This window comes from Anopheles nili, chromosome 3 (genome assembly GCF_943737925.1).
Source record: "Anopheles nili chromosome 3, idAnoNiliSN_F5_01, whole genome shotgun sequence".
NCBI lineage: Eukaryota > Metazoa > Arthropoda > Insecta > Diptera > Culicidae > Anopheles > Anopheles nili.
This window is the reverse complement of record NC_071292.1, coordinates 34,181,978-34,240,353: the sequence shown is the minus strand read 5'-3', so window position 1 is coordinate 34,240,353 and position 58,376 is coordinate 34,181,978. Positions and strand designations below refer to the sequence as shown.

The following is a 58,376-nucleotide window of genomic DNA, read 5'->3' as shown; positions in this document are numbered from 1 at the left end:
AATTGTGTACAGTAAGGGAACCGACCGGAACCGTCGGGAAGGGGTCACATTCGAGGAATCATTAGCAGAGTTTGTTTTGAGTTGTTTTCTTGGGCGTCTTTGCGTTTGTAAATAAAAACAAGTTTCGAAGCCCGTCGGACCGGTTAGCGCGTTGCCGGCGTTTTAGTTCCGGTGTATTGGTACCGGCGCGCTGCGATCGTACGAAAGCTTGCATTGGATGCCGGGTTTGGATGCGGAAAGGATATTCAACGTGTGCAATGAGACACCTGCGTGGGAAAAGCTTTGATCAATGCCTACAGTAATGAGCAAAATAACACGTTCAAACGTTTTGTGATCGCATGCACCGGTGCATTCGGATCGATGATCAAGTGCGTCACCATCTCTCTCTATTTCTTTCGCTCTTCCGCATAACACTCCGCACACTTACACAACGAAGCAAGCCCGTGTGTTTACGCATCAGCGATACGCGATGCTGGCGATCGTGTGGTGCGTGTTCGTGCGGTGGAGGTCGCAACCCGCGAGATGGAGCTTTCTATAAAGCCTCGATGCTGAACCGGTTGGCGACTTAATTCGAGTCTCCCTGCCGAACCGATCGTGTCCGGCGTGCGCTACGGCGTGTTTGATTTTTTTTAACGCATTTCAGGTGTGTAACCGTGTGCGTGTGTGAGTGTGTGTGTGTGCTTGAGTGTCCGAGTGATCGCACTTAAACGATCTCTCTCTCTCTGCCCCTCCTCCCCCCGCGTGATCCCTCCCCCAACCACTTAAACCTTCTTTCCTCGTCTTTCATACTTGCTCAATTGAATCAAGCTCACAGCCGTGTACTTCCTATTGTGATGGCCATTACTCGGTTAACTCATTAGCGAGTGCTTTTCCGCGCGATCTCCCACGGGGATTCACCCAGTGCGGCCTGTTATTGTTCCGTTCGTAATAGTTCGTTAATTTTCCACAGTGGCTGGTGTGAGAGTGCACAGAATCGCAGTGAAATCGTCACTTCCGCGGAGCCGCTGCGGTTGATACCATTCGCAGGTGTTACTTCTTTGCGCTTGGATCGCAACCTGCGTCGCGAAACCATGCGATCGAACTCGCCGCCGCAAGGCAAGGGCCCACTGAGTGTCCTGCGCCTGTGGCCATCGTCTTCGCTGCTGCTGCTAGTGTGCCTGGTGCTTGGTGCAGTGTTCGTAACCGGTTCACACGGTGCTGGGTTAGTATGTGCCAACGGACGAAACATGTTTTTGGGCAACAGCGATAGAGGGAGGAAGCATATCGAAAGAAGAAAGAAAAAAGCACTCACAATTTGGAGGATGCAAAGAACGCAAAGTGATTAAAAGATCGTTAGCGCGAGAGGCCCCTAGATTTGTCGCGTCGCAAAAAGGCAGCAAATTGTGATCCTGCGCCATCACGACACCGTGTGGGGACCGTGTGGTGACGAAATCGCTGCAGAAAGCGGTCCAACCGCTTTTCAAACACACTCGCACGAGCGTGCGCGCGCGCGTGTACAGCGAGCTTGCGTGAAACCTTCCGTTTTTGGTCAGGAAGCATGAACAACTCGATCTCAGCGCTTCTCGGTGTCGACATTGGACGATGGACATTGCGTCGGTGTACCTTCTCCGGGGGATGGATTCCGTCCTCGGACCATTGTGCCTTGCGTGAAGTGTGTGGAGTAGTTGGACGCGTAGGACACTGGCTCAGCTCAATTTGCGCACCTCCGTTTGGTGACGCATGGAGCTGAGACGCCAACCTACGCTTTCGTACGGGACGACATGAGGTCATTACATATTCCAGTCATCGTTGAAGTGCGCTTGGGACGTTTTCTTTATTCATCATTGAAGCGAACGAGCTCACGAAGCAGATGTTTTGGGATTACACGGGTTGTTATCGGTGCGCGAACAAAACCCCCTTCGAGAAGGGTGATTATTCTGGGAACTCCACCAACGAATGGGAGGGTTCAAACGGAGCTAGATAGCCCCAGGCACTGGAGAGGTCTTGAGCGATGATCCGAAACAAATCGGCAACCTTGGCTGTTGCTCACCGGCGGGCAAAATAATACTCGGAAATACCCTCGCTCGTTTGAAGGTCAATCTTCCCAGTGGCATTGCAGCCGTTGCGCGATTGCATAATTCACTCAGGGGCTTTGCGTACGAGCAGATCCACCGACGAATCAGGCGCACCCTCACAGCCGAGGAACATTAGAGCAGATTGGGCTGCAAACGGCAGATGGGCATAAACACGCTTATAAAACAGGAGAGAAAAAAATAACAACAACGAAATAACAACAAAATATACTGCCTGCGGTGATAATGGAGCCCACCCATGAGGCAACCACCCGGTAACGATCACTGCAGATGCGTTGATGAGCACGGAACACGGAAGAAAAAGATTTGAAACAACATTTTGAGTCGTGATTCGCTGCTTTGAACGTTGAACACAAAACAACCTGAATCATCTGTTCTGATATGCTCTTTTTTTCTCACCAGAGGAGTTCTAAAGCAACAAGCGATATTGGATGTTTGTTATGAAATGGGTGTTTTTATCTTAATATCATTTCAATGCTCGGGCCGATTGTTTCGCGACTAAGCCATTCAAACGCTTGACGGGATGACGTCACTTTTCACCGACAATGATCCGTTTTAATTGTGTGTGCGGGAAAATGATGCATCGTGCAACACGAAACGATCGCTCCCAACCACACCTGGAAATGTACATATTTAGCTAAAGATTTATCGGTCCGGATATTCTCGGATCCTCGAGCGAATGATAACCCGTGGGAAAACGTGACTAACAAGAGAACGAGAATTAGTTCCGTATACTGATGGGGGTGTACGGTGAAATTTACCTTAGCGCTTTAATTTCCATCGATAGGGGAACAATATTCTATCGCGTGGTGAATTTGCGCATTTCACAGTGAACCCCCGGAAATGAGTTTTCATATCCTGCTGTGTAGGCGATGAATGGATTGCATGCGCGACGGTCGTTTCGATCTGCACGCATTGCAGGATGCATTGGGGCGCGATTGTAGGGAGATTAGCCACCGGAATTAATCGGGAAAAAGCAGTGGAAATCTTCGGCGGCGGCCATTGTGTGGTTGATGGTGCATTGTGTTGATAATTTTATTCCGTTCGCTATTTATTAGCCATTATTCGATCGTCGGAGCTAAACTCCTGCGCCCTAACTCGGAATACCACGTGGCGGTGACCAACCAGGATGTGGAAGAACCGATCCAGTTCAGTATCGCCATCATGGATGCCGACAGCGTGGTTGAGAAGCAAGAAATCACGCTCAACGCCGGCGAAACCCGGCTGGTACCGTTTGCGGTAAGTTCAGGGGGTTGTTTGTCGCGTTTTGTTCGAGCTGCGCTTGAGCTGTTTCGTTGCATTTCGTTCGCTTAGATTGGTGATATACCCGAGTCGACGTACAAGCTGGTAGCCGAAGGGTTATCGGGGCTAACCTTCAAGAACGAAACCAATTTAGAGTATCAGCAGAAGAGCTTCTCGGTGTTCGTGCAAACGGACAAATCTATCTACAAGCCGGGTGATACGGTGCGGTTCCGTGTGCTGGTGCTCGATCCCAACACCAAACCGCTGCTGAAGGTGGACAGCATCGCCGTGCACATCAACGACGGCAAGGGCAACCGCATCAAGCAGTGGAAGGATGGGAAGCTGGTCAAGGGTGTGTTCGAGTCGGAGCTAACTTTGTCAACCGCTCCCGTGCTCGGTGAGTGGGTCATCCACGTGGAAGCGTTAGGATCGGTAAGCATATCTTCTTCACACTCGTGGCCACGCGAGTTCATCAGTACGCCAACGATGCTCACCTTTCCCACGATTGTCAATCGAACAGAAACACCGAAAATCGTTCGAAGTGGATGAGTACGTGCTGCCGAAGTTTGAGGTTACGGTCGAATCGCCCGGCATAACGACGTTCAAGGATGGCAAGGTGAAGGCGATCATCCGTTCGAAATACACCTACGGTAAGCCGGTGAAGGGAGAAGCGACCGTGTCGGTGAGCCCGGAGTTCCGGTTCCACTACGTGCAGCCTTTCGCGAAGGATGTGATCACGCGCAAAGTAATCCCGATCGATGGCAAGGGTTCGGTGGAGTTTGACATTCGCGAGGAGTTGCGCCTGGAAGGCGACTACACGCGTAACGTCGTGATCGAGGCGGTCGTTGAGGAGGAACTGACCGGGCGGAAACAAAACTCATCGGCTAAGGTACCCATCTACGATCGGCGCTACAAGATGGAGCTGGTCAAGTCGGATGACAACTTCAAACCGGGTCTACCGTACACGGCTTGGTTGAAGGTGACGTATCAGGATGGTAGTCCGGTGCAGGATCAAAACAACCCTGTCGAAGTGAGACAAACGACCTACGAAAGCCCAGCGTTGACGAAGAACTACACGCTGGACCAGAACGGAATGGCCAAGCTGGTTATCGATACTGAGGTCAACGGTACGTACATCAACGTAAACGCTGTTTATCTCGGTCAGGAATTCTACCTTCAAGGCATCTCGAAGGCCGACTCCGAAGTAGACTCCTACATTCGCGCACGTGTTCTGACGGAAATGTGAGTAAGCGTGTAAGTTCCTCCACCAGAAACGTCTTTTGACGCATGTTTCCGATTGACTCTAGGCCCCAGGTTAACCAGGATGTGGTCGTGGAAGTTGCTGCTACTATTCCGATGAAGCACTTCACCTACCAGCTGCTCGGACGTGGTGATGTGCTGCTCAGTAACACGGTAGCCGTGCCAGAGAGCAAAATCCACACTTTCAAGTTCCTGGCGACATTCGCAATGGTACCACGAGCAAAGCTGGTCGTGTACTACATCGCTGCCAACGGGGATATGGTGAGCGACAGCAAGGAGATAACGTTCGATAGTGAGCTGCAAAATTTCGTAAGTACAAACGCGCCAAGTTCGAGAGCGACGATCGAACTGATCTTCATTCGTCTACCCACCGGTTGCTTCGAACAGATGAAGGTGAGCCTATCGAAGGACCAAACGAAACCCGGCCAGGATGTGGAAATCAGCATCAGCACCAATCCGGACTCGTACGTCGGACTGCTGGGCGTTGATCAGAGCGTTCTCCTGTTAAAGAGCGGCAATGACATCACGAAAGAGCAGGTATTCGGTGAGCTGCAAAAGTACGAAGAACAATCGTTCGGTTTCTATCGCAGGAAAAAACGCTACGCCTGGAGTCCGCACTTGGATCATCAAGATTTTAATGTATGTTTGTTTTTTTTTTCACCCCCCAAAGGTTTCCTCTTTTGGGCGAAACAATTAAATGATCGTCATTTTTTTTTTATCCTTTTCCAGACCGTAGGAGCTTTCTTGTTGTCCAACGCTAACGAACCACCACGTAAGTAACTGAATTTGCTATGAAAATGAGTTGCAATTTTGTTGTAGAGAGTCGTCGAACTATTGGGTATTTTTTTCGCGGCTCTAAATGATTGAACACCATGACGTGTTGATATACCATCAACTTCAACGTCAACGCCAATCGTCTTAAGCTCCGTGGCGTTTGCCGTCTACAGCGTTAATGATTTAGGTGGCACAATTTTCAGCTCAATTGATCGACGCGGAATCGCAAAAAATCTCCTCCTCAAAATAGCATACACCTTACAACGTGCTGATATGCAATGTTTCCCGTAGGATTTAGGCCAGTGCTGCTATACGGGGTTGTAAATCCCGCTTTTGGCATTATTACATCACCAAGACCTTTTTTGGCAACTTCAGAATCAGCAGGAGGTTTCGGAGGAGCCGGTAGTTTTGATGCGACTGTTACTGTTAGAAAAACCTTCCCAGAATCATGGATTTGGGAAACCGTGCAGCAGGACGGGTCAGTACCGACGTTAGCCTTCGTAGTAGCTGTACCCGTGTAGACATTGCAAACGTAACCCACGTCTTTGCTTGGTAGGCAAGCTTTTTTGTGTGGATCATTTGTGCCAGTTCTCGAGTCCTTTCATCTTTGGTGCACTATCTGCTATCACTATTCAGCTCTACAAACATTTAGCAAACGACGAAACGCGTGATAGCTCGGCATGTTATATATATATAACCCCTACACTTTCTCAGTCTAATGTGCTAGACACGAACGCGTGCCCTGTACAGTGTGTCAGATCAACTAATGCGAGGTAGCTTTTGATCGACTATTACCATAGGTTCTGCGGATTTTGATGGTATTGATACTCGCGTGGCTCTCGAGGACAGAGTTGGTATAGCATTGTTGAACGCTCCTAGTACGGCGAGCACCGCTACAAGCGGCGATCCACTCGTGGTTCGGAAAAGCTTTCCTGAATCATGGATATGGCACTCGATCGCAACGATGAGGTTCGTCATGGCAAATATGTGGTTTAGTTTTTACACAAACTAACATACAACCCAAGATCGGTCTTTTAAGTATCGGTATCGCTCTGGAAGGAACATGGTAAATTAGATTTACTTCCCATCTGTTTGTTTGTTGGTCGCAGTATTCATATTTTCGCCGGTACCATCTCCATCACGGATCGTACTCAGTGCCGTCCACACTTGAACACTCATCGTTGGCTGTAGGCCTCTCGGCTAGCAATTGATTTTATTACTATCTCACCTACGTAACCGGTACGTTCATGCGTTTACTCTACATAGTGTTGATTTTCCCAGAAATCGCTTTTCCGGAAGCCGTTGCGTTTGCCTCTCCCGCCCTGGGAGTCAGCTCTGGCTTACCCACGGCTGATGCTCCCACCGTAAGGAAAGATTTCCCGGAATCGTGGATTTGGTATAGCGCGGCCGAGGAAGGGTGCGTACTGTTCAAGCTGGTGGTTTTCTGTAACTTATGCTTTTGTTTTTCTCTATCTCTGGTGGAAGATGTAGTAAACCCTATGCGCTATAGTACATTCCGTGTAATCTGAATCATATGTAAAATACCAGGTCCGGGGGGTTCTCAAGTGCATAGCTTTGTGTTGTGTGATTTATTAGTTTTTTTTGTAGCTAGATTTTCCTATACATGGCAAGTGCGGCAAGCCAACAGTAACTTAGTGCACACAGTGTGTATCTCTATTGGGAAGCAATGCACCATTCGATCGGAATCTTTTTTAGGCGTGTCCTATTCAACATCCAAAATGTACATTATCTGATCTTCACACGGCGTCGCCAGGATGTCCACACTGGACGTTATAGCCACCGAGAGAGCAAATATTATACAATAGCGGAAAAGGCAATCAAGTTTAGTAACTCCCTAGCAGCAGCACGCTCACTTAACGGTCCTTCCATTCGCAGGGAAAGCGATATTTTACAAGCTTCGCCGTAAAGGGCAGGTAGCTCTTGAGGCAGCCATCATCGAACCGGTGCTGGATGATGTCGACTCGGCTATGGCTGGGAATGAGCCAGCGACGAGAAAATCTTTCCCAGAAACCTGGCTCTGGAGCACGTTTCCGGCATTCGGGTTTGTGAAGTTGTATTGTGTTTCTTTGTTTGTTCGTTTATTTTATTTTATTTTTATTTTTGCTGCACTCCGCCCATCGTCGATGCTATGACGTTTGAACTGTAGAAAGTAGCTTTTTTTTACTGCCTTAACGAAATCTCTTCATGGTATGTTAACTAACCACAAAACTGCATCTAGCTGAAGGTAGAAGGTTGACCGAGCGGGCGAATACAATCGTGAATGTGTCTTTTGGAATGCAAAGGACGGATATGCTTGCCCGGATTGCACTAAGCCCTTGGAAATGATGGCGGTTGCGCCAATTAACACGTTCTCTCTTGTTGTCTCCGGCCGCCCGGTCAGAGCGTTTCAGATACTATCACTTCCACAGGGCGGGAATGCCGGGCCCACCGATGATGCCAATGGCCGCTAGTGGAGTCTTTGCAATGCCTGCAATGATGGGATTCGGTGGATCCGCTGCTGGTGGTCCTGCACCGGTAGCGGTGGTCCGTAAAGAATTTCCCGAAACGTGGCTGTGGCAAACAATTGCCCCCCAAAGGTGGGATATGCCGTTACCGTCATAGGAACGATGTCTTGTAGTGTGTTCCTTACATGGTCTAGCAATATCATTGTATGCTACATGGTATCGGCTTAACGCAGGGCAACATTGATTGCTTACACTCGGTTTACTCTACTATCATCACTCTACCAATGCATTCCGATCATTGCACGAACAGAATTTTGCACTCCATTTAATGTGTAGCTTGCGAAAAGCTGGTTTAGCATAATGTTGTCGAAATGTTTCCGTTTTTGAGGGTATGTGGTATATTCCTAGTCGCTGTTGTTTTACCACACGTGTAATCATTTCAGGCATGCTTTATCACGACGAATATATTATCATGTCGGACAGAATATCTGGAGGTATAATGACTGGCGATGCGTTAAGTTTTAGATTGGACCAAGCCAAACCAAAGTCCTCTTCTAGTGCGGTGACCATTAGAAAAGACTTCGTCGAGACATGGCTGTGGTTGTCCAGTGCCAGGTTCGTTGAACGATGTTTATTCCATCGGCGCCATCCAGTTTCCAGATTGGAAATTTTACCCATCCGCGGTTCATGTAGTTCGTTAGGCAGATTGGATTGCATGACGATTAATCAGGTTTGATTTTATCTCATCCGTTGGTGTCACTAAATTAGTGAATGTTTATTGTCTATTCGTTACGTCACCTATATGAGCTCATATTATTTGATTATAGATCGTTTTACCCTTTACTAAAAATCTTAGGTCCCGCTGATTCATCGCTGAAAACTATATCAGCAATGCATTCTGCAAAATTTAGAAGGTTTTCCAAGACATATATGTTCACAGTGTTGATTTTGGTAGAGCGAAGTTCTTCGGCTATACAGTGGGACGTTATAGTCGTGTGTTTTCAATATTCTGATACGCTTGGATTGCTTGGAAAATGATTGACTATGGAAATTCCAAGAGCCATGGCGGTTGAATCATTTAACACGTTCTTTCTTCTTTCTTCTTTCTTCACGTTCCACCGTATTACAACATTAAAGGAGCATGGCCTACGGGTTTTTCTTCATCAAGGACATCGTTATCATCTGGTTCACTCGCTCCTGCCCCTGTTCCGGTTATGGTGTATGTCCGTAAAGAATTTCCTGAAACGTGGCTGTGGCATACAATCGCCTCGCAAAGGTTGGATATGCCGTTGCCTTCGTAGCAACGGAGTCTTATAGTGCGATCCTGACAAGGATTAGCAATATCATTGTACGCCACATTGAAGCGGCTTACGCAAAAGAACATTGATTTTTTACACGCAATTTTCATCACCCTACCAGTGCAGTCGGATCATTGCACGCGCACATTTCTGCACTCTATTAAATGTGTAACTTGCGCAAGTCTGGTTTGGGATACTGTTATCCTGAAAGGTGAGTGGTACATTCCAAGTCACCATTCATTACCACAATGCAATCATTTTAGGTATGTCTTATTAGTTCGATCAGCGTTAATGTTTCGATTGAACCGAAGCAAAACGACGTTACCACATTTAGCACGTTAACCATTAAAAAAGACTTCATCAAGACATGGCTGTGGTTGTCGTGTTCCAGGTTTATTGATCGAGGTTTTTTCCATCGGTGCCATACAGTTTCCAGAACGGATGTTTACTTATTCGCGGTTCATATGGTTCGTGGCGCAGATTGATTGCCGTTATTGTCGCTACATTAGTGAAAGTTTATTATATGTTCGTTACTTCACATACATGAGCTCATGTTATCTAGTTTTATGATCGTTTTGTTGTTCATAATCCTAGGTTCCACTGGTTAGTCCTGGAAATGGAAATAAAAGATTCTGCGAGACACATATTTCCATAGTGCTGGTTTTAGGAGAGTGTAGACTACGACTGTATAGTTAGACATTGTGCCATATGACGAGTTTTTGATATTCGGTTTGAAACGTTTGGGTTAATTGGAAAATTATTTACTATGGATATTCCAAGTGCCATGGCGGCTACACCATTCATCATGTTCTTTCTTCTTGCCTCCAACAACCCGGTTAGGGCATTTCAGATACTTTCAACGGCATTACACCAGGATGAGAACGAGGCCAACGGATTTCAAAGTATTTTTTACACAGGCAGCTTTACCAACTGGTTCAAATCCTGCCCCTGTTCCGGTTACGGTACAGGTCCGTAAAGAATTTCCCGAAACATGGCTGTGGGAAACGATCTCTCCGCAAAGGTGGGATATGCCGTTGTCTTCATAGTAACGGAGTCTTATAGTGCATTCCTGACAAGGATCAGTAATATACGATTACGATTAAACAGATCTGAATTTATTTCTTCCGTTAGTGTCGCTACATTAGTGAATTTTTATTGTCTGTTCGTTACTTCACCTGCATGAGCTCATATTATCTAGTTTTATGATCGTTTTGTTGTTAATAACAAATCCTTGGTTCCAATGGCTAGTCATGGAAATGGAATTAAAAGATTCTGCGAGACACATATTTCCACAGTGCTGGTTTTAGGAGAGCGTAGAATACGACTGTAAAGTGAGATATTGGGCAATATGACGAGTTTTTGATATTCGGTTTGAAACGTTTGGATTGATTTGAAAATGGTTGACTATGAAAATTCTCTGGTCTTATCTGGTGTCGTGACGGTTGCGCCATTTAACACGTTCTCTTTTTTTGCCTTCGGCCGGCCAGTCAGAGCGTTTCAGATACTCTCACTACGACAGGAAAGGTACGGGGATTGTAATTACTACTGGGAGTCTATCATTGAAAAAAGCATTCACAGTTCCTGCGCCGGTAGCGGCGGTTCGTAAAGAATTTCCTGAAACGTGGCTGTGTCAAACGATCGCCCCGTAAAGGTGGGGTTTGCCGTTGCCCTCATAGTAATGCAGTCTTATAGTACATTTTTGACGCTACATTGAAGCGGCTTACGCAAGAGAACATTGATTTTTTTTCACGCAAATATCATCACCCTACCAGTGCAGTCAGATTTTTGCACTCTATTAAAAGTATAGCTTGCGCAAGTCTGGTTTGGAATACCGTTATCAAAATGTACCTGTTCCTGAAAGGAGTGTGGAGGATTCATTACCACAAATTCAGTCATTTCAGGTATGTCTTATTACGGCGATAATGATGGTATCATTGCGTACAGAGTACTAAGCAGTACCGTAACCCGACCAGCGTTAATGTTTCCAAAGAATCGAGTAGAAACAAAGTCCTCTTCTAGTGCGGTGACCATTAGAAAAGACTTCGTCGAGACATGGCTGTGGTTGTCCAGTGCCAGGTTCGTTGAACGATGTTTATTCCATCGGCGCCATCCAGTTTCCAGATTGGAAATTTTACCCATCCGCGGTTCATGTAGTTCGTTAGGCAGATTGGATTGCATGACGATTAATCAGGTTTGATTTTATTTCATCCGTTGGTGTCACTAAATTAGTGAATGTTTATTGTCTATTCGTTACGTCACCTATATGAGCTCATATTATTTGATTATAGATCGTTTTACCCTTTACTAAAAATCTTAGGTCCCGCTGATTCATCGCTGAAAACTATATCAGCAATGCATTCTGCAAAATTTAGAAGGTTTTCCAAGACATATATGTTTACAGTGTTGATTTTGGTAGAGCGAAGTTCTTCGGCTGTATAGTGGAACGTTATAGTCGTGTGTTTTCAATATTCTGATACGCTTGGATTGCTTGGAAAATGATTGACTATGGAAATTCCAAGTGCCATGGCGGTTGCATCATTTAACACGTTCTTTCTTATTGACTCTGGCCGTCCGGTCAGAGCATTCCAGACATCTTCCACCGTATTACAACATGAAAGGAGCATGGCCTACGGGTTTCTTTCCATCAAGGACAACGTTAACATCTTTTTCATTCGCTCCTGCCCCTGTTCCGGTTATGGTGTATGTCCGTAAAGAATTTCCTGAAACGTGGCTGTGGCATACAATCGCCTCACAAAGGTTGGATATGCCGTTGCCTTCGTAGCAACGGAGTCTTATAGTGCGATCCTGACAAGGATTAGCAATATCATTGTACGCTACATTGAAGCGGCTTACGCAAATGAACATTGATTTTTTACACGCAATTATCATCACCCTACCAGTGCAGTCGGATCATTGCACGCGCACATTTCTGCACTCTATTAAATGTGTAACTTGCGCAAGTCTGGTTTGGGATACTGTTATCAAAATGTATATGTTTCTGAAAGGAGTGTGGTACATTCCAAGTCACCATTCATTACCACAATACAATCATTCCAGGATTGTCTTATTATGGCAAAGCTGATTATATCATGGCAGACAGAATAATGAGCGGCTACAAATTTTGAACAGCGTTAATGTTTCGAAAGTATCAAGTCGAAACAAAGTCCTCTTCTAGCACGTTAAGCTTTAGAATAGGCTTCGTCGAGACATGACTGTTTTTCCATGGGCGCCTTACAGTTTCTAGATTGGTTATTTACTCTTGCGCGATTCATATAGTTCGTTCCGCAGATTGGGTAGCATGACGATTGTTCAGGCTTTATTTATTTTATTTTTATTTCTTCCATTAGTATCAGTACATTAGTGGCTGTTCATTATATGTTCGTTACTTCACCTACTTGAGCTTATATAATCTATTTCAATGATCGTTTTATCCTTTAAAAAATGCTTGGTTCCGTTGGTTAGTTTTCGAAATAAAAATACAAGATTTTGCGAGACACATATTTCAACAGTGTTGCTTTCAGGAGAGCGTTGCTCATGGTTGTATAGTGAGACGTTGCGTCATATGACGAGTTTATGGCGTTCTGTTTGAAACGCTTGAATTGATTGGAAAACGATTTAGTATGGGAATTGATCGTAACATGGCGGTTGCTCCATTAAATTTGTTCTTTCTTCTTTCCTTTGGCTGCCCGGTCAGAGCATTTCAGACATTTTCCACCGCATTACAACAGAAAGGTAACAGGCCCAAGTGTCCTTACAAGTACATCAATCTCAAGGGTGGTAATATCCGTTGCTCCTGTACCGGTTACGGTGCATGTCCGTAAAGAATTTCCTGAAACGTGGCTGTGGCATACAATCGCCTCGCAAAGGTTGGATATGCCGTTGCCTTCGTAGCAACGGAGTCTTATAGTGCGATCCTGACAAGGATTAGCAATATCATTGTACGCTACATTGAAGCGGCTTACGCAAATGAACATTGATTTTTTACACGCAATTATCATCACCCTACCAGTGCAGTCGTATCATTGCACGCGCACATTTCTGCACTCTATTAAATGTGTAACTTGCGCAAGTCTGGTTTGGGATAGCGTTATCAAAATGTATATGTTTCTGAAAGGTGTGTGGTACATTCCAAGTCACCATTCATTACCACAAATTCAATAATTTCAGGTATGTCTTATTACGCCGATAATGATGACATCATTGAGTACACAGTACTAAGAAGTACCATAACTCGACCAGCGTTAATGTTTCCAAAGAATCGAGTCGAAACAAAGTCCTCTTCTAGTGCGGTAACCATTAGAAAAGACTTCGTCGAGACATGGCTTTGGTTGTCCAGTGCCAGGTTCGTTGATTGATGGTTTTTTTTCATGGGTGCCATCCAGTTTTCAGATTGGGTTGCATGACGATCGGTCGGGCTTGTTTTTATTTCTTTCGTTGTTTTCGCTACATTAGTGAAAGTTCATTATGTGTTCGTCACTTCACCTCCATGAGCTTATGTTATCTGGTGTAAACGTTACTATACTCCAATCGAATATGATAGAACAGCAACAAATTTGTTTTATTATTTTAGCATAGATAAACGTTTTACTATTTACAAAAATCCTAGATCCCGCTGGTTCATCGCCGATTGTTATATATGCCATGCATACTGAGGAAATTCCTCAGAAAGCAAATATACTATTTCACAAAGCTCCACGTAACCATCAGTTGGAAATAAAAATACAAGATTCTGCGAGACGCATATTTCCACAGTGTTGGTTTTGGGAGAGTGAAATCCATGGGTACGTACAGGTTGTAAAGTGGGACGTTGTGCGGTATGACGTGTTTTTTTGGGGTTCGGTTTGAAATATTTGGGTTGATTGGGATATGGTTGACTACGGGAATGCCTTTTGTCATGATGCACCGATCAGTACAAACAAACAAACAAACAAAGTATTTTTAAGCACATTTTCAAACTTGAATCGAGTTTGGGAATGGATCGTTTCTGGATCATTGCATAGTTTTTACTTAGCAGTAGCAAAACAAATCATTCACGTACATTTGCTTATAATTTCCGTTCGAAGAGTTTATACACCTACTTTTGATGAATGCCTTTGAGACCACACAGCCGGAGCAAATTATTGCCATGGACGTTCCAGAAATGAAGATAAGCCCCTATTCAGCCACATCAACAAGCTTTCCGGCAGCCCTAGTTCGCAAAGAGTTTCCTGAAACGTGGCTATGGCACACGATTGCTCCCATAAGGTCGGACATATTTATTGCTATTGAATTGTGCTGTCTTTTCATTCTGTAAAATGTTCGGGATGCTCGTAATGTTTTGTCTCAATTCTGATTTTAAACTGTATAACGGCGGTATTACAGAAACGGAGGTTCTTTATATTGGCCAGCATCATCGCGTTTAAATTGTTACCGTTTGAAATAATTGAATGTCTGTGACGATTTCTGGGCTCAATGTTAATATTTTACACTCATATTTGGTGAGTTCGACTATTTTGATGTAGAAAATTAAAATGATGCTCTGGGTAACTTGCTGCGAACATAAACATCGGAATGTATAGTGCAATGTAAATCCCTGGTAGGAACAACAAGCTTCAATCCATTTAGAATCGTTCTTTCCCGTGTTTAAGCAGGAAAAAACTGGATGATTTCGTTGAAGTTAATATTTCATTAAAGGACATATGTATTGCTTTGATTGTGTGGATCAAGAAGATGATTCTAGTGAGCTCTCCATACAAGTTGCAGAATCAGCTACTCATAGGGCTCGTAGACCGCCAAAGGCTCGCTCTGGAAAAGTCAGCTTCTGGGCGATTCCAGTGCATACGATTCGTAAAGAGTTTCCCGAAACGTGGCTGTGGCAGAAGATCAATGCCGGAAGGTTGGCTATATGAAATTAATTATCGAAGAGAGCAGAGGAATGAATGAACGCTCGTCAGTATTATTCAAGCTCAATACTTTGCTGCTTGTTTTTCATGCCGTCCTTTCTTTCAAATTTCGCATGGCAAATTGACTTCCAAGCAAGTTCTTTATTGTTCCGTCAAAAAATATGAAGGGAAACATAAGAATATGACATAAATTTCATTAATATTTCATTGGCATGATGAAAATTTTGGAGCTTTTTTTATATTCGTGTTTTGGTATCATTTAATCGGGTATTCTAAGCAATTCAGTATGCTAATGCATGATAAGCATGATAATCATATTGCACTTGATAAAACAAAATCGAGGTGGTTTGAGCAGAGAAGTGACTTTGAACATCGAACGACTGTTTTCAAAAAGATAGCACAGTTTCCGGTTGATAGCACGTCATTCGTCGGTGCACCTACATCGGTTTTTTAAATTTTCCCTCACTTTTTCATATCCGCAAATGACATAAAATGTCCTGAAAAAAAATGAACTGGGGAATACCATCGTTTCACGGGCGCACCAGTGCTGTAGGCGACTGCCGGTTTTCCATCATGCCCTGGACGTGTTTTGCACCATCGTTTTTCTCACGCTAGCGGTACCATTTTCATTTCGATTGACATACACTTTTCCAGCGAATAACACATTACCGGAGGCGCCGATTTATAAGTTCCACCGTGCCCCGAACGGTACCGTGCTGTACACGACGATCGAAAAGCAGCGATCGGTAACGCAACATGTGCTGAAAACCAATACGCGGCCACCGTTGGCCGGTCCTTTCGCGTTCAGTCGCATACCGCGGCCGCACCGCGACATTCCGCGCATATTCCTGTCGCAGGAAATCCAAAACACTTGGCTTTTTGAGAATACCTACTCCGGGTAAATATTTCCACCAGCGTGTACCTGTGTACCGTGTAACCATCGTCTAAAAAAAAAACCAAAACCCAATTGTCAACTAGCCGACAGTGCGGGCGCCACGCTTGTGCTGCTATTAACAAGCTCTGGTTACGATTAACAATCCGCATAAAGAAAAAAAGAACAGAAAAGAGATTTTAAAACCAACCCACCTCTCTGTGTTTGGCCGCTTTAGTGCTGTGTGAAGGTTTTTGACACTGGACGAGGCGTTTGATCGATTGGAAACGCGCGCCAAAAACATCACGACACGAGACGTAGACACGAGTGTCAAAGAGTTGAGTGTGCGGCACACAATTAAGGGCTAGCTATAACTCACCGTTTGTCGTTGCTGAGAAGAACCGCACAACATCGCAAGCTTTCCATAATCGCAATCGGAGCAGGCCGCCCTTGGCACTTTTGGTGTGAGATAACTACCGCGGGACGCATCTGACATTTTACGGGATAACCATGTGTGTGTGTGTGTGTGTGTGTGTGTGTGTGTGTTTACTAACCTCGGTTTTCGCCCAGGACTTTCGGTGCATGGTTTGTTTCCTTTTTCTTCCTTTCCGGTAATGCTTTCTAGTTGTGTAGTAAACGCCCTTTCGGCACGGAAATGTTGTGCTTGCAGTGTTAATGCTTTTCTGTAACAACTCGCTCTCGATTATCTCCCCTCGAACGATCAACACTAACGTTGACTTTTCGCATACGCACGCACAGCTTTAGCGGTGAAAAGACGCTCCAGAAGAAGGTGCCCGACACGATCACGTCGTGGATCATCACCGGGTTCTCGGTGAATCCGGTGTACGGGTTGGGTCTGACGCAGCAACCGCGCAAGCTGAAGGTATTCCTGCCCTTCTTCGTGTCGACGAACCTGCCCTACTCGGTGAAGCGTGGCGAAGTCGTCGCCATACCGATCGTCGTGTTCAACTACATGGATGATGACCAGACGGCTGAAGTGGTACTGCACAATGACGAACAGGAGTTTGAGTTTGCTGACGTTGAGAACGAAGTCGTCGAATCATCCAGTAAGTAATCGGTGCTATGCTGTTTTGTGAAGATGCCTGCAAATTATCTTAATGTTCTCTCCGTTCAGAGCTGGAATTGTTCCGACAGAAGCGGCTGGACATCCCGTCGAACACGGGCAAAACCGTGTCGTTTATGGTGAAACCGAAGAAGCTGGGTCATATCACGATCAAGGTAACGGCCAAGACAAAGGTTGCCGGTGACGGTGTCGAGCGGCAGCTGCTGGTCGAACCGGAAGGTCTGCCTCAGTTCATCAACAAGGCGGTGTTCATCGATTTGCGTGCCGTACCTGAGGTGAACCGTAGCTTCGAGGTAGAGATCCCAAAGAACGCTGTACCGGATTCGACCCGCATCGAGGTTGCCGTCATTGGGGACGTGATGGGCTCGACCATCCAGAATCTTGACTCGCTTATCCGCATGCCGTACGGGTGTGGTGAACAGAATATGCTCAATTTCGTGCCGAACATCGTCGTGCTGGACTACCTGAAGGCGACCAACAAGCTGACGACGAACATCGAAGCCAAGGCGAAGAAGTTCATGGAAGCTGGCTACCAGCGGGAGCTGAGCTACAAGCACTTGGATGGGTCGTTCAGCGCGTTCGGTGAGAACGACAAGAGCGGTAGCACCTGGCTGACCGCGTTCGTGGCTCGATCATTCAAACAGGCCGCAAATCACATCACCATCGACGAGGCGGTGATCGACCGATCGCTCGAGTGGTTGAGTGATCATCAGGCACCGAACGGTAGCTTCCCGGAGGTGGGCGTTGTCTCGCACAAGGACATGCAGGGTGGTTCCGGATCGGGTGTCGCACTTACCGCCTACACGCTGATCGCGTTCCTCGAGAACATCAATCTGGTGGATAAGTACAAGAACACGATCAATAAGGCGATCGATTACGTTTACCGCAACACCGAGACGCTTGACGACACCTACGCGCTGGCACTGGCTGCGTACGCGCTGCAACTTGCCGATCACTCATCGAAGGGCTTCATTCTGAGCAAACTGGACACAAAGGCGACCACGGACAGCGACTCCAAGTGGTGGCACAAACCGATCCCGGAAGCGGACACCAAGAACCCATGGCACAGCCGGCCCAACTCGGTGAACGTCGAGATGAGCTCGTACGGTATGTTGGCCTTCCTGGAGGCCGGTCTCGACACGGACGCACTGCCGATCATGAAGTGGTTGATCGGTCAACGCAACGACAAGGGTGGTTTCCAATCGACGCAGGACACGGTCGTGGGATTGCAAGCGCTGGCGAAGCTAGCGGCCATGATAACGTCTCCCAACAACGACGTCACCATCACGGTCAAGATCAACGAGAACCAGGAGAAGCGTATGGCAGTGAACAACGAGAACGGTATGATTCTGCAGAAGTACGAGATGCCATCAGCGGCACGGAACATTGAAATTCAGGCCGCCGGGTCCGGGTTTGCCGTGGTTCAGCTGTCGTACAAGTACAACATGAACGTGACCGGGGAGTGGCCAAGATTCGTGCTTGATCCGCAGGTGAACGCCAACTCCAACCCCGACCATCTGCATCTGTCCGTGTGTACCAGCTTCGTACCGTCCGCTGGTCAGAACGTTTCCAACATGGCCGTCATGGAGGTTGGTTTCCCGAGTGGGTTCACCGCCGACTCGGACACGCTGCCATCGCTGGAAAACATGCCATTCATTAAGGTAAGGTAGCGCTGCTGTTGTTTCACAAGCAGACCGAAGTAGAGTGCTAATTATTCCGCGTTTTTCGTTACGCTTTTTGCATCTTTTATCCTTCGTGTATGTACAGAAAGTGGAAACCAAAGACGGCGACACGACGGTAGTGCTGTACTTCGACAGCCTTGACCAGCGGGAACTCTGCCCGACGATCTCCGCCTTCCGGACGCACAAGGTGGCCAAGCAGAAGCCCGCCCCTGTTGTGATCTACGATTACTATGACAACTGTAAGAACTGTTAACATGTTTTCCCAACAGCCTACGACGCCGTTCCGTGCTAATGTGTGGTTTTGTTTTCTTCCCCTTAAACCAGCTCGCATTGCGCGTCAGTTTTACGAAGGTCCAAAGGCTTCACTGTGTGACATCTGCGAAAACGAGGACTGTAGCGAGGCGTGCAGCATCCGCTCGCAGAAGCAACGCTCATCGGACAACCCTAGTCAGCCAGCGGATCAACAAAAAGCAGTAAATGCCGCTCGAATGCCCCTCGCAAACGTGTTCTCATGCCTACTGGCGGTGCTGACTGTCGCTCTGGTTCACTAGCGGGGCGAGATAAGGACAGTTTTCGGTTAGTGATTGGGGTTGTTACCAACGGTGAAGCGAACGGCACATCTTTATTAGCGATCACACACGCGTTATGTTGATCCAACGCACCCTATCGAGTGGAATTAAATCGCACGCTACAGATGCTTGCGTGTTTAAAATCTGTGTAACATGTTCATGATACTGAAAATAAAACATTACGAAGCGTAATACCACACATTACTTCGACAATATGGTGTTTGGATTGTATGCCATTTATTTCATAAGCATATATACTAAAACTACAAGATGCTGCAAAATTAGAGATAAATGCTTGAAGATTTGCTCTCCATATTCGGATGCAATTTATGCGCCCCCCAAAACGGCTATGAAAATGCTTTACATTGGTGTACAGGTGGAACATGAAGTGAAAATTTATCACGCCAACCGCTGACCTGCGTAATCATTCGTCGCACCTTTCGTCGATCTTTCTTTCAAGGCGAGCAAATAATGTTAAACATTCGCGCGAATAAGGTTAAAAGGCATGTCCAAATTTATTGCTGTTATCGCTCGCACGGAAGCAATTCAACGAAAGAGACGGGAAGATTCGAGAGGTATCATTGGGTTGGCAAATTTGTGGCGATACCCTCCGGTGGGCACGTCTCTGGATGCCTTTCAGAACATGACGTAGAATTTTCGATCCCTCAATGTGGTCAAATACTGTCACATTTATAAGACTAACTTAAAGCTCTGTTACCATCATTAACGAGAGGGAAGCGAAAATGGAATAAATAACAGTAGATCAGCTTGGGCGTGGTGAAATGGATTGGAGTTGCTAGTTAGAGAGGGCGATTTGGTGGTGAGGACAACCGATCGATGCAGTCTGTGGTACACTAATCGGGCAGGTGTGCTAGCGTCAGCTTCCCTGGACACCGGTAGATGCACTCGCTGAACGGAAGTTCGCCAATTTCGTACAGCTTTAAGGACTTTAGTGCCATGCTGGAGTGACCCGCATTTAGGAACGCTATCGTCGCATCTCGGCCTCCGTTCTCCACCAGTACGTCATGTCCACCAGGGTGCTGTGGAAAGGAAGACACGAGCAAGAAAAGGCGTTGTCAGAGCTTTCGTTTGCACGTAGAGCTACAAATGCGTGAGCGTATCGCGTCAGGAACCAGAGCTTATCAGCCGTTGGGTCTAAGTATCGTTGCCACTATCCAAGATATCGGTGATTCAGTACCCCCCGTGTAGATCTGCTATCGCAAACTTTACATGATCCAGTGACCTGATAGGGTAAGTGTCCGCACTGCGCGTTTTATCGTGCTCACCATATCGTATGACGTGCCTGTAAACACGCGTGTGCACTGTAGTGGCCAGAAAGCCGCCAAAATCACGACACTGCTTGACAGCACGAACGATAAAAGATTATCTAGAACCTCCGTAAATCAAACTGGCAGCACCATGGGGCTCGTTGCTATACGGGCATCATGACGAGACAGTCCGAGATGCAGCTCATACACGTTACCGGGGGCCATTAAATTAACAGCTTTTGTGCACGATAGCCTCCATTGCTTGACCTTAGCGACGTTTCTGTTAATTTGCACTGAGATATGAGTGGCTGCTTGATGCTTCTGAACTATCCATGACCACGTGCACACTATTGAACAACAACTAGAATATTGCCAAATCAATCAATACAGCGGTTGAGAGCAGAAGTGTCTACGGCACTAGCTGCAACGTGATTACGGATAATATTTCCATTGTTTTGTCGTTTGCACTGAGTCCTGATTAGAACGTTGCTTAGCAACGCACGCTCACTTTCTGATCACGTGGTTATTTGAATTGTCCGTCTCGTTTGACTACAAACACACAACGGTCCTTTGGTGTCTACCTTTTACGGCAGCTCCACTTACCAATTTGAGAAAATTCGTGATATCGTACACTCGATCGTACAACACGATCCAGCAATCATCGTAGGAATCGTGATATGCCACCTCGTCCAGTGTGATTTGTTTCCTTAGCCGTGGCGGATGGTTCGCGTTATTGTTCCCATCGGTTCCGGCTGTTTTGGTGATGCGAAGTGCAGCAATTGCCAGCTGCAGTATGGTGGCCGTTTGATTTCCAGCTCCATTCACAACATCACAACCCTCGATGGGGCTGTGTAGTTGCGTGTCCACCGCGGACATTGCAAACCGTTCTGGTTGATAGCTCGATGACACTGTTTTTGCACGCGATCACACCAACAGATCGCTCAGGACAGATGCGTTGTAGGGCGATTAGTTCAGGCACGGAAGCGGTTGAAGACGTGAAGAAGGAACACGCCCGTCACGATAGGGATTCCGAGGAGGACTAAGCTACGCCGGGCGATTGTAGCTCGGTTTATACGCTACGCGTCGGCGCGCTGGAGCTTCATGTGAATTTCGATGCTTGCCGCAACGTCATCGTGCGGTTGCGGAACAACAGCATTTTCACGGGTGCTCAGTGGGCACTCGAGGCGACCGAACAGCATCACTTGTAAAGCATCGCTAATCAGCGCTGGATGTTAGGTTTTTGTTTGTTTAGGTTCCCCTACGGACCCGTTTTCTGAGTGTTGATAGCAAGAACATGATGGCTCTTGTCGTGATTCCCGCGTACACTCGCTATTTCTGCTTTCATACCTATGATAGCAAAGTTTAACGCCAAAATGTAACCCAATTTGAAATAGAACAATGATGTTTCAAATTTTACAAAAGGTTTCTAACTTGCACATGCTAAGAACAACCTAAATAATGATCACTCGCTTTAGTTCTAAATTTCCATCTCCATGTGCACTGATCAGGAGTAAAAGAACGGTTGTGCCTTTTTGAATCGTGACATGTGAACGAGTGATCCTGCGAGAGTTTTACAGAGCTTCTTCCCAAGGATCATGACCGTGCATCGTCCCTTGTGCTATACTAAATACTAAACGTTACGCTCAGCAGTTTCTTCGACACATCCCGAAAAAACCTCACCCCAAAGCGAAATGGATTAATTTGCATGAAAGGTCGGGATCATCAGAGCTGAAAGTTGTTATCAGCAAACTGCCACCGAGGCGTTTGCTTGGACTTCAGTCTCGAAATGTTCTGTTCAATTACTCAAACAGGGTTTTGCATTATGCAATAATGATTCACGTTGGTTTAATAATACCGGTTTTTAAGAACGAAAAACCGCGTAATCTTGCCGATTATCAGTGGTTTTGAATATTCGGGCGTGGTAATGCCTAATTAGCTTGCTCCAGCTCCTTCCGGTCATCGTTTCGGTCGGCAGAGCCGGCAACGTGGTTCGCATTTGGTCCACTTTCTGGTCTTTCATTATACGGTCGTCTGATATCGCTAAGGTCAACAAACCCCGCCTATTAAGCTGCCTGTAATGAGTTGTGTCTCCCTACATAGCTGCATAACAGCGTCTGACCGTCGCAAACGTCGCCAACAGCCGTCCGATCGATGGACATTTGTAGGTATTCCGACACCATCCCGGATGGTTGGAATCCAAACGTACTAAGCCTTACAAGACAGCTAGGATACGCTGTTGGCCTATCCATAGGAGGTAGCCTTTCCCAATAACAAAAAACACGTTCCACGCCGACGGACGATCGGGAACAGGGTTTGGGGAGTTGGCGTTGGTAATTCGATACGAGTTCGTCTGCGGCGGAGTCGACCGCAATTCTGGCAGCACCTTTTCATGGCCGAACGGCGTTGACTTCGTTCACGCGATCCGTTCTTTAGTGAGACTCGTGTTTTGTCCCGTCGACGTTTGATTTCCCGCTTCCTCGTTACAACGCCGCGACATGCGTAAGGATTCGTGCGACAAAAACCGCAAACCGAATAATCCCATCCACGCGAGCCCTGGGGGGTGTGTGTGTGTGTGTGTGTATGACACAGATATTGAATGAATCGTGGCACTACAGGGATAACTAATTCGTAATTGGTTTGAATGAAAGACCCCTCTGTATGATGTTCAATTAGAACAATTACGATCCTTTATTCATAAAACAATTATTCGGGAATGATAACCAAAAAATTGAATCTACAGTGAATGCTGGTCCTGATAGCCTGCCCCTAAATGCGCAGTAAACGTGTGTTCTAGTTTAATAATTTTATTCCATTGCGAGCTCGCGGGTCATAATCAATCGAGATAGCAGAAATAATTTGCTTTGTTTTAGAACGGAGGGCGCGTTCTCGTTCATATTTCGTGTTCAGGATGCTAAAAATAACCCGCTCACACTGAATTGTTACAGATTGTGTTTAATATTGCTCGCGTTTTCAGATAAACTCGTGTAGCACAAGATTTAATGAATATTTTATTTTTTCCTCATGAGTTTGTTCGAAAGAGCCTGCAATGTAAGGGCATGCCATTCTGGCAAAATAGTTATGAATCATTAATTAGTTTCCTTAGTTGTTGTTGTCAACACTACAATTAGCTGTTTTTGTCCAAACCACTATCTTCGATGCGTAGTTTCTGGTTAGTTCGTAGGTGTGACGCAGACTTGTAATAATATTTTTCACGTGGTGAAGCGCAAAACATGAATCCATTCTCTATGATGAGTTTGCAACGGAATGATTCGATAATGATCAACGGTGCAAGCAAAAGGGTAAACATTGTGTCGCATTCCAGCGATAGTGTGCTCCTGTTTCTGAGGGGTGATGAAAATAATCGGAGCTTTAATCTTCAGCGGTAGTGTTTCGGTTATTTCCATTAGTTAGCTGATGGCGTATTTAGAGCAGATAAGCAGCTCTTTCGCGGGTAATATTTCGTACAATCGCCGATCGGTTGATGGACAGAGAAATTTCTTGTATAACAACAGGAATTCTTTCATCATGCCCATCGAACATCCACGTGTCTAATCGATGGCTGCTGATTATGTGATGGATGTTAAAAAAAGCACAAATGTGGCAACAATTCAAATCATTCATGTGCTATTTGAATGCTTTGAATAATAAAAAAATCGTTTAATCATTTAAGTTATTGCAACGAATTCTGAAGAGCGAACAATTCAATGTATTATTTCACTTATCAGCTACATATCCAAAGCAAGTATAGCTGAATTGGTAATCATTTCGTGTTAAAAGAAGATTTCAATTTGAATTGCACTACTTTAAATGTTGTCTATGTCCATAAGGCGAACCATTGTGCGGCTGTTACTATCCATGTGAAACTCATTATTTCGCTAAAAACCTTGTCGATCAGCAAAGTTTACGATAGTTTTCGTGTCAGAAAAGTTGAAAATATTCGTTTGATCCCTTGAACACCTATCGTTGTAAGAAAAATATCAGATATCTTGCTAAACGATCCGGTTTTTCTTCATTGCAACGGTCACTTTTTGCATAGTGTGGTTCACTGAGCCACCGTACTATAGTCACAGACATTGAGGGTTATATTTATATCCCCTAGCACAGGGGATATTTCTGGCAGCTGATCATTTTCAACGAGTAGTGTTGAAAAGGGGGTAGACTCTCAGAAAAAGAGAGGGACTATACTGTCAAAGCTGCGCTGTTTCTTTCTCTCCAAGGGCTCGAGGCGCCATGTTTTTTTGTTTATGTTTGCGAAAGAAAACCAGCAGAACTTTGTGCTGTGCGTAATAAAAGTTCGCGTTTGATCGAACGTTTTATCCGGTTGGGTCGTACTTTCCTGACTCAAACAGCACAGAAACACTTCCGCAAACGTGTTCCCGTGTAAAGAACGCATGGTTGTTCGTCACGGCAGGCAAAACGAACAACGCTCAGGAAAAGTGGTCACGTTCTTCGCCAGCTGCTGGTTGTGCTTCTCGTTAAGGTGTGCGTCTTTAGCCTCGAAAGTGAACTGTTTCCGGAACGGGTGGTGGATAGAAACGGTGTTTGAGAATGTATCCGTTTTGTGCGTAAAACCTGCTCTAGTGGATCTGAAGCCTGTGCATTCGAAGTTTGTGTGTCGTTTTTTGTCCGTCTCCGTTCGAACAACAAAGCATCGAGGTTTGCTTTAGTGCCAGTAGTGTATGCTATCATTGATACATTACACGCTAGGAATCATGAGCAGTCTAGGCAACGGCAACAATCACGGTCACAACATCAACAGTAACACCGGAAGCAGTCAAAACTCAGCCGCCGAGGGAACGATGGAGCGTGGAAGGTGAGCTTCAACCGAATCCCTTGTTTGCTGATAAGGCTGAAACCGTCTCTGATAAGCGAAGATGATGCCATTATCGATTTTCCTGCTTCGTCTCACGCTGAGTGAACTGTTGTGAGCATCTCGCATGAGATGCGTGAGTAGATGGTGAGCTGGTGAGAACGGGTTTGTTTACATTCCTTCGTTGGACATACGCGCGTGGTGAGATCGTTAGCAGTGAACGAAGTGAGAATGCTGCAGTGAGCGTGAGAGCCTTGTACGCTGCAGTAGCATGTTTTGATTTTGTGTGCTTTTCTCGCGGATTTATGTTGAAGAAGCAAATAAAATATATTTCAAGGTCGTCCGACGATAATAGTCGTGTGTCAAGTGTATGTCAATACAATCTATTCTTAATATTTCACACAGCTGCATCCTGGTGCGTTACGCAAGCCAAAATTCGCTGGACGAAAGTTCGCAGAAGCAGCTGCCAAGGGCAAATGGGAAGGAAAAAACCACCGGAGCTTACCGCAACAACATCCACACGCAGCGCTCGTTCGAGGCCATGAACATGATGCGAGAGTACGTGCCCCGTTTCCCAGCGGCAACCATTGTTCGTCGTCGTCGTCGTCGCGAGCAAATGATAGACACTTTCCTTTTTTTTTCTCTTCTTCAGACAAAACATGCTCTGTGATGTGGTGCTGGTAGCCGAGGGTATCGAAATTCCTGCCCATAAAATGGTGCTCGCCTCCTGCAGCCAGTACTTTTACGCGATGTTCACTGGGTTCGAGGAGAGTCGCCAGGATCGTATCACCCTGCAGGGTGTTGATCCACGGGCGCTGCAGCTGCTGATCGAGTACGTCTACCGAGCGGTGGTTGAGGTGACCGAAGAGAACGTCCAGATACTGCTGACCGCAGCTAACCTGCTGCAGTTGACGGACGTGCGCGATGCCTGTTGCGACTACCTCCAAACGCAGCTCGATCCGAGTAATTGTCTGGGGATACGCGACTTTGCTGACATTCACGGGTGCATCGATCTGCTAAATTACGCCGAAACGTACATCGAGCAGCATTTCTCGTGAGTGCACTTTCACGCTCGTTAATGCTCCTTTCTTTACGCTAAATTCGACTATGTTGCTTTCGCACCCACAGGGAGGTGGTACAATTCGATGAGTTTCTTAACCTCTCGAGCGATCAGGTGGCTCATCTGATCAAGAGCGATCGATTGTCGGTGCCCACGGAGGAAAAGGTAGGCACAGCAGTTTCCATCACTTTTTGGCACGTATTTTCACAGGATTCACGGATAATTCTTCTGTTCCCTCCGCAGGTGTACGAATGCGTAATCACATGGATACAGTACGACGTTAACGGCCGGCAGCACCACATGGCCGACCTGATGGAGCACGTGCGATTGCCGCTGCTCTCCCAGGACTACCTAGTGCAGCACGTGGAGAAGGAACATTTGCTGAAGGGCGATCTGCAGTGCAAGGATTACATCATCGAGGCGCTCAAGTACCACCTGCTGAAAGGCGAACAAAAATCGTGCTTTAAAACGCCTCGCACCATTCCCCGGCAGCCGGTCGGGTTGCCCAAAGTGCTGCTTGTGATTGGCGGTCAGGCACCGAAAGCGATCCGCTCCGTCGAGTGTTACGATTTGCGCGAGGAAAAGTGGTACCAGGTGGCCGAGATGCCAACCCGACGGTGTCGAGCCGGGTTGGCCGTGCTCGGGGATAAGGTGTACGCCGTGGGTGGATTCAATGGGTCGCTGCGTGTCAAAACCGTCGACGTGTACGATCCGGTGCTGGATCAGTGGACGACAAGCTACAACATGGAGGCGCGTCGATCGACACTTGGCGTGGCCGTGTTGAACAGCTGCATTTACGCGGTGGGTGGTTTCGACGGTTCGACCGGATTGAGCTCGGCGGAAATGTTCGATCCAAAGCGGCAAGAGTGGCGCCTGATCGCGTCTATGTCCACACGTCGCAGCTCAGTCGGAGTGGGTGTAGTGAATGGGTTGCTTTACGCGGTCGGTGGATACGACGGAGCGTCACGGCAGTGTCTGGCCTCGGTTGAGCGTTACAACCCTTCGACGGACAGCTGGACGCAGATCGCGGAAATGTCCGCACGACGAAGCGGAGCAGGAGTCGGAGTGTTGGACAACATCCTGTTCGCTGTCGGTGGCCATGATGGACCGCTCGTGCGGAAATCCGTTGAGGCGTACGATCCCGCCACGAATAGCTGGCGGGCGGTTGGTGATATGGCGTTCTGTCGGCGTAATGCAGGTGTTGTGGCGCATAATGGCATGCTGTACGTCGTGGGTGGTGACGATGGCCTTTCGAATCTAGCCTCGGTGGAGGTGTACAGCCCGGAAACGGACAGCTGGCGTATCCTGCCGTCGTCGATGAGCATCGGCCGCAGCTATGCTGGGGTGGCAATGATAGATAAGCCCTTGTGAAGCGAGCAGCAGGGCGCACGGGCCGCCACCAAACAATCCTTCTCCTCCTCCCATCACACCACCACCTACACCCGGTACGCGAACTGTTCCGCGGTTCCGATCCAACACGAACCGGTGGGACCGCTTGCTGGAGGCGCTGACGACGAGAGTAGCCAGGCGGAGGGCCTCAACCCTGAGCCGGTCGGGAATCCGGTCAACAACGGGAACAACGTGCACTACGAGAACATTTACGAATCGATCGAGCAGTTCGTACCCATGAACGGTGGGGGTGGTGCTGTTGGTGGTGGAATCGGTGCGGTTGGTGGGATTGGAGGCCCTGTTGCGGGTATCCCTGCTGTTTCAAATCCGGTACCGTACGTGGTACCATCAAATCAACCCCAGCCGGGTCCTTCCGGGCTTGGATCCGCTCAGGCACATCGTTACATCAACGGAGCGTCCGGAGGAGGAGCATCGTCGAGTGGGGTGATTCCTCCACCCCCACCAAGCATGCTGCACAGCATGCAGCAACTGTACCATCCGTTGGCGTACCGTAACGAGTTGTACGACCGAACCGCCGGTTACGATGTTCCGCGAGGTCGTGCAGGACCGGGTTACTACCAGAACCAACCACCGTGCAGTGGCCGGTATCCGAATTTGCATCTCGATTTGAACCGCTCCCGCTACCCGACGGGTTCGCTGTCTCAACGAACACCCCGGCAGCGGTCGTTCGATGACACGGAATCGTATCACTATTACCGGTGCCAGAGCCAAGCGAACGGAGCCAAGTATGACAACTTGTATGAACGTGTACGTGAGGAACCGGCTTACCAGAACACGGGCTCGTTTGCACCAGCTGCCAACCGGGCCGGGTTATTCGGTCGGTTCGACGTGATCGGGCACGGTGTTGGTCGTATCGAGCGTCATCTAAGTTCGTCCTGTGGTAACATCGATCATTACAGCTTGGGTGGGCATTATGCCGTGCTGGGACACAGCCACCTCGGAACCGTTGGACACATCCGGCTAAACCAGCCAGCGACAGGTAATGGAGCGAATGGGGCCACTGGAGCTAACACACCGCACTGTAGTAATGCTTCCTCGACTCAAGCAACCAACTCCGGCAAGGACTCGTCGTCGGTAAATGTGAAAAGTTTCTTCAGCTGCCTCGGTGGAGAGAACTCGCAATCGATGAACAATTTGAACAAACCATCGAGTGGAGTACCTAGCGCTGCATTCCTTCCGGATGGTGGTTCAATTGCTGGAGGTTCAGGTGCTGGTGGAACGGTTAGTGGATCTGCAGGTGGTCTCGGAGGAAACGGTCAAGGCCAAGGTGGAAGCATTATGGGTGGTTTGGCGAGTGCCGCTGCGATCGGAAATGCCGGATCCGCTTGCAATGGTACGTTGACGGGGAAATCAACCGGAGCGATTCCAAAGATTAGTCGCAAAGCGAAACAATCGCAACTTGCAGACGCACAGATGGGAGCATCATCAACTCCACCATCGGTAGCTGCTGCCGGAGGATTGCCGGATATGTGTGCGGTTGATCCGACCTATTCCAGTGCTGGTCGCGTGTCGAAGCCTTCTCTGCAGTGGTTGCTGGTGAACAAGTGGCTCCCGATGTGGGTTGGCCAAGCACCACCGGATTACAAGTTTATCGATTTTAACTTCATGTTCTCGCGGAACTGTGACGGATGTTCCTCGGCCGGTGGTTCGCATAGTCAGCAGCAACAGCAACAGCAGCAGCATCAAGAATTGGTGCGTTACGGGACGATCGGGCAGGCTGATTACATCCCGCCAGCTCGCGAATATCCTACCATGACCGGAAGCTACCCGCGTGTGTTACGTAACACCCCCCAACTGGCTCGGTTGCGTGAGCACGAGTACGAAAATGTCCCGCTCAATGATTCCCAAGCAACATCCGGCGTCCAACGTACGGTAGGTTCACGTGCCACTGGTTCTGCCGTGCCGTTACGAGCCCGCTCGGAAAGTCCTCGTCGGGCTGGTGCTGATCCTCTACGTACATGGGCGTTTAACTTCGAGAACAACAGCTTCCGTCCAGCTCGAAGCGCACCGGCGGCGGTAGAAAACGGTGCAGGTAGACCGCGTGAAGTGCGCCGCATCACCGACGGTACGTTCGGTGTCCGGGAGTTGCAACAGAACGATGATGAAAAACCGGGCCCTAGCGGACTTGCTGGCAGGATGACGATGACCGCCAGGACAACCGCAATTTCTTCTCCTCTGACTGACCGAGACGAGGGACGTCCATCGTCCGCCAGTTCGTCCTCGGATTCAGACAACTTTGCGATGGAATCTCTGGCGGCCGAGTCGGGCGGTGCTCGTGGTGACGAGGAAGACGACGAAGAGGAAGAAGACGTCAGCAGCCGGACGTTGGGTGAGGGTGCGCCAGCGGTCAGCTCGAAGGATAAGGAACACGTACCATCGTCGTCGAATGATTCGTCGGATTCATTAAACTACGATGGTCCAGAACCGATGGATGGAGCGATGGCCGATCGGTCGCTTTCGGAGGACGAGGTGGAGATGGCAGCTGCTCACGGTGGCGAAGGATTAAGTGACGGTCTCGTGGATAAACCAACCGAATAAGCTGCCCGGAACGTTTCGTGGCAAACATGACACATGAGAAAAGGAAGAAGCTTCCGCGCGTTAGCATTTAATCAGTTGTAGGCCTAAAACTATACTGTTCGTTTACTCTTCTTCCTGTGATTACAAGCACCGCGCGAGTTTCGGAGTGGCGCTTAGAAAAAGTGTTGTTTTTGCAAACATCGCAACCGTAAACATAACGCTTGGTCAATATTTATTTTTTGTTACAAAAACCACCGCACAAAAACATGTTTCTTTTTTTTTGTTTTATTTATTGGAGCTAGAGGTTTACGAGTTGTTTGTTTCTTTTGTTTTATTAGCAACAAACGAAAGCAAACGTACACATATTGAAATTTAAACTGTTACCTTTCCGCAAACATTAAATGTCGATTTTTAGCCATTTAGGATATTCCAGATAACTTCCAGCGAAAAGTCAACGTACATTGAGTGAGAGATAGAGAAAAAAACAAGGAAACGAATTAGCGCGTTGGTGGCGGTTACAAAAGGGGTTAGGTTTTAGACATTTTCCAAGGAACAACGGCATTGCTGGTGAATGCACGAAATTGGACGAGAACGCGGATTGGGGTTTCGCAAATCTCTGGCGGGGTTCTCGTATCAAACGAGCAGGACTCGAGGACTCCGTCATTCCGGATATGGTTACGATCATTCCATCGTTTAAATTTTAATGTAAATGCAACGAAAGCAACGCTCAAGTGGGAGGTGTGTGTGTGTGTAGCAATGATAGACGATTAAAATGCGCATGATGGCGCACACGAACGGCTTAACCCGTTGCACATCAAGGAACGTATAAAATCAACTGTAATAGAACGTAGCATGTTCGTTATTTTAGTAGCGCCATATACATATTAAACAGGTAGCGTCTAATCTATATTTACAACTTCCTAAATCCTAATTAGAATCCCTAGCTAGACCTGTACAGGCACACAGCTGTGAACCATGAGATAGACAGGGAGAGTGTACGAAATCGATAGAGAGAGCGATTGGATGAGTCAAGCAAGGCAAAAATACATACTGTTCATTCAATATGCATTTGATATTCGTAGGAAGTTGAGATTAAAAAATAAAATAAACGTGAAATGTGATTTAAAGTTTAACGATACGCGTTGAAGTAATATGAACGGATCCAAAAGGCGATTTGTTTCACACGTCGATAATTTATTATTTTTGCTCCGTTTTCATTACAGCAAATCGGCGAAGAAATACCCTGACGTACGATCGGTTTGCAACCCTTTTCGACGACCCCGGCGGTAGTGGATTACATTTTTTTTTGCCATAAATTTGCATAGTTAATTAATCGCACCGACACACGCGTCACACACAGACGGTGGTGTCCGTTTTAAGGGAATGTGATTCAAGCGGTGCGAATCATAAGCTATGCGTAATCGTCGATTGGCTGGCGGAAAGTGAACGTTTCGTGGCGCGGTTAACCAGCAACCGTGCGGTATGTTTCACTTGAAAGTGCGGGTGGGCTTGTCGGAGGGATAAAAAAGGAACCCGAATCGAACACCAAGGATCGTCTGGGCTGCTCTCGAGCCTACAATCGAACTGGCTAATGCTGTTCACAGCATCCCGGATACGGCACTTGCCCGGGTTCTCGGTAGCCGTTTTGTTTGCTTTTCATTTACATTCCCTGTCGAGCTGGCGAGCGCGATGGCGATAATAAAATAATGAACGAATGTGACAAGTTAATTTGACGCTTTTTGATCGATAGCGCAACTATGCCTGACATGACGCGGGAGTTTCCATGTCCATGGCGGCGCCAACCGTGGACGGGTTCTTGGGTTGATTTTGGCAGTACTTCGGTCTATTGCAGGATGTAGCCTGGAAGGATCGCTTCCGTATATCGATCACATGCCGGTAGATCGCCGGTTCTAATCGATGTTGGCTTATCCGTTCAGTGATACGAATCGCTCATTGTGCCCGACGCCACAGAGAAATCAACCACAGGTGTATGCTAACGTACAACTGGTGCACCTTGGCCACTACATTTCAATCCGCTAATTGCCAGGCGAAACAGTGGAGGGATAATCATTTACTTTTATAGCCGTCCCCGCGGTTATGGCTTGTATTTCGGTATTCAACAATTTGCCTGCCATAACCATCAAACGGAACGACGGTACGGCTGGCCAATACAAATTAGTCGCTAAGGTGTGGCACACCAGCCGGGCCAAGCCCGTCGTTGCGGATCGTAAAGACTTTTTAATCCGCCACCTTCGATCGACGACGGTGGTAGAATTACGTCTACGGGGCCGTGCAAACTCATAATCGTTATGATTAATCAAATCTAGAACACCGATCGCCGGTTCCGTGGGATCACGTATGATCGATAGTGGTGCTGGGCGGGTGAATGTGGTGATCTGATCGGAGATTGAAAACGGAGCAATTTGACGTCCCACCGGGTGGTCTCGATGCTGGCTGACTGTCCAGGGTTTGGCAAGGGCTTTCGCAGGGGTTTCCAGGCGGCTGCGATAATCCGGGTAGGTGTTCGGAGTCCTTCAACTTGCGGTGACACCGGCACCGGCACCGTCTGTTTTTAGAATGAGTTTCCTGCATTGTTTTCACGGCATTAAACGATTGATTTGTTACTGCCCTGTAGCTCTAGCCACGAGTCCGTTAGGTGACACGACAGGCACAGATTGAGTTCAACTGCTCCGGCAGAGGTCGCTCAGCAGAAGGCCATCCTTTTACCGCTGGGCATAATGCTGCGGGCGACTGCAAATTCTAGACTGACGCTGGAGAATATCCAATTCGAATGCGGTTTTTTGCACCCGCAGCGGACAGTGGCGTGTAGCTGAAGGCCACCCATTTTGGGGACACTTTGAGACCACTCGCGACCGCCATGCAGCTAACTACCGACGGGTAAAAATGAGTTCACGAGCAGCCAGTGACACTGGATAGGTAGTAACGAAGTTGGCTCATTAAAAAGCTGCATCTAGTCTCATAAATCAGCAAACGGCTTGCGACGGGAGCGCCGTGAAGGTTCAGTCCATTGGCCAAGCGGCTGAAAGGGCTTCGGTGTTGATGAAGACATTTGTCTGGATCATTGCACAATCACGTTGCGAGGGTTGTTACGCACCGACCCGTAACGGGTGCCACCTAAACACGGCCGAACGGAGATGTTCTCGTGCGAGTTTAAAATCCGCAAAAGGACACACAAAATCCCGATGGACGGATGGGCACATGGCCGCACGGGGAGTTCGACCTTGAACTCTGGAATTCGTGGAATGCCGATATCAGTTACTTCGCCGTCGCGGTTTATCGCTTGATCGATGAAGCCGTACCGTCCCGAAAGAAAGACATCCAAACAAAACCGGATCGATTCGAGATGGATGCGAGCACCCTGTTTTTCGGTGGCGTGTGTAGGTTCCTGGGCTAGGTTTGGTACGGATATTCCACATTCGATGGTGGCAGATTCGTTTTCTGCCACTAAGCACTCTCCCCAGGTGGCGTGGTTGTTTGTTCGAATCGATCGCAACCACTCAATCGAACCACCCAAAAGAGCGCGCGCGGTTCGAATTTATATTAATCATCATTTGCATCACCGTACGATTCCGTCACGGTGGTGACGTGTTGTCGCACCTTGGCGTTGGGTTTCCGGCTCACTCGAAAATCAATTGTTCCCGGATCAACCGATCAACCGGGCCCGGGATGTTGTGGGATCTTCCCGCTATACGGCATCATCGAATTGCCCTTACGTTTGGCCCTTGCGTCCGCTTCCGGTTCTGAGCAAACCCGGCTCACGATCAATCCCATGCGGCATGCTATCGGTTCTGCGTCACGGATCTCACCGTTTCATCGTTTCGACATGCAAATAAGGAACGCTCTGTTCACTCCTGCCTTTTTTTTCTAGACGTGGGTTTTTTGCTGTGATAGTGACTCGGTAAGGAGCGCTGTTCTCTCCCGCATCTTTGGAAGGAAAATTCGTTTAATCCAACTATACGCATGATTCTCGCGCTACTAATAGGATTATCAAACATTGGCTTTGTACGAAAAATCGTTATGGATCAAACAGAGATGGTTCAAAATAAAAATTACGAGAAAATCCATTTTTTCCAGAAAAAAAACGACAACAAAAAATTGGACAAAATCAAAAAAATATTTGTGGTGATTTGAAAAAATCACCACAAATATATTCACAAATTTTACGAAATGGCGCATAGGATGCTTCCGTTACGAAAATTTCATACGTGCATTGGTAAAAAATACCGTGCATTGTAAATTATAATAAACTCTGGAATTATCCCTTGTTATGAGAGTGTACACGAGCAGCTTTGGTTAGTCATCTTTGGTAGAATTTAGAGCTGACGACCGTTAAGTGCTTAAGAAAATCATTTTATCTCGCGTTTTACTGCGTCCTGTTTTTTTTCGCATTACTTTAAAGTAGATCTGGATTCATGAACTCCTTAAGTCGTTTGAAGTTTTGGTTCTTTTAACCAAAGAACACAAAAAAAGGCCCCAAGTACTATGATGCTAGCGTACCTAGAGAGCCCTGCTAGACTCTCCGGTTTCGCTCACCGGAACGATCAAAACCACCTGGAGATCTTCGCACACGAGCAAACTCGCGAACAGCCGGTTATACTAAATACACCCTCCTCCAAGAGCCTGCCCTCTACACAAAGACAAAGTCTCTCCAAAAGCTCGAAAGCTCTCGCACGCTCGCGAGGATCCCCCACCACATGACACGCGGCCAGTCACAAAACGCCTCTCCGGACGCGATCGCGCGATCGGACAATTTTTACATAATCGATCGCGGAGATTCGTTTCATTGCGCATCGTCAGCTGGTAGTGGCAGGACGCGCGATCGCTTAGCTCAACTTTGCGCACCCGCGGTGTCCATTTTCGCGGCATTCCGTTTGACATTCCTTGCGTGCACGAGTCGTTTCCGTTTCCTGGTGACAATTGCGGCTTGTTTTTTTGTTGTTGGTGTTGTGAGGTGATCTTCGTCCAGCCCCTGTATGTGTATGTGTGTGTGCGTTCGTTGGTGTGACCCTTTTCCGCGTTGCGTTGGTGTGTGATTTCTCGGTGGGCAAGATTTTTCGCGCCAATTACGCCCGCCCCAAGTCCATTGCCAAACGTGGGGTCGCGGGCAGTGAGAAAAGGGCCGGCCAACGCAGGGGTCTCAGAGGGCAAGGTGTGGGAGTGTGGAATCAACGGCGAGAGCTTCAGCGTGCCTCATCCGCGAGCTAATGTAATTATTGCTTCATTTCGTTTCCTCCCGACGGTCGAATCGCGGATCGCAATGTCGGGTGTTCCACCCCATTCGAACCCGCAGGGTGTATTGGCAAGGTCGGCAGCTGTGTTGTTCTTCTGTTTTGTTTTCTCCTCCCCCCTACAATCTTGAACTCCAACCCACCCTCCACCTTCTTGCCCACTGATTGGAAGTTGGAAGTGCAAATCATCGCTAAAGGTTACCGATCTTGATGTGGCAGCAGCAGCAACAGCAAAAAAGAAAAATAAGCACAAAAATCATAATGCGCTTGTAATTGTTCATTTACGGACCTCGGTTCCCTTTCCCCCTTCCCACGCGTTTGTTCGATGTCCGCGCGTGTGTGTGTGTGTGTGTGTGTATGTGTACGGTGTTGTGTGTCCAAACAACGGATTGGGAAATCGGTAGCGACCTTTCCTGCTTGCCGCTAACCGCACCGGTTTAGATTCGATGATCATGATGATGATGATGATGAGCGATCGCGTGTGATGAGCCGCGGCTGGCGAATCTGGTTCGTCTGGCAGGCGGTGACATTGAGAAGCGGAGTGAATATCAATGGCTGGTGGCGGTTCGCTTTCACTGCCTCGTCGTCGGGAGATTATGCGCCGACTGGATCCAACCAGGCGCTCGAGATGGCCAAGGAGCTCGGGGTGGTTGTGGTTAACCTTAGCGAGTTTGCCGCGTGCGTTTGGGAGCGCCTTACGGCATTTTCCAGCGATCGATGAAGGGTGGAAGACCGGTAGAGAGAGAAAGAGAGAGAGGGAAGTTTGTGTTTCCTTTGGTTTCTTTTGTTTTGCGGCCCACCGTGGCTCTCCTTTTCTTCTCCAGCCGCGATCGGGCTCTCACGCAGATAGAGATGTGAACGTGGGGAACGTGGTTGTCCGGTTTCACAACACCTGTGCCGCGGCTGTTGACGATTGGAGCTGATTGCGTCAGGGTTTGGGAGCTTTGCATGCTGATCGCGATACTGCTGTTGCTGCTGCTGCTGCCATGGTTGATGCTGGTGGCCTGCATTACTTGCGAACCAGTGGCTTCACTTTCGTTGACTGATACCGTTTCACTGCGCCCAATTGGTCATTTGTGGCACACAATCAGCCTTGATTGGAGTAACACATTATCCTTGTGGTTCGATAACACCTGTTTTCGTGAATCATACTAGATAATCCCTTTTAATCTGAACGCATTCAAATTAAACCAAAAAAACTGTGTTGCGGAGGGTTCGTCGCTTGTTGCCAGAAATCAAACGAAATTGAGTCTTTCATTTCCAATGCACCGTCCTGTCATCGATTGACGTTGTTTTGTTTTGTTTTTCGTTTTCTTCGCTTCGCTCATCATCCTCCGGTGTCGCGCACTTTCCGGGCTCGGGAAGGATGTCGCTTTTTTATGTAACACTCCGAGGCGATCACTCAACTGGAACCGGTGTTTGCTGGAGTGGCTCACACGCACTATCGTCGATATTCATCAATGGATCGCAGCACACGGGCTTCGAATGTGGTGATTCGATGCTGTCGATGCCGAATATGTGTCCGCTCGTGTTAATTTTCCCGTCTGCCAGGGATCGCACGATTTGTACGACGGACTGATAATGATAAATAACACTTTCACAGCTGGACGTGGGCTGATGATCGTTTTCGTTGGTTTTTGTATACGCGCATTCATGCACGAGAATAGAGCTTTTTTTCGTCCCTTTCATGTAGATTTTTATTTTCTGCTTTCGCTTTCATTTGAGTGACGCATTTTTCTAAATATCGCACCCGATCACTGAACCCAACCGGTACTAAAAACAGACGCAGCTCCTTCGAGTGATCGCAGGCGAGGATCGGATCGCCTCCACCACCCGGAAGCTGTGCGGATCACGAGGATTTGCATATTCATGCCCCTCGAGGGAGGCGTACCCCAAGGGACACAAATAGGTCACGTTTTCTTTTTGTCCATTCACCACCATTCGACCATCTTGCTCGCGTTACATGATTTCGAGCTCGCGGACAGCAGCTCGAAAAGGACAACCATAAATCATCAGCCCGTTGGCGAAGTGAAGAATCGGTAGCCAGGAGCCTTTCGGCAGCGGATACCGTTAATGATTTACCTTCGCATGTTTGCTGGCAATGATTGCACCCCATTTGTTCGTCTAGGCGCTTTGAGCAAATACAAAGAAAAGCCCCCACTCGGGCACACTCGTAACCTCACTTGTGGCGTACGCTGTGCGTTCGATTATCGCTTACGATCAATAACGATCCTGTCAACGGGCTTTAATTGGTATGCTCCAGACCGTGTGATCTCCGCCTCGAGCAGTAAAGCTTGTGGGTGCATGTCGCGCCTGTCCTTGGGGAGACCCCAACGGCCGATGCCGATCGCGACGCGGTGGCAAAAAGGATTGCCCGTCATTTGCATACCTAATGCAAGTGCACGACTAAACCGTGCTGTTGGCGGCATATATGGAGCAGCGAGTTGCCCGGGAGCAACAGCTAGTTGGTTGTCCCCCGCTTTCTGTTCCATATCTCAAGGCTCACGACCCTCCGGGGAGACATAGGGCTTGGGTTTCTGGTCGTAGTGCAAGGGAAATTCCCCGTGGCCCTATGGCGTGCGACACTCGGAAACGGTGTGCGCACATGATCGACCCAATGTCCGCGTGTCACTTACGAGTTGGCAGCAATTAGGGTGGTAGAATTTATTTGCTCTTTTCCAACGGCTCACGGCTCGCGACAAGGAGCGTGTGTGCTGATCGTCTTTGGTCGTCTCGCGAACCCTACCGGCATCGTGGCAACATTGTAGTTGCGGGTGTTTGTCAACGCCAGCTTCCATTGTACGATGGGGTGCGTTGTTAGATGAACTGTGGATTAAACACCGCTTGTTGGATGGTTTGTGGTTTCTACTCACCACACGCCTCATTGGAAATACCCCACGATCGAGTATCGATGGCAAAACCGCAGCAATAACGACTAGAGAACTCTCTTTATCTCAACATTCGCTACATGTCACCGGTACATTATTTATTACGCAAATCACCGAACGGGCGGACCGTTGCAGCCGCGATCGGTGATTCATGCGCCACGATCGACCCCGAAGGAGTCGAGAACGCCAAGCAGAAAGAAAGAAAAAAAAGCCCTCCTTCAAATGGGAATCGTTTCCTACCGGTTCGGAGGGCGTTTTTGCAAGAACAAGTTCTCAGCGCCAGAGGGACAGACGCCCAAACGTCTTAGATAATGATCTGGTGCCACGGAAACGGTGCGTGGGACGTTTGATTCATACGGACGGTTCGTACACGCGATTTTCGCAGAAGGGCACCATAGCAATAGTGTGTGTTTGTGTGTGCGAGTCGTTGTTGGCCTGCCAGCAAACTAGCCGATACAGGAAGTAATGCCACGCATCACTCGAGAAAATGTCGTCGGGTGTTGTGGCTAACGCTCCAACGAAAACAAAAAACCCACCAGACGGTGAGAGCTACCGTCTCGGGAACCGGTCGGGAACAAGCGTCACGGGTGGATCGGGTGGAAAAGTCAGCCAAAGTTCATTGTAACAGCTTGGCAGGCGGCAGCGCGCTGTATGGTAATAATCATAAATTTACCGATTCCGTTTGGCAGACGCGCGCACAGCGTGCATACGGAGACATGCTGCTTCGTATAGGCATGCGTGGCCGCGTGTGGCTGCGAATGCCAATCCTGAACCCGGAGAGCTGTGTGTGTGTGTTCGTAGCTGCCGGGAAGATGATCGTAGACAAATGTTGCCATCGTCGGAGGCCCTGGGTTATGTAATGGGTGGCAGCTCTCCTGCTTTTGGGGGATTTCACTTGAGAGTCGCTCTGTTGCGCGGTCGGTGAAAGTTATGATGCAAGTTAATCGTATTCTGAGCAGAAGTGATAAAAAGCATTTAATATTTAAGCTGAAAGATAAATAGGTCCACGTTTATCGACACTCTGCCGATGGCATTAAATGGCATCACGCGTCCAAAGAGTGAAACGTTTGGGACTTTTCTAAATGCATAACGTGATTGGGGAGGAGGCCGATATTTCTCCAAGCGTTTTTGATTCCGTGCAGATGTGACGTGATCGTACAATTGTCCGTTTCTGTGTTCTAGTGTTGCGTTTAGCAAAAATTCCATCAAGCTATTGTGGAACGACGTGCATGAATTGGCGTGTTTGGTGTAAGGTGTTGTGAAATAGGATGGCACGGAAGAGAAGCCAGATGTCCTTAAACACAGACTATGCTTTGATGAAAACGTGCGATCAATGAAACAAAGTGTTACCCCCGTTGGTTATCCGTGTTGTGGTTTTCTTTAGCTATTCGGAAGTTGGTATTAGTGTTGATTTTTTACAACGGCACGGCTTACGCAATGGCGCTAGTGAACTATACCCTGCCATTTGGTAGCATGCAGGCGCCGACATGGGCCACAGCGAGCCCACTCCAGAACCACCATGCGTCGGCTGTGAACAACTTGCTGTACGGTCCCGCTGGACACCAGGAAGAAGATCCGGATTTCAACAAAAATGTACCGTACTCCCCTCCCCAACGCCAGGCGAAACAGTCTCCTCAGCCGGCACTACATCAGCAACAGTTGCATACAATCCGCTATCGACAGACGCCACGTAATAACTATTTGCCTCCCCCGGCGTATATCCCACAAGGAGCAAACAATCCGCAGGCACCGAATCTCCATCAACCGGAAGAAAAGCCTCATCAGCAGCTCGCGGGACGTACGCCTCAGGTGGATGCCGGTGCTAGAGTTAGCAACCCAGACGTACGCCGGCCAATGCAGCCGGCGTACTATGAGTACTCTTTTGGTAGCTATGTCACCCAGCACGGCCAAGCGTTCGCGGAACAGCACGCGAATCCGCAGACGGGAACCCGCTACCAGAGTAAACCCAGCTCGGTGGCACCACCAGCTACTTCGACGAATCCGGCTTCGGTTAGTCCTTCCTGGAGAGCGCCTACCGGCTTCGCCGGCATTGGATCTGCCGATACCCGCACGTCGATCCATCCGGTGCTGGATTATGATGAAGAGGATCAAGATGATTACTACGACGAACCGGTGGATGTGACTCCGGTTGCTGGGATCTCAGGTTAGCAACATAGCGCTAAGACTTATTTTATTTTTACTTATTTGGGAGATGTACTAGAGTTTATCACGTTTGAGACACCACCAGAGTGGCGAATTGTGGTCTTCAAGAAGAAATTGTAACAAAAGTTCGATTTTATTATATGGCTGTACGTACCTTTATCCTTGCTACACAAAATTTGAGGTTAATTCTGATGGTTAACACAACACACGCAGCTGTTCATATACGAAGCGTGTTTGTGTAGTTTCGCGTCTTTTCACAACCTTTTCTTTTTATTGTCACGTTACTGACAGTCTTTCCTGGTCGTAAGCCTTTAAATTCTTTTACTTATTTTAATTTTCGACCGTAAACTTGGGAAAATTTTCTTCAGTAATTGTGGCTTCGTTGAAAACTCGATGGCATATAAATGGAACTGTCAGGTCGTCCTGACGTACTGATAAGATGTCAAAATTGAACGTACTATTTCGCACGTGATGTCATTAGAATAAGCTTCCGGACAAGATAACCAAAAGTTGTCGGTACTTCGATTTAGGAAATATGGACTATAATTGCTGTAACACTCCAAGAAAAACATAATTATAAAGAAGGGTGCAGAAAGCTGGACTTTTGCATCGCACCGTGATTAAATCTTGGCAAGGAAGGCGAACCCGGTGCTTATAAAAATTGAGTTTGTCATTCAAATTATGCAAAAATATTTGACAACCCAGAAATTAAGACCTATCGTGGTTAAACCTCGACAAAGAAGATGAGACTTCGATGCTTCTGGAAGGCAAATGTGCATTTCTTCGAAATTTCGCATCTTTTTAAATGAACGACGAATCATTTGATGAACCTTTGGTTGTAAGTTGCAAAATGAATGCAACAACCAACCAACCTAGCAGATATGCACCAGTTTTCAAGGATTTGTGAAAATGACGTTCTTTAGACTGTCCCTGTGGTACAGGGTAGATAAGTCGTTGCCAGTGCAGTGCAGTGCGCACACAAAATTCAACAACATTGCTTGCATCAGGTTCTACCGAGGGAAGATAGCTGCTTTTTAAAGCCCACAGGGCGTGCGGTCCCGTTCACGTGATGGTACTAGAGCCAAGGCTTCTCAAGGATGCGGCTATAAGACGGTGACCGTCCAGATGTAGACTGTGGGAGTACATTATTCGTCACCGGTGCGGATTGCGGTTGCGATGTTTGTTGACGTTCCCACGTTCACCTCGTTGCAGGTATCGTCCCTTGGTCCTTTGACCGTGCGGCTAATTGATTTATTGACTGCTGGTATGGGCAAACGCTGCCAAGTGCCCTTAAGAGCGTGGCTGAGCGGGTTGCGCGCGCCGTGAACGTCAATCTCGAAGCCTTGGATAGGCTTTTATCGTTTTGGATGCCATTCCGGCCGCGAATGAGCATCTGACGGTGTTTCCATCATGCTTGACTTTTACACGGAAAATGCGCATTTAGTGCAGCACTGTTGCAATACGTGCCGTTTGCGCGGAAAGGAATTGGTTTAACCTTTTGCATCTGCTTAGAAGACGGGGACCGTGGATGGATAGAAATGTTAATTTAAGCTAAATTCGGATAAAACCTTAACAGTTCCCCCGACGCGCGACTATTTAGATTTCGATTCGCCTTCTGCTGCGTTTGGAGACGCGTTTTTCTCAGGCCATATTGTGCGAAGAACAATTTCCATTGTCTAGTATTGCGCCAACGAGTGCAACGGTTCGGATGCCCCCAATTTGTCGGTCCCGGTAATGGATCCAACCTGGACTAGCGTCATCCATCAGCTTACGCGTGAATCGCGGCCATTCTAATCGGGGCTGCTGCCGTGCGTTTTGTTCGAGCCGTATTTTAGACTGCAGCAACTCTCCGGCTGGCGTCTGGGAAGGCCACCTACGGGAAGGCCTCTCCGTAGCGGCAACTGTGGCGCGACCGCGTGTGCGTCAGCGTGCAATAAAATGTGTAAAGCTTCATTAATGGAACAAAAACGCCACATTCACACCAGCGCCGTGATCTTTTTCCTTTCCGACCGCGCAGTGGGAGTTACGTCAGCAGTGGGATTGCGGGTCAAAAGCGTCGGGTACGCGCCACCTTACATCCGCCAACTTCCGGCCGGATGTTGTAGCCGTGATGCCACGTGTGCTCGATCGCTAGTTCCCAGCGGTTTCCATCGTTTCGACGATTCCGCCACCTGTTGATGCAACACCAAAGCTCATCGTTTGAGTCGGAGAGCAATAATTATAAAAAAACCGAACCATTCTCGATTGCCGTAATCGTTGCCCTTGTTTTGGGAATAACACCACCCCCAATAGGCGGTAGAAACAATGTTCTCGGATTGTTTAGGCTGTCGTTCGACTCTAGATTCAGAGCGTAATGAACCAACGACTCGGGCCGTTTAAACGTTACGAAATGCTACCCGGGACTCGGTGATCTGCAGTTCATTTTTACACTGGATGCTGAGTATTGAAAGTCGATGGTCGGGGGTTTACCATACGGATGGGGTGGTTGTTTGATGAGTCGGTAGTAGAAAAAAAACTGATGCTCAAACAAAAATCCCATCTTCTCCAATCGCCGTCAATGGGCAATTTCACGTCAATGCCAGTCAGCCGAGTAAGCCAGCATGTTAGGTAGAGTCGAGCTCTCACGAAATCTCGGTGTATGTGAGTGTACGTGTACATACGGCTGACTGTTTGCTATCTCACTCGCGAGATGCACTACCCTCGGTAGCATTAAACAAAAAAAAAAACGTTCGCCCACAACGTGTAGCAGACACGTGTTTCTGGTCGCATGGGAACGCATCCAGCAAAGGGCTGATAATTGCCTCAGTGTACGCACGACGCACACCGTCTTAATATTTCACGGCCCGTTTGAATTGCAGCTGGTTGTTAGCTAGGAACGGAAAACATCTCGCTTCGGTCGCTTCCGTGGGTCCGTGGGCTGCTGATTACCGTTGCCTTTTGATTAGCAGCCGTGGCGTTTGTTCGGTTGAAAATTGTTGTCATAGCCATCTTTAACCATCAGCTGACGAGGAGGCGAGTGTGCCTTGGCTTGTAAGTGAAGGACGCTTGTCATCAAACGTACGTCGCATGTGTCGTATTACCTCAAACATTGAAAGGTATATTTTACCTACGATACTAGAAGGTATCGTTGTATTTTTTACATGTTTTAAGTGAATATCTAGAACTACACGACTGTCTTAATGTAGTAATATTCATTCGATTGCTCTATTTGTTCCAGTTATAGTTACATTCAAGTATTGTTTTTTTTCGTTCTCATGTCAGACACACGATTTGCATCCAAATTTCTAATCTAAGTAGGCAGGTTAACCTTTCATTCCCATACAATCGTTGCTTCTAGAAGTGGACGGTTGTATCCGTTGTATTTCACTGTAAGGCATATGACTCTAGATAGTCGAGCCTATAAAGAAGTGGTCAACCTTTTGAATATATTAGAAGTGGCTCTTTGGAGAATTCGAATATAGAAGGCTACATCCCATTTTGCAAAGAAGAAGAAGAAGAACCTTTCATTCCACAAATTTGCACTCGAGGCTTTTCTCCAAATGGCACATAACAATAAAAGTTCGTGAACATAATATTGGGATTTATAACAAGCTTGCACTTTCGTTTAAAGTATAAAACACCCAATCGATTCCATCACCAAATAAACCCTTGTACATGATTTGATTTCATAGGTACGGTAATCGATTGTTGTTCGAATTCAATTTCACAACAACACACTTTGGTGTATGTGATTCACCACCACCGTGTTTATTTTCTTCCCGTGTTCACGCATGATAATGCAAGCGAAGCGCCCGGAGCTACCGTTACCGAACCCCAGCAATGTGCAAGGACCGGTAGCGGCAATTGACCAATCTACACAATTAGCAGCCCGGTGCAAGCTGCTGCACTAGATTACTGATCCGGTTATGTCGCGATGTGGCGCGAAAACTCCTGAACACCTATTTGTCAGCCACTTAGCACCTACGTCGGATGGCGCGAACGAATCGGGGGCGCCTCCATGAGGGTGGCATTGATGCAGCAATGCTTGAGACTTATACCTGCTGCTGGTGTAATTTTTTCACATTTCGTGAAGCCGGTTACACTGGATCTGCGCCGGTTTGTTTGGATTATTCACGTGACGATCGTCGAGGAGTGGAGAATTAATAGGAGTAGATATGTTTTCCAGGAAAAGAAAAGTGAAAGGATCCTCTATAGGTTCCCCGTGCAGGTTGCATACTTTATCAAGGACGACGATTAGTTCTGAGACGCCAATAACGGTTACTCACGCGAGTGCAACACGCCCCATTCCTTCGTGACAGCTGAGAAAAGAATGTGCATCGAGTTGAGCAGTTCAGGCGCAGGATGGATCACGCATTCTTGCGCTTGCGTTTCAAGCGAATTTTTCCTGTTCTCGGGCTCGCGTGCGTGTCGTGAGATGAATCACCGTGGCACGCTTTTGCGTAGGTGCGTTGTTGAGCCGTTGTCGAAGGAACGCCTCGGGTCAACGTCGACCTTGACTTTCGCCCAACGGCAATGCAACGGTCATGAAACCCGCCAATGCGACGGAACTCCGTTGTTCGCAAAAGGTCGACGCTTGCTCGATTCGACGCGGCTCTAAACGGCGATCAGACTCTTTACCGGCGATGGATGTTGGTGCAGTAGAAAAAAAAAGGAACCCGATCCTCTGTATGAGTGTGTGTGTTTGTTGAGCTTTTTCTTAAGCGTTACAGACGACGTGGTTTAGGTTAAATTTCGGCAGCACACGCCGCCGGCGCCAGGGATGGCATTTTGCACCATGTTAAGTTTATTGCCGTGCTGGGCTTGGCGTGGTTTGTTGATTCCATTTAGGATGGAGGAAAAGGCCAACGGATGGTGCGCCCGTAAAAAGCATGATCATGTCGATGAGGGTTTGTTTTTTTCGCGGAAGATGACGAAGAGACTAAGAAAGAATAGCCAACCGTTTAATTATGCTTTTGCAAAGAGATCACAGGGGAAACATTTTACACGCTTTGCATTTTGAATTTCCAAACAGATTGTGAATTGACGAGCTCCGTTACAGCGCTTTCGCGTGAGTGCATCGTTTGCATCATCGCGCGTTGGGAAGAAATAAAAAGTGTGTACGTTCCATTCCACCGGCTCGATTGCCGCACTGACAAACGTTTTATTCAATTAACATGACCCACCCTACGACGACGACGACGACGTCTCGGCACGTTGCTGGCCTAATTATCTAACGCGCCCTGGAGTAGATCGCGCTTCTCCCTGGTTGAGGTGTGAGAGCCACATTCATTCCTGGAAGCGCACAATGAATTGCCGCCAATGTTCGCATGCCGTGTGGTGTCGAGATTAGGGCGGATCTCGGCAGCGGTTTCGGCGTTTATGCAACCCGCTAGCTGCAGCTGCCTTGTCGCCTTCGCGCGTGTATGCATCGTGAAACCCCGGATCACCCGGTGATTTAGATCTCAATCGGATTCGCTGAAGCTTATGCATTCTCCGTACATGTTTCGTGGTAATAAAGCAAGTTGATCTCCTACCTCAGGAATGAATGCGTCCCAAGCATTCACACTCGTGATGCGTGACGAGAGACAGTGGTTCATCTGAGACGGTGGTTCATTTTCGCTCGTGCATGGTGTGATTGGGGTTTCGGGGATGTTTTTAGTTGCGTGTGCTAAGCTCTTGTTTCTTTTTTTTTTTTTTCAGATAACCGAAAAAACTCTCGCATGCCAACAGTTACACCCATACAGGGGCCCATCTTTATCAAGAATGGGACAGTTCCAGTCGTGCCATTATTCGCGTATCCTCAAGTCAGCAATGGAACATTCATTCAAATACCGGTAAGTTTAGAAGACAAAATCATGACATGCACAATCCCAATTGGCTAGTGAAATTTCATCTCGAAACCAAAAAAAAACAACACAGAAGCAGCTTCTCATTGCATTCCGGAAGTTCTGTTTCCGGACGAGTCTTTTTTAGTCAAATGCTTTATCCTTGATCACATTTTTTTCCGCAAAGCACACGTGAATTCAATCCATCTATCATACAATGTTTGCCGTTTCGCGATCTCAAAGTTCTGTGAGCCACAAAGTTGCCAGACTTTCAAACACCCCGAACAACGATCGAATTCCATTCGAACCACCGTGTGCCCACGAAACAAACCGGCTGAACAGACGAAAAGAACGATCCGTTCGGGTGTCATTGACGCGATGCGATAGATTAAAAGATGGCTATTTTTTATGCAAATCAACACCGCCGACGACGGGTTGGCTCGAGAGCGATCGCGACACCTCCACGATGGTTGGTGATCGGTTCCCGTCCCCGGCGGACGGAGATCAATCAAATAAAATTTGGTGGGCCTGGTCGCGAGCACGTTCTGGTGACTTTACCGGGAAACCGGATTGGCTCCGTTGGTTGGCTGGTTGGTTGTGGACACCCACGTGATAAAGCTTTCCGGAGACACGGCAGCATCTCAGCAAATGGCCGGCAGAGTGTTTTTTTTTTGCGCGAGGAATGAACGCAGCCGAAGCGATCTGTTTGTTTTCGTGTAATTCTTTAAGCGCATGTTCCGGCTGGGAACCTCTCAAGCCGATGGTATAAGCCGATGGACTCGACGAACCTAAACCTCGAGCCTCGAGCAAAACTTACACCATTATTCCGTTCCACAACGGAACGGTTTGATTGATTCGATCGATGTTCGGTACTCGCACCTCCATCGAGCCATCCATTCCAAAAAAAAAGCGTTCCGGTTCTTGTGAGGCTTTGTGGTAACGCGTCTGGCGACAAGCGTTCTCCACGTCGAGGTTTAGCGCAATAAAATTGGTCACCACAACCGCGCCTTCTAATCCACGACGGATTGCGGCTGACTGATCGCATGTGCGAGTTGTTCTCAGTTTCGATCGGATCACCTCGCAATAGGCGGTGGCATTTTGTGGCCTTCACATTCACTTCCCTACCGGTGAGCTGGACCGTGGCCAAAGCCCGGCCGTAAACGCCCAGCCCAGCAGCCCTCGGAACGAATCACGGTCTGTCGCGGAAAGAAGGTTTCCCTTTCGTTGCCAGGCAGCGTGGTGGCGCGCACGCTTTGGTTATGAAATGATAATTAATTAATTTCCAACGCTAGACACGCCAAGGACAAGGTCGTGATAGTGGCCACCTGGCCACCGTCGCACACGCGGCGAGTGCTCCCGTTTATTGTTGTGGCGCAATTGAACACATTCCCTCGATCGCTGATCACCGATCCGTCGTGATCGTATGTCGTTTTCGAGGCATCGATCGCGATCAACGGTAGTCCCGCCATCGCCGTGCTGTCGCAGGCGTTGAAGCAGGCACCATAAAAGCAGAAATAAATCAACCGGCAACTGGCCGGACAGTGGCAACGGTCCTCGAGTGGTTTCTCGGGAATGGGCTACCGAACATTTCCGGACAATCACCGCATGCTAAAGAGCCACCGTTGATATTGTGCGCCGCCCTTTTCGGTACAGCGTGGTGTGGCTTTTTGCTGCACCATTCATTGCCCATTCGCAGACGGCAGGATTTTCTCTCCGTGGCATGGCAGAACACGGTCGGTGATGGGTTATTTATACTTCCACTCTCGATCGATGTCGTGACCGTAGGCGAAGACGTGAGATGACTTGGCCATGCGCATATGGTTCGCGACAACGCGATGAATCACAGTCACCAAATTGTCAGTTCAGTCAGGTGTTTGTTCAGCTCCACGGTGCGGTTCTTCGCCTGGAGCACGTTGTGTTCATCAAGGATCGGTTTCGCACGTACACCGAAGACACCAAAGAAGTGCAGCCCTACGTGGCAGGTCATTCACTAGCTTGTGGTACTGCCACCAGTGCCGCCCTAAAGATTCATCACAAACTGATCGTGTTTCCGTTGTTGTTCTTCCCTCGCCGGCAGATTTGGTGGACAGCTTTATCCGTCGCGCTCGGGCTCAGCATTCACGGGGATGTCATCAGAGGCGTTCCGTGCATAAAGAAGTACCACCAACTGTTCTGCCCTTCGGCGGGCAATACCTATCCTAGGTGAGTATAGGGCATCGGGCATGGGCATGGGAACTTCATCAATCATGATCATCAGCACTCCGCCATTGAAGGGGACTGTCGCGTGGGTTCTGACAAAATGTCAAAAGGGATGGGTTTTTTGGGATCCACGTGGCAGTAGTTTTTTTTCCCAAATAATGGCTATCCATCTAGGGTGATCTACCGCGAATCAGTTCCACAGACTCTGATGGCGTAAGACCCAATTGGCAATGTGTGCAAGACGATTAGCAAACCAACGCAAGCGTAGATCCACGAATGTGGTCCACGCGGGCTCGGATGCGCTAAAATATGAGAAAGATAAATAAGTGACATTTAGAAATGAGGTCGCCACCGTCACCGAGCTGGGCACGACTACTGCACCGGGCCGCGAGCCACGATGGAGAGTGATTTTCCACTCGATTTGTTGTGCCCTGCGCGTCTGCCGGTGGAGAAGTTCAGCCTGGTTGATTAGAATGGCAAGGCCAGCTGTCACGGGCAAACGGTGAGCACGCACGCCTGCGTCCATCTTAGAAACGTCTCACCGCCGGACGCCATGCTGGTGGGGATGACGTTTGAGTGGGGAAGCTGGAAATAAGAGAGGACCCCGACTGATGGTTATCAGCTGGGTGTCGATTGTCGCGATACCGTCTGACGTGTGTTTGGTTGGTTGTTTTTTTTTTTTATTTCTCCCCTCCCACAACCACAGTGACAAGATTGAGATGTTCATCGACGAGAACAAAGCGCTAATGAAGCGAATGTACGGTGACTTCGAGATGGCTTCGCGGTTTCCCACGTCCCCGGGGCGGAAGCGCAAACGGAGCGCGTCCGGTGGCGGTCCCTATGATGGTGAAGACGACGACGACTTTACGCTGCTACCGGAGCTGATGGATCTGTACGGTGATCCAGGTGGAGACGTGCGCCTCGGAGGAGACTCGTACTTCAGCAAGCTGCGCAAGAAGCGCCAGAATCAGAGCTCAGGGCAAGCTCGAGGTCGAAGTGGGTCTGGTGGGAGTTCCAGCGGAAATACCAACGCACGTCAGACGGCAGCTCCAGCCAACGGAAGCGCTGGTAATGGCGGCAATGGCGAGTCCAACACGGGCAGGTACGTCTTGTTAGTGATCGTGGGTTCAGAATCCGCCTGCTAACACGTTTCTCTGGGTTCTCCATGCAGGGTCGATGCCTGCGAGTCAAAGATCGAGATAGTGACACCGTATTGGGCGACGAACTCCGCCGGGAAGGTGCGTGCCGTCGTCAACACGCAGCACTTCGAGCAAGCGATCCATCAGGAAGTGTGTTCGTGAGTATGACGTCTTGCGGACGGTTTTGATCCTGAATTCTGATCGTATCCGTTTCACATCCACAGCAAAACGCAAACGAACCGTTGCTCCGGTGATTGTGGATGCGAGCAGAAGTACAAATGGCACCGTTTGCTCGCGTACGATCCGGACAACGACTGCAAGGGCATCTTCATGGATTGGTTCCTGTTCCCGTCGTGTTGCGTATGCCGGTGTAATCCCTAGTGCCGGTTCCGGTTGGATCGACAGTTCAAGCTCTCCCAGCAAACCCATCGCGCGGCTGAAACGTGCGACTTTGAAGAGATTTTCTACCACGATGCTAATAGTACTTATGGTTAAGAGATTGCGACCCGGCGAAATATGTTCCCTCCCGAATTGCAGCAGTACGTGTACATTGTGGCACATTTTTAGCTTTCTACCCGTTTTGTTTCTTCCCCATTAAGCTTCGTTTTTATCTTACCATCTATCCGTGTTATGTCACTCTTTAGTGTAACAATAAACGTGGAAAACGCTTAAAACCACTGATGTTCGATTGATGAGTAGTTTCGAAACCGAAAACGCCTGAAGGTATGCAATGTATAGCGTATGTGTTTTGCCTGAAGCAAAGATCGCAAGCAATCGAAACCGGTGCAAGATGTAATGAAATGCATGTAACCATTTTGTGTGAAACAGTTCGCATCGAACATAAATGAAATCGATTTTTACCAAGAAATAGCAAAACACACACGTTCCAACGGTGTTTCTAGCGATGCTCCTACAAAAGTGAGCCATGTTTTAGTTCCGCATTTGTGCATTTCCATTGACTACACGAAACCGTTTCCCCGGGCTAGTCCATTAGCATAGAAACATCATTTGTCAACTGGAAGTAAGACGGATAGGACACCCTCCTCGAAAGTGCGATGGAATTTCGCAGTAAAAATGAAACGTCTACCGGCCGAAATTACACGAACATTCCCTGGATGGCTCTTTGACTTTTGGGGGGGTTTTCCCATTGCATTGCATAAACAATATTATTTTGCCCATTGCTTCCCCAAACTGGTCGAGTTGCGTGTCTGAATGTTTGCTGCTCGGTACGTTTTGCTTTTTCCAGCATTTCTTTCGCAAATTTGTGTTCTCCTGAGGCGTTTTGGGGAGGATTTTTTAAAAGTCCTCTTTCGCTTCCGGGTTTCCTTCGTGTCGTTGTGCTAGCGAGGGAGCAAAAACCCATCGATCCTCGTCAAAACGGGAGTAACGAAAAAAAAAATCCAAATTATTCTGCTGCGACCCGTGAAAGAAGAACGGAAGGATATCTCGAACGAAAATGAATGATGTTTGACGATGAGCGTGCTTGAATTCGGAACAAGTCGCATGTTTCGGGTGCGTCGAAAATCGTTACTGCAACCGTAAAGTACTGCCTAGCGCCTCGGGAATTATGCTGCGTTGAGACGTTCGGAACCAGATGTGGTTGTTCTTAGAGAATGTTGTACCAAAAGAAAAATTCCCCGAGCGGCCGCAGCTGGGTGGAGGCCATTTTTTTAAACTTCAAGTTCATCATCGATTTTGTCTCGAAAAAGGAGTACGCCTCGTTTCACTTTTCTTCGATCCAAGACGGCATTGCTTGGATGTGTTGTTGCTATAGGCACGTGAAAGGGAACCTCGAGAAGTTGACGTTGTTGATTATAACCCCAAAAATGCTAAAAATAAATTTTTGTCGAGTTTTTGTTTCGTTGTCGAATGATGATTGTAATGGGAGTTTAGTTTGACTATTTTAGCCATCCGTATGTAAAGGAATATTAAATTCACAGTACGCTTAGTACAGTAGCGCACATACTTTTCGACAGAATTCCATAAAAAGCTGTCCTTCTCCGGAACGGCGAACGGGTTGAAAGTTTTCTTACGCTTTGCAGCACCCTCGGGTGGGTTCGAAATTCCACGGCACGAATTTTATTGCCACTGTTTCGCTGGCACGCTGTTTTCCCTTTCTTTCGCAATCCCCACCACCACCAGCCAGCCTGTGACAACAGGGAAGAGGGAGTGGAATACGATAACAAAAAAAAAAAACATGCGGAAGGACGAAATATGCCAAAATGACTTATGTGCTGTGAATGTACAATTTCACGAACGTGAGCAACGTCAACGGCACGGAAGCGTTTTCCGTGAGTTTGGGTAGCGTGAAGGCAGCAGCCACGTCGGGGGAGAAAAAGGATACGAAATCCTGAAAACTGACGACGAATAACAAGACAAGATGCTCGTTGGGAATAATAAGCAGCTCTCGGAGCCCGCGTCCGTGGCACGTAAATGAACACAAATGGATAGCCAAGGAGGCGCGTAGGGTGGCGGACTGGCAGCTGTAATATGGTTGGAAACGAAAATATGATGGCGAAGAATGTATGCTAGCAAATTGTAAGCCTTATAGAAAACACACGCTCAAAAAAAATGGCCCTAGCAGTGATAGCGCGAGAGAAATTGCGAGCAAAAGAAGGTGGGATAGCGGGGAACTCAAAATGGCTGAGAATATGTTTATGAACGGGAAAAGTTTAGGCTCGTCGGTGACCTGTAGCATTTTTTTTTGTTTTTGAAACTTTTCCCAACTGTATGAAAATGTAAGCCGGCTTTGGGGCCAGGTTTTTCGCAACGTGTAATTAATTATGCAGATTTTTCACCAGGAAAAGGAAAATGCGAAAGTCCACTGTGAGATGCTTGGGATTTTTTTCAGCGAAATTTTTTTATCCGCTCAATTATCGGGATCAGGATTGGAAATGAAGCGAAACGTTCCCTTGGTTAATCGTTTTCAAAGTCTATTTAAAACACCTTAACCGACGCGACGCGACTATTCGTTACTTCTTCTCTACGTTTATTTGTGGTGCCGTTGGGTAGACCGGTTTCTGGAACTCCATCAGAGCCATGTCGATTTGGTCGTACTTGATGTTGTGCTTCATCCGGGCCATCTCCTTTTCCAGTTTCTCAGGCTCACGCAGGAACGGAGCCAGCAATCGTTCGTCACTGATTTCACCTGCTCCCGTCAGCTCGCTTACGAGGAAGCACACGATGAAGAAGCTCAACAGCCCTAACAGCGAGTAGTGCATGAAGCTCAGCTTAAAGATCAACGGAATGGTGTCAGTTTCAGACACGCCCGGGTTGGCCGCACTCTGGAAAATCTGCACGGTTACGTTGGCCAGAGTGACCGCATCACACCCATCCGTTCGAAGTGGCAACATCGGTGGTTTGGGATTGAGCTGAGCACCGATCATGATGATGCCTGTGAGCACCATCGACACGACGGATCCACTGATGATGCCTTTGGTGTTGACGCGCCGTGACACCATACCAGCGGAGAACATGCCCAACATCGTACCGGAAGTAACACCCGACAGTGAGATGGCAATGTGCATGACCTGACCCATGCGTTCAGCGACAAACACCAACCCAAGCACGAGGAAGCCGAGAGCTACGACCAGCATCTTCATGATGTTGCTGGCGCGTTTTTCACTCGCATTTGGCAACCGGTGGTGGATGAAGTCCTCGTAGATCGTACCGGCCAGCGTGTTCAACACGGAGGACATCGTCGAAAGAGCCGCTGAGAAGATACCCGATACGAACAGACCTGGGAGGCCTGGGATGCGACTCCCCACGTCCATGATGTAGTATGGCAGGATCTGATCGACTTTGGAGATGCGCTGCGTCGAGAGTGGATCGCACGATTCGTACTTGGCGTAGATCAGCAGTCCGATGAAGCATGAGCAGCTCTTGACGAAGATCAACCCACCGGTAAAGATGATGAGCGAGTTTTTGGCCACCCTGAGGTCGGGCACGGCCAGGAATCGTTGGACGCAGCCCTGGTTCACTGCGAGGTTCGACACCCAGAGTGTCGTCAGGCCGAGACAAACCGTCCAGAAGGACGTTCGGACGAACGGGTTAGGGTCCATGCTGAAGAAGGATGATCAGGTCAGGTTAAACATACCTATGGCAGTAACTGGTTGCCTGCGGAAACTTACTTGAAGAAGACAAGACGCTTGCCACGTTCAGCAGCTTCCCAAACCTCAACGAAACCACCGACCGAGCTGATGCCAAGGACGATCACAGCCAGACACGCACCGATCATGAGCACAAACTGCAGTGTGTCCGTCCAAACGACGGCTCGCAGTCCACCCACGGTGGTGTAGAAGATGCAGATCACACAGATGATTGGTGTGATCACGTGTAGGTTGATTCCTGTCACCTGGCTGAACGCGAGCGCCGGTACGTAGATCACGATCGGTATGTAGATGATGCATTGGATCGCGTACACGAGGCTCGCGGCAGATCGAACGAACTTGTCGAAACGCAGCTCGAGGTAAGTGAATGCGGATGTTACCTGTAGATCGTAGAACACCGGTAGGTAGATCTTCTTCATCAAGTACGCCACCTACGCGGAGAAGAGCAAAATAGGACACAATCAAATGTCACTGGAGATCTGATCGTCAGTAGATCGCGATCGTGGTGCATACAGTGAAGGCAGGAATGATGAACATCCAGTACTGCGTGCCGTGGCTGTACATCTCTGACGGTACGCCAAGCATGGTAATTCCCGAGATGTGGCTGCAAACGTATGGCGTAGAAGCAGATTATGATAGTACCAATAAGATGGCGAGGATCTTGAGCGCACCTACCTTGCGATGAGAGATGCCGAAACTGGGAATTTACTCATCGTTTTACCACCCAACAGGTACTCTTTCTTGTTGTTCTGCTTGATCTTCGATAGGAACCCGAAGTACACACCGATAAACGTGGAAAGCAGCAACAGCAGCGCAAAGATCGTGTAATCGAACCACGAAAAGAGCAGAATCTCTGGAGCTGACGGCATGGTGCTGCTAGCGATAGATTCCGTTGTTGTGGGTTCGAAAGGAGTCGTACTCGTTGCCGCTGAGGTTGTATCGGCCACGGAGTGGACACTGTGTGTTGTTAGAATTTCGGTGGCTGTAGTTACCACCCTGAAGATCGTCGATGGTAACGTCGTTTCCGTGTAGCTAGGATTCGTAGCCTGCCCTCCGCTGGCATCTTCCAACAGAATGGTGTCCTCATCCATTGTGTATCAGCGGGTTGTGCTGTGGCAAAAAAAAACATCAAAAGGAAAACTCATTCAAAGGACATTCTCATCGTCACCACCAGTGTGTTATCAATCACGAAAGCAACCACCTCATCGGCGGTTATCTAAAGTCCGCCCAGCGTTGTTTGTCAAAAGTATGACGCCACGGCACATGTGCTGGAAGAATGTTTGTATGTGAGATGATAAAGTCTACCAGCGCAGGAGCACACAAGGCTTAAGCTCACGCGTGCCCATCGCGAAAGGAATAACACCGCATGTGCAACGTCACGCTGGCCATATATCATCCAGGGATCAGAGAAGACCTCGGGCTCCGGTTGAAGCTCGTGATCGCGTCGGGTTATTTTTAGCACCGGACGGACATGGTGTTGCCGGACGTGTGCGCAAACGCTGTCGGAATTAGCGCAGTTGAAATGGGACCGACTTTTGGCACCGATTCCCTCGCAAGTGCATCAATTGGACTCAATTGTGCGCTCGTGCCTGCTGGGGCAATGGGCACGCAATTCGCCACACTTCGCATGATTCAGCGATTACATGGCGTTTGGGTATGAGAAGATCCTCATCCCAGGCCTTTCGGTGGAGCTGTTAAATGCACTCAAATAGGATCGAAAATGATCTAATAACTATGCTCAATAACCACAAAATGTTTCAACCACCTTTATCACTTCCTATCGCGGGTGTAGATCACTTTCGTACACTTGCGCTCACATGTGAGCTTCCGGAATGTACTGATCGTTCCTTGTGCTGCGCTGTCTGACGGAGATCCGGACGGGAACTGGCCAGGTTTCACACGATCCGAAAGAGTTGTTCAGGCTCCGAGGCTGGACGTATAAATTGCACTCACATCTTCTGACAGGAACGCAAACCCGGAACGGTACGCAAACAACGATAAGCCAACAGTTGAGCAGATAACTAGCCACGGCAGAGGCGTATTTCGGATACTTTGCTGTTAATCTACTCCCGAGTCACCTCGAGGGCTCCAAGGGCTGGTTGAGCAATTCAAGTTTACTGGCACACGCACCAAAGGGGTTTGTGTGACGATCCGAAGAAGGTTCTATCACCCGTGCATGCCCTCAAACGACTGGTCCGATTCGTGTGTCGGACGAGGTGTGATAGCAGCGCATAGATGGGGTCCATTTCCTTCTCGTGGTGGATAATAAGACAGTGAGCCGCGTTCTTGGAGAACGAGATGCGCCTGCACATCTGGGAAGCGACTACGACCTGCAATACAACACGTCAATCTCGACGCACTGATTCAAACCGACTTTAGTGTGGACCACTAAACGAAGCTGATTGTTGGAGGAGCGTTCAGCGATTACGCGTGCTGGTCGTGCGAATATTTAGTGTGTCGAATGTATGCGCTGGTAATGATATAGACTAGCCGATAAATTTGAATTTTGAAGGAAATGTTTCCTTATCGAGCTTTGGTGTGCCTTATTTTTGACATTATCATGATTGCTCCTAACAGCGTAGTTATGAACTACGCGGGTTAAAAAATAGGAAAGCAAAACTTTACTCATTTAAAAGTGTTTAACGTGTTAGTTTCTATTGGCTATCTATTGACCGTTGGAAAAACGATTGAGAAAGAAGTAAACATTCATCAATCAAGCAAAGATCAATTGATATCGTTGAAAAAAGCTGTAATGGAGCACGTTCGTAGAATGACGGTTAATATATAATATTAATAATATTTTAATTACAAAGAGTAAAACAAGGGAAGAGCCAGTTTAAAGTTGGTTCACTAAAGGCTTGGAACTTTAGAAATGAAACTCTTTGGTAATTTCTCTTTTGGAATTCACGGTTTATCTGAGAGTCAGACTCCCAAAATAGGTAAAAACAAACGTTTTTAAGGTCCACATGGATCACATTTTATACGTGTCTGTTCGGCAGAGTCTACCTGATGCGAAGAGTGCAATAGTAATTGAAACCAAACCAAAACGATTGGTTGATGAGGAAGGATATTGCACGGATTGCGAAAACGATCCTTGAAATTTGATGGTATTATCCTGCCCCAAATCGCTTGTGAAACCGGTGCGTCGTGCTCTACGTGACTTCCTCGATTTTACACGTTCACATAACGGTTCAATTTCGTCACCTGCACGGCATCTGTCCTTGCTTCAACCCGACTTGCGTTAATTTGGCGGCATTGGCGTCATTTGCATTTTGAAGTGCACTCTCGCATTCGGCGACCGACCGAGCCCACGGTGCGGGTGGTGGTTTAATTGAAAATCAACGCTTTCGTCGGCTGGTCGAAGCGAATCAATATTTAACGCTTAATTTTTACCCTTTTCGTTCATTATGGCTATTCCTCGCGTCATCGTCACGTACACGCTGGGGGGAAAGCCAATAAGAGTGCGTTTTAATCGTAGCAACCCATGGGAGTAATTAGATAGTGCATTTGAGTGTAGTGGTTGCTGTGGCAAATCAAAATATCACACGAAAATCAACAACACAGTTCAAAGTAACGGGTTTGGGAGGTGAGTTTTTTTTGTATGTTTTTCTTTTCGGGTACTTTCGATACAGTGAAAAACCGTTTTCTACCATGGGGGTGGAAAAAGCGTTCGGTAAACATTTATGAATTGCATGCATATATTGATATTCGTGCCGGCCATGATCAAACGCGTCTCCGCGTCAAACAGCGTTGCGACTGCATGGCCTGCTGTGCGTTATTTATTCATTAATTATTGCTAATTAAATATGGGTTCCTTGTCACCCCGCGTTTCGCCAACCAACCAATGCCATTTCATCTCGATCGATTCAGTTGCAGTTGACAGCATTACGCCCCCGTTTCGGGGTTGAAAGCTGGGTGGGGTCTGATTCACCCACCGGGGTAGTTCCAACCACACACTCCCACGTGGAGAAGGGTAGCACGTTTTCACATTTTCATCTCCAAAAATATTATCCCCAGTGGAAAAGCTGTGAAATCTCTTAAGAGTTCACGAAACGAGGGCGTGCTCCAGCGAGGCTTACAGTTTATGAAAAATGAGTTCATCTCGCTGTCTCGGCTGTGTGTGTATGAGTGTGCTCTAGCTCATAACTTATTAAAATTCATAGTTACTAACGAGAAAATGGCGTTTTCCGCAGAAACCGGTAGAACTTCCAAGGAACGTGTTCCCTGAGCAAACCCAACCCGTTTGTGTGGGTGTTTTTTTATACTTTCACCGTACCGTTACTGCACTTAGAAGTGCTTCAGATGCGAAATTAACGAGCTGACGGTGAAGGTGAGAACATAACAGCATCGTCCCGCATGCATTCGATGTTGTTTTGAGGGCTTTGGCCTGATTGATGAATAATCAAATGGCACACACTCGGAAGTTCGCATAAACGAGCTGATAACGCCACTAAACGCGTAAGCGCTTCAGTGACAAGCGCCGTGGCATTTGTGCCGCGCAAATCCACGAAGAGCTTTTCATTTTTGATGTCTCCATAAATTAGTCCCAGCACTCGAGCCA

The 58,376-nt window shown here is 47.9% G+C and overlaps 6 protein-coding genes across 6 annotated transcripts; 4 read left to right on the top strand and 2 right to left on the bottom strand.

The window, feature by feature from the left end:
• Positions 1–1,070: 1,070 nt before the first annotated feature.
• LOC128724120 (thioester-containing protein 1 allele R1-like) lies at positions 1,071–19,397 on the top strand. The gene is made up of 12 exons (XM_053817885.1): positions 1,071–1,201; positions 3,131–3,311; positions 3,387–3,746; positions 3,835–4,556; positions 4,622–4,883; positions 4,962–5,213; positions 5,304–5,346; positions 15,648–15,891; positions 16,624–16,931; positions 17,000–18,609; positions 18,716–18,869; positions 18,955–19,397. The coding sequence occupies exons 1-12, from the start codon at positions 1,071–1,073 to the stop codon at positions 19,179–19,181; spliced, it is 4,494 nt and encodes a 1,497-aa protein (XP_053673860.1). The 3' UTR covers positions 19,182–19,397.
• A 211-nt stretch (positions 19,398–19,608) lies between these two features.
• LOC128725739 (uncharacterized) lies at positions 19,609–21,343 on the bottom strand. Its single transcript, XM_053819504.1, has 2 exons — positions 21,071–21,343; positions 19,609–20,239 (listed from the first exon to the last, which is right to left on the bottom strand). Exons 1-2 carry the CDS (start codon positions 21,341–21,343, stop codon positions 20,054–20,056), a joined length of 459 nt encoding a protein of 152 aa, XP_053675479.1. The 3' UTR covers positions 19,609–20,053.
• Positions 21,344–25,146: 3,803 nt separating this feature from the next.
• On the top strand, positions 25,147–27,708 carry LOC128725178 (ring canal kelch homolog). Its single transcript, XM_053818902.1, has 5 exons — positions 25,147–25,280; positions 25,683–25,835; positions 25,930–26,331; positions 26,406–26,502; positions 26,581–27,708. Exons 1-5 carry the CDS (start codon positions 25,147–25,149, stop codon positions 27,706–27,708), a joined length of 1,914 nt encoding a protein of 637 aa, XP_053674877.1.
• Positions 27,709–27,963: 255 nt separating this feature from the next.
• LOC128724119 (ring canal kelch homolog) lies at positions 27,964–30,285 on the top strand. Its single transcript, XM_053817884.1, has one exon. The coding sequence runs from the start codon at positions 27,964–27,966 to the stop codon at positions 30,283–30,285; it is 2,322 nt and encodes a 773-aa protein (XP_053673859.1).
• A 9,553-nt stretch (positions 30,286–39,838) lies between these two features.
• LOC128722904 (protein spaetzle 3) lies at positions 39,839–50,318 on the top strand. Its single transcript, XM_053816590.1, has 6 exons — positions 39,839–40,565; positions 46,244–46,377; positions 48,446–48,570; positions 49,274–49,669; positions 49,739–49,864; positions 49,931–50,318. The coding sequence occupies exons 1-6, from the start codon at positions 39,839–39,841 to the stop codon at positions 50,085–50,087; spliced, it is 1,665 nt and encodes a 554-aa protein (XP_053672565.1). The 3' UTR covers positions 50,088–50,318.
• Positions 50,319–52,628: 2,310 nt separating this feature from the next.
• Positions 52,629–54,906, bottom strand: LOC128724118 (sodium-coupled monocarboxylate transporter 1-like). Its single transcript, XM_053817883.1, has 4 exons — positions 54,491–54,906; positions 54,329–54,419; positions 53,837–54,246; positions 52,629–53,768 (listed from the first exon to the last, which is right to left on the bottom strand). Exons 1-4 carry the CDS (start codon positions 54,904–54,906, stop codon positions 52,679–52,681), a joined length of 2,007 nt encoding a protein of 668 aa, XP_053673858.1. The 3' UTR covers positions 52,629–52,678.
• Between the last annotated feature and the right edge of the window lie 3,470 nt (positions 54,907–58,376).

Bases quoted from the DNA above. Each gene is read 5' to 3' on its own strand.
- LOC128722904 (XM_053816590.1), top strand. From the start codon at position 39,839: ATGGCGCTAGTGAACTATACCCTGCCATTTGGTAGCATGCAGGCGCCG. The intron at 40,566-46,243 runs GTTAGCAACATA...TTTTTTTTTCAG, and splicing joins TCCGGTTGCTGGGATCTCAG to ATAACCGAAAAAACTCTCGC. The intron at 46,378-48,445 runs GTAAGTTTAGAA...CCTCGCCGGCAG, and splicing joins GAACATTCATTCAAATACCG to ATTTGGTGGACAGCTTTATC.
- LOC128725739 (XM_053819504.1), bottom strand. From the start codon at position 21,343: ATGTCCGCGGTGGACACGCAACTACACAGCCCCATCGAGGGTTGTGAT. The intron at 20,240-21,070 runs GTAAGTGGAGCT...TCCTTTCCACAG, and splicing joins TCACGAATTTTCTCAAATTG to CACCCTGGTGGACATGACGT.
- LOC128725178 (XM_053818902.1), top strand. From the start codon at position 25,147: ATGCTATCATTGATACATTACACGCTAGGAATCATGAGCAGTCTAGGC. The intron at 25,281-25,682 runs GTGAGCTTCAAC...TATTTCACACAG, and splicing joins GGAACGATGGAGCGTGGAAG to CTGCATCCTGGTGCGTTACG. The intron at 26,503-26,580 runs GTAGGCACAGCA...TTCCCTCCGCAG, and splicing joins CGGTGCCCACGGAGGAAAAG to GTGTACGAATGCGTAATCAC.
- LOC128724120 (XM_053817885.1), top strand. From the start codon at position 1,071: ATGCGATCGAACTCGCCGCCGCAAGGCAAGGGCCCACTGAGTGTCCTG. The intron at 1,202-3,130 runs GTTAGTATGTGC...GCTATTTATTAG, and splicing joins ACCGGTTCACACGGTGCTGG to CCATTATTCGATCGTCGGAG. The intron at 16,932-16,999 runs GTAAGTAATCGG...CTCTCCGTTCAG, and splicing joins CGAAGTCGTCGAATCATCCA to AGCTGGAATTGTTCCGACAG.
- LOC128724118 (XM_053817883.1), bottom strand. From the start codon at position 54,906: ATGGATGAGGACACCATTCTGTTGGAAGATGCCAGCGGAGGGCAGGCT. The intron at 54,247-54,328 runs GTATGCACCACG...TTCTCCGCGTAG, and splicing joins TCATCATTCCTGCCTTCACT to GTGGCGTACTTGATGAAGAA. The intron at 53,769-53,836 runs GTAAGTTTCCGC...ATCCTTCTTCAG, and splicing joins AAGCGTCTTGTCTTCTTCAA to CATGGACCCTAACCCGTTCG.
- LOC128724119 (XM_053817884.1), top strand. From the start codon at position 27,964: ATGAACGGTGGGGGTGGTGCTGTTGGTGGTGGAATCGGTGCGGTTGGT.